Source organism: Photinus pyralis, unplaced genomic scaffold (genome assembly GCF_008802855.1).
Source record: "Photinus pyralis isolate 1611_PpyrPB1 unplaced genomic scaffold, Ppyr1.3 Ppyr1.4_LG4, whole genome shotgun sequence".
Classification (NCBI taxonomy): Eukaryota; Metazoa; Arthropoda; class Insecta; order Coleoptera; family Lampyridae; genus Photinus; species Photinus pyralis.
Genome location: NW_022170511.1, coordinates 9815156 through 9876103, shown reverse-complemented (window position 1 = coordinate 9876103; position 60948 = coordinate 9815156). Strand labels below are relative to the sequence as shown.

At 35.4% G+C, this 60948-nt stretch overlaps 4 protein-coding genes across 16 annotated transcripts; 3 read left to right on the top strand and 1 right to left on the bottom strand.

The window, feature by feature from the left end:
• Positions 1–218: 218 nt before the first annotated feature.
• Positions 219–1300, top strand: LOC116169701 (protein THEM6-like). The gene is made up of 3 exons (XM_031485853.1): positions 219–582; positions 631–845; positions 892–1300. Exons 1-3 carry the CDS (start codon positions 234–236, stop codon positions 1129–1131), a joined length of 804 nt encoding a protein of 267 aa, XP_031341713.1. The 5' UTR covers positions 219–233; the 3' UTR covers positions 1132–1300.
• Positions 1301–24117: 22817 nt separating this feature from the next.
• On the top strand, positions 24118–27147 carry LOC116168847 (tetraspanin-9). 2 transcript variants are annotated; one of them, XM_031484835.1, is made up of 6 exons: positions 24118–24334; positions 24854–24947; positions 25073–25264; positions 25312–25497; positions 26454–26702; positions 26756–27147. In XM_031484835.1, exons 2-6 carry the CDS (start codon positions 24885–24887, stop codon positions 26846–26848), a joined length of 783 nt encoding a protein of 260 aa, XP_031340695.1. In that variant the 5' UTR covers positions 24118–24334; positions 24854–24884; the 3' UTR covers positions 26849–27147. The 2 variants fall into 2 exon arrangements, with proteins under 2 accessions (XP_031340695.1, XP_031340696.1); XM_031484836.1 differs by lacking the exon at positions 24118–24334 and adding an exon at positions 24382–24780.
• A 3198-nt stretch (positions 27148–30345) lies between these two features.
• Positions 30346–33529, top strand: LOC116169420 (protein THEM6-like). 3 transcript variants are annotated; one of them, XM_031485507.1, is made up of 5 exons: positions 30480–30618; positions 30762–31673; positions 31729–31937; positions 32496–32710; positions 32850–33529. In XM_031485507.1, exons 3-5 carry the CDS (start codon positions 31778–31780, stop codon positions 33138–33140), a joined length of 666 nt encoding a protein of 221 aa, XP_031341367.1. In that variant the 5' UTR covers positions 30480–30618; positions 30762–31673; positions 31729–31777; the 3' UTR covers positions 33141–33529. The 3 variants fall into 3 exon arrangements, with proteins under 3 accessions (XP_031341368.1, XP_031341367.1, XP_031341366.1); XM_031485506.1 differs by having other exon boundaries at positions 30762–31937; XM_031485508.1 differs by lacking the exons at positions 30762–31673; positions 31729–31937 and having other exon boundaries at positions 30346–30618.
• Positions 33530–39836: 6307 nt separating this feature from the next.
• On the bottom strand, positions 39837–60843 carry LOC116168309 (proton channel OtopLc). 10 transcript variants are annotated; one of them, XM_031484055.1, is made up of 15 exons: positions 60618–60841; positions 59966–60393; positions 52482–52640; positions 52296–52426; positions 45067–45454; positions 44760–44825; positions 44020–44290; positions 43752–43912; positions 43536–43701; positions 43250–43468; positions 42955–43164; positions 42644–42902; positions 42315–42596; positions 42027–42240; positions 39837–41982 (listed from the first exon to the last, which is right to left on the bottom strand). In XM_031484055.1, exons 2-15 carry the CDS (start codon positions 60017–60019, stop codon positions 41674–41676), a joined length of 2889 nt encoding a protein of 962 aa, XP_031339915.1. In that variant the 5' UTR covers positions 60020–60393; positions 60618–60841; the 3' UTR covers positions 39837–41673. The 10 variants fall into 10 exon arrangements, with proteins under 10 accessions (XP_031339915.1, XP_031339917.1, XP_031339916.1 ...); XM_031484057.1 differs by having other exon boundaries at positions 42027–42207; positions 60618–60840; XM_031484056.1 differs by lacking the exon at positions 60618–60841 and adding an exon at positions 60443–60516.
• Between the last annotated feature and the right edge of the window lie 105 nt (positions 60844–60948).

Here is a 60948-nt window from a genome sequence, read left to right as displayed (position 1 = left end):
AAATGTAAACAATCTCCACTATGATTCTGTTCTCTCAGATTTGGGCTTCTCCTACGCGAAACGAAAATTTTTACTTGGAATATCGATTTATGGTGAGAATTGAATTAAGCCAGGTACCTTAACATCTAAATCGGTTTTTGCTCTCTGTTTACAACAAATGGTAATTGCTAGGCGTTGAATGATGAACGCCGCAATTGCATTGCAATTATGCACACCGACTACTTCCGAAACAGATGTACGATGTACGGCAGCAGGTACCATTATTCTCGTGTAAAAATGGCGTAAACACATCGTTGATTCGAGTTCAAAGTCCTAGCGCCCTGCATGCCTTCATACTTAAACCGCCAGCCATAATTACCCATCGCATTCGTTGTCAATACATCGACAAGTTATCACCTATTATGCTTAAAGTTGAACTAGACCTAGATCTAATGATGTTATTGTGTGCAATAGTCCTAGCTGCCATAGTTTTACTTTTTGTACTGATTGACATTCAGTATTTTGTGCGAAGTATCTTCGTTTTGGTATGGGGAAGAATTTTCGAACCGAGGAAACGACCCGATGAACTTACTACAATTTTTGGTGAGTGACATTGCATAAATTGCCCGATTAATTCACTTGTACTGTTAGGTATGTGTACCACAAGCGATTTGGACATTATTTTTGCGCACATGAATAATGCGAGATACGTACGCGAATTAGATTTTGCACGTTTCCACTTTTACGATCGAACCGGTATCTACAAGGCAATTCTCGGCAAAAAGGGCAACGTCTTGCAATCGGCGTGCATTATAAGATATCGTCGTACAATTCCGTTATTTACAATGTACAGAATTACGACAAAGGTTTGTAAAGTGCGTCTTGCGCGTTGATGTCATCCAAATTTTACAGATGGTGTACTGGGACGATAAGTCCATATACTTAGAGCAACGATTTATAAGTCTGAGGGATAAGTTTATTAAGGCCGTGGTCTTCAGCAAGCAGGGTGTTGTAGGTGTCAACGCAGCGGAAATAGTTAACAAACTTTTGAACAAAGACGACGATTATCGTCCAGAGAAGAGTGAAGAACTGGAACACTTCATTAAATGTTTAGATGCATCTAGTATGCGGCTGCGGAAGAAAGATGACTGATTACATTGGTTGCTGATTATGCAAATGAACCTTCGACTGCGAAAACCATCGGTAGTAAACCGTAGCTTCTTAGTACTGTATTCATTTTATATAATGGCCAGTCACGGTATAACTGAATTTATTGGTTAATTGTTATTGGTTTATATATTAAACGAACTAGTAGCTCGAATTTCCTGATGCGCAGTCAGTTAGTTATGCATGCAATGAGTGCCCTAAGCCGTGTTTTGTACCACAATTTTTAATTAGGCAGATGAAAAGGCATTTTTGAGGCTATCATCACAAAAAATATGTTTATGAGCAAATTTTTGAATTCTTTTTTGATGATCGCCTAAAAAATTTTGTGTGCACCGCGGCCAAAAGTGATTTGTTAGGCCACATCTGAATTGCGACCTCGGTTAGCAGCTTCGGCCAAAAAAGATCACTTTTACGGCCTTGGTACACAAATAACTATTACATTCTTTGATTGTTCCACAAACATTTAATCCGCTTAATATTTTATATACTGCAATAGCAAATAATATAGTTAATGTAACAGACAAGACAGAAAAATAATGAAAAAGGGGCTAGACTGTGAGTAAATAAGGACATTACTATTTTTAATGAAATTCAGCATAAATGAAAGGCGTTTTTTAAACAATGATACATCTAAATTTATAATCAATCCGAATAATTTAAAAATTCCTACCTATTGAAGCATCCTTAAAATGATCTGGCACGACCCTATTCCGTTCCCTATGAAGGGCAACTCTATACTTGAAAGCTATTTTTTTATTGAAATTGAGCATATAAATACGTCTAAATTTATAATTAATCAGAATTATCCATCCCTGTTCCCCATAACTACCTATGTTTGAAAATAATTTGTTGTACTGAACTAAATCAACGTGTTTTCTCATTCATTTAAGGGACTAAAGTGTCACTTTTTCTCCCGCAGGGAAAAAAACGCGACGCGGGACAAAAAGTGACAGTACACACTGAATTGTCAAACACAATTTAATGGTTAATTGCTTACCTTTATATGCACATTCTTATTCTTGCACCATATTTTACACTTATACCATTGAGTAATTTCACTCAACGCTTATACCGTTTTCCATATATCTTGTTGAATTTGGGAGGCAGTAGGTTTCCTTATAGCTTGTTCTTCAGAGTTTTAAACGATCATTTCTACGTTGTAGTTTTGAACTAGAATCTTTAAATCAAAGTGAATTTTATCATTATACGGTCACAATTTGACATTACAAGGTACTATAATATTGATCCTACAATCAAATTTTTTCTTTCAAATTTGCACTAATCTCATAGGCTTGTTGCCCACAACTACGTTTCGGCCAACAATTTGCACCCTCGGGTTTAAAACACACATTTTAGTCCTTTGGTATATAATATACTATACCTAGAAATTGAGAATAAATGAAAGAATGATACGTGTAAATTTACAATCAATCCGACTATGTTAAAGAACAAGACAACCCAGGACCGCGTCATAAGCTCATGCACAATGCACTCTCGGAACCCAAGAAAAATACCCTATGAATACCTATATCCGGATATCTGCGAAGGGTTTTACGTCCCTAACAATAGCCCAACAACAAAGCACGGCCAGCACGATGGCCTACAGCTAGACAATACACCAGATTTGCCAACACTTCGAAAAGCCAGACCAAAAGAGAATTGATGAAACCATCGCTATGACTAGTGTGCCTTTCTTCGACTCTCTTGTGTCCTTTCACAATCTAAAACTTCACTTTAATCTCTTACCCGCTGCGTTCTGCGTTTTGTTCCTATAAGGGTCGTAACTCGTAAGTCCTTATGGGTTATAGGGGTTGCTTCTCTTCTCCGGATCTCCTCTGGACTATTTTGTGTTGAGGGTCGTGAAACCTTATAACCAACTTGTTTGGCTGTTCCTCTCCTACTGGGAAACTTCGTTGATTAATCACGCACGTCGTATTTTCTTCCTGCGGCGTGTTTCCGTGTCTTCTTACAGTGATGTGCAGAGGCGGTGTGACTTCTTGCAGCCTTTATTAGTTTTAAAATTTTCTTACCCGATTTTTAATGGTGGTCATTTTGTTGCTGTAAGGGTCGTAAATCCTGACAGTTTTAGGGTTGTTTCTTCCGCCGCTACTTTTTTTTTCTGCCGCTGGTGTTTGTTCTGGAGCTTCCTTAATCTCCGGTGGCCGATGGTGATGGCTCGAAGGACCACGAACAGAAACTCTCTTTCGTGGATGGGGAGAGCTTAATCGATATTGAAGTCGTTGACGATCACTGATGAGGGTTGAACAGCAGCCTCACTGTCCTGAAGAATGTATGACTTGGAATACCCTCGTGAATGCCAACGACGACGTGATTAAAAGACCGGTGAAGATGTAATAATTGTAATGCATTTTAAACAGTGCTCATTTATGTATCGAATATAGTACATATCTCGGTAAATATCAACTGTATAGGTACAAAATTTTTCTAATATGAAAGTTGTTTAATATTCTATTTCCCATAATAAATTCAGTTGTTTTTATTTCAGAAAACAAATGAGTAACGAAAAACAATTAAATTTTTTTTAATTTCATAGAGATTTTATTTCTCTTTTCGATGATGCAACTAATACAAGAAAATTTTTCCAAAAAACTTATTTTAATCACATCAATAACATTCATCTAGATATCTTACATCAAAATAAAACAAATGAACGTGTACGTTGCTTATTAAACATTGAAGACAAAATGAAATTAGCAATAAAATGGTAACAAACGTACACATTCATTTGTTTTATTTTCATGTAGGATATCTAGATTACCTAATGATATTGAAGGGAACTTTTTTGAATTAGGATACTAACATGTTACTCATCGAAAAAAGAAAAATCTCTATCAAATGAGCTTAATGAAAAGGTGCACATGCACGGCCATTTAAAAAAATTCAATCGTTTTTCGTTACTAATTTGTTTTCTGAAATAAAACAATTGAATGCTGCATTATTATGGGAAACAAAATAATTTTCATTTAGGAAAATTTTGTGTACATTCGATAATTACCGAGATACATACTATATTCCATACATATTGTGTATGGGTACCCTTTACTTCGTGTAATGGTAGCACGTTTGTCGATCACCTACTGCTTTATTGAAACGCAAAACCATTATTTCAAATTTATTTCAAGAACTCTTTTACCTTAACGGATTTACAATGTAACTACAGGAAATGAAATTAATTAGCAATTGAGAAATGAAATGAAATGCATTTTATACATGTATGATCAATTTTACAGTTCTAGTTTTGCTCCTTTTTGGAAAAGGTGTAAAGCGCTCAAATTCACGGTCTCGGCTAGATAATGGCGTAAGACAAAAATTGCTATAGATACAATATAAAATCATTGAATATAAAAAGCTCCTTCATTTAATTACTTCATTTTTCTTATCTTAAACTCTGCTATAATCACGCAAAGTTACTATAATGATGTAAAAATATTGATTCAAAGTTGTGTTATGAGCAGAGTTGGACTGGGTCAAGCATAGAGTGACCCAGTGACCCGGTGACCCAGTCAGTTTACTGACCCGGTGACCCAGTGACCCGGTGACCCAGTTGACCCAGCTTGACCCAGTTTGACCCGGTGACCCAGCTTGACCCGGTGACCCAGCTTGAGCCGGTGACCCAGTTTGACCCTGTAGCCCAGCTTGACCCGGTGACCCAGTGACCCATCTTGACCCAGCTTTACTCAGTGACCCGTCTTGACCCGGTGGCCCAGTAATTAAATTATTGTTAGGTATCATCCAAAACAATTTCAAGTAACTTTCAATTCTAAAAAAAACTTCCTCAATAATATTCGCCAACAAGCACGTAGCCCAATTTCATTCAAGAGAACTAATACCTAAAAAAATCAAATGCATTTGTTTATAGTTTGTAGTCAAGTAGTCAATGAAAGTATTTAGAGAAAAGATTTATTTGGATTAAGCTAACTAGTAGAAAAAAATTAAATGTGAATGAATACCTGTAAGCAAACTGATAAGCCCTGAATCAAAGAAATGAAGGAGGGAACTGTTTAGAAATAACATTATTCTAATACAATTCGGGACATGGAAAGTTTTTTACGGCAGTATTAAAGCAAACATCACAGAAATGGCAGTTGTCAAGCAATCGAGTATTATTTTCAACAAACCAGCATTTCATTTATTTCATAATCTGTACACTTGAACCGAGGGCACTGACTTAACTGCGTTATTCGATCAAACTAGGTTACTGGGTCGAATTGGGTCTCCGGGTGAAATTGGGTCGCTGGGTCAAACTGGGTCACTGGGTCAAGTTGGGTCACTGGGTCACTGGGTCTAACTGAAAAGAGTATGACGTGACCCAGCGACCCAGTGACCTAGTTTAGTTTAGTGACCCAGGTGACCCAGTGACCCAGTCCAACTCTGGTTATGAGTATGGACCAATTTTAGCAGGGATTACAAATTAATTATGTTAGGTTTTACTTACTAGAAATTAAAATTGTTGCGCTTTTTACGTAAACAGATATGATCGTTTGGATGGAGAGATCTACTTGAACCCTTCCTCCCCACTGTTCGCTTGTACTTTTTTTGAATTAAAGAAATTTCAAGCTAAATAGGAGATCTTGCTACAAATATTCGTAATACTCAAACTCAAGCATGAAATAATTTAAAGCCTATAAAGTGGCTACTCAATAACGGTTATGAATAAAGCGCATCTAAAATATTGAGATCGTTAAAGGTAAATGTTGAAAAAGCGCTGGGATAACTCAGTTTTAGATACAAGTGAGCCATTTTTTATGTTATCCCTTATCGCTACGGGCGCAATGTATATGTTACCTATACCATTACCTTTAAACGTTAATTTGAACGGAAAAAAAGGAAGTTTATATCCATTTTAATCGCAAATTAAGTTATCTGTACACAGTACAACTAGAAAAGAAAGTGGAGTTTTTCAACTCGAGTTCAAAGTCTGACACATGAGCGAGTGTGTCAATCGTACGAAAGTTGAACAACACTTTCTTCTCAAGTTTTACACATAATTTTTTCTGAAACTACAATCAAAATTGAAAAATTATCGTATATGCAATAATGAAGTTTGAGGTTTGACACCAGTGGCGCAATCAGAAATTTGCTTTGGGAGGTGCTAGAATTACGAGTTGTCTTAGTACCTACAGAAGAAGTAGTACAAAACTCACCCTTTTATTTTGGCTTAGGTAATACAAGCGATTTTTGTTAATTAAATACCATTTTATTTTGTCGTTTTATTGTGAACTTACTTGAAAAACCTTGCAATTTTAGGCGATTTAAGAAACCCGCAAATTTTGCGATTTTGGGCGATTTCCAGGGGATATTATTTTAAGCGATACGTATGAAGTAAACGTTGGCAACCCTGACGCTAAGACAACCGGAACATCGAATTCATTTCATTTGTCCACTTCTTGTCTATGTGTAAGCACTTATTCTCTTTAGAATTTTGGAGGGTGCTTTAGCCCCAAAGCACCCCCCTTGGTTGCGCCACTGTTTGACACACAGCAATCTAGATACGGGTATGTTTCAATTTTAAATGTCATGAGTAAGATTAACACAACAATTTTTTTTTTTTACTTTCCTCACTTAGCACAGACAACATATACTATGTTGTCTGTGCTTATAGAGAGGGTAATCACATTTTCTTTACCGTTTTTAGAAACGAAAGTTTCAGAAAAACTACACCTACATTACGTTATGTAGGTGTCGTTTCCCTTTTAAGAATGGGCCACAAATTTTATTTGAAGTGAGTAAAGCTAATCAAAGGGACAGGGACAACAACTAAATTGCGCCCTTTTAGGGCTGAAACTCAAAAAGTAAAATTCCTTGTAGGCAATTAGCTCGTAATGCATGCGAAATAGATAAAGGTAACCAGCAATAAGGACTATGTAAAAATAAACCAGGCGGATTACATCTAATTTGCTCTTCTAGAAATGAGAAATATGCAATCTAAAGTTAAAGTTTTTCTATGCAGAAAATTATTTCAAAGAAGTAAAGCAAAATGAGAGCTGAATCCAGGTGGATCAGATTCATATCAGATCAAATTAGATCCAGTTTGGTGGATCCGATATCGAGAACCTCTGTATAGTCCGTACTTCTCTGATACAATTCGCGAGTTGAAAGGGCTCAATTTTTCACTTAAACAAGATTTATCGTCGACTATATATGGAAGCAGATAATATGGAGATGCAGGCGGTACGCTAAATCACTTAAACCCTCTGAAAATTGATTGAAAATAAAAAATTGTTGAGGTCCCTATAAACTTAATTACTCATATTAAACATATAGGGATTATTACGAGGATTATTAGCATTTTTCCAATGTCCAAACTAATTTACATGTTAAAATCGGCTTCTTGTCACTTTTGTATTTCTAATTTTTCTAGACAACAAAAACTAACTGTTGAATCAGTAAATTTATACCAGGGATTAAAAGACATAAGGTGATACGTTTATAATAGACATTCAAAACGAAATAAACATCCGGTGCGAGAAAACACAATAGAATCCAATTTGAACACAAACTTGCTGAAAGTTTAATGCTCGCCACATCCTCATCAGGGACGTAACTAGGTACCCGCAGCTACAGCGACTGCGGGGGGGCCCCAGAGTGCTGGGGCCCCCAACTAATCTCCTTATTTGAGTATTCTCAACTTCTGCTAGATGCGACAGGGAAAATATATTGTGTTTCGTTTAAGTAGGTACATAATTATTAGGATTGACGGAAAAAGTAATAGCCTATAAATTTAAGTAAATTGACCTTTACAAACAGTGATGTCTACTTCCAGTTATAATCGAGAGATATGCACCCCTGGTAAGATGAACTTTATTTATATTTATAGTAATTAGTAAATATTGGTTCAACTGTTAGGCACTGCCTTTTTGTTTAGGGACTTGGGGAGAGGGCCAATAAAAATTTTTGCGGGGGGGCCTCAAAATTATAGTTACGTCGCTGATCCTCATCCTCCCTAGTTAATTAGTAGTCGCATTTTACGACACGCAGTGTCTGTGGTGTCTTTCTGTCTTTCACCTGTCCCACAACACGCGACATATATTGCATGATCAGAAAACAGTAAAATGAAACAAGTTTAAACGTTAATTTAAAGGGGACTCTTCCCCAAAAATAATTACAAAAGTCCTTGCAATAATGCACTAAAACAGATACCTTCTCTATTCTCAAAATCTATCCAATTGGAACTAAAATGTTCGCTTAGGAGATCCTAAACATTTGCATTTCTTCTATAAATTTTTGAAGTGAAATTTCTTTAGACCCGGTAGTAGGCCAGGTAGGGTAAGTCGAATGCTATACGGTCACGAAAATAGTGAAACGCTACGATGGAATGAGTGGAGACTGGAGAGAGCACGGGTCCACTCCCCATACCCGCAATTATTGATCTACAGTAATTTGTATGAGATTCGTTTATATTTCAAACTATATAGGGAAGTTTCACTTGCACTTCTGTCGTGTGTAATTCTTACGCACAGTTTTAAGCGCATTTTCCAACGAAGTCACTTTCTCTGTCCGTCCGACCGAGGTCTTAACTACTCCTACAGTTTTCAAGATATTTAATTCGTTCTTTTTGCATTCGGTAAGTGTATAACTCTGGTACCTGAGCCAAGAAAATATTAACGATTAAACTGCGCAATGTCGACTTTCTATATTTTGTTGGAATTTTAACCACAGGTACTTCTAGTAAAGAAAAACAGCGCACATAGTTATGACCTTTTGGGAAGTACTGATCAATACATGGAAAATGCACGAAAGTGGCTCGCCTTAGGGCGAAAACTTTTTTACTTGTTTTCTTTTGCAACCAACACAAAGAGGAACAGATTTATCGAGATTTTATATAATGAAATTCATAAATGTAGGTAACGTGTAAACATAATTGTCTGCCAAATTTCTGCATGTAAACTTCTACAAATACACATAAATATGACATTCAAACAAAAAAACTAAACAATCAAAATTTAATACAAGCAATTCCAAGCTTTAGTCTTGATGTAGAATTGCAATGTATATAATTGTAAAATTGACTTTCACTATGCAAAAACTAGCGACAAATCGATTTTGAAGGATTGTACTAATAATAATAGACGTATATGATAAAGAATTCCCTGAAAATGTTTCTTGTCCGGTCAACAATTATCATCACTTCGCAAACAACCAATTTAGCTTTTATTTTCTTTTAAATCGAAAGTGAAAGTGATGCTCAAATCTTTCATAAGCTTTTTGAGCCATTCATTTACTTAAAAAAGTTATTTTGGTCCCCTCTGCGCCCATTTTTTTACACACTTATATGCTACACCCTGTACCAGTGTACATCATACCTAATGTTTACGCAGAGTTGCACTGCGTAAACATTCCTAATTTCCTCGTATTCATGTATTTATCGAAAATATGCGAAAAATTAACCACTGAAAATATCGGCCTACTATATCTATACCTGGCATTGAACTAAAAACAATTACCTCATTATGATTTGCTCTATTATAATGCTATCATTATGCATGCAAATATAGCGTTTAATTATCGCTCGTTAGAAGAAAGTGCGACGCTTAATTTCTTTTTTAATGAGCATAGAATAATTACGCAAGGTGACCGTTAGAACAATTCACGGTGAGTTCATCTGTAGTGAAAATGATTCCCATCGCTTTTCTATGGCGGCTGCATTTGGAGTCTTTCCAATAGGCGAAAGTATTTTTGGGTAAACGTGAAAGTCTCTTTGAATAAATTATATAGCATAGATAATTAGATGGTGTGGCCCATTTCGGTAATTTGAAGTAAAATTGAAATCTGGTTTAATTCCACTTTCACCAAAATCTTTTATTTGCCCATTTCGATTCGATCCTATGTAATGTCATTTCCCTAATTAACAATTGTTAAAAATTTTTAGCCTTAGAAGCTTATAATTCGAGTTAAACTTCATTCTGTCTTAAACATGCGAAGATTGGCGTCTTAATTTTGTTGTTGTTTGACTCAAAAACATTTGTTTGCTGACAATCTGGTAAAAAGGTTTTGTTTACTGCAAAAATTTCTGTTTCGTTCCATTTTTATGTACAGGGATGTGTTTGCTTTGAGTGGAGAATCAACTGCTCAATGGAAAAAAGCAACTTTTCAATTCAAGATTGCATTTACACGACATTTTTGACTTGAGTGTAGGAGCACCCTGCATCTACATCACTTTTACATGAAATGTTAAAATGTGTACTATGTCTCCAGTGCGTCTAGAAAATCGTAGTAATACAATTTGTTAACAAATAAATCGAAATTGGTACTGCGTTGTACGAGAAATTGCCTTGAAATTTTTGTGGTTTCTATCCAGATACTGTGTAGGTGTATGGGTGCATAGTACCTAATGTGACCTTCTATTTAATTGATCTGTATAAGTTTGGTTTGGTCATTAATCTATTAATACCTATAACAAAGCAAATCCTATAAGTTTCATTAGTGAATTGAAACCCCTATACTGACCCACGGGGGTAACACGAATTGCACCACCAGGGGCAAACAATTACCAATTTAAAACGCGTCTATTTGCAGAAATACCTTCTTTATCGGTCGCTTTAGATGCACATTCGCCGAATTCATTTTTATATGCAGTTCATGTAACGAATTAAAGACTAATTGTCTTTCTCTGGTGCAATTCGAGTATAAAGATGATTTTGTGGTGCAATTATTTATGTGGACCATACCCACACCGAGACCCACACGCATAAAAGCAAATCCTTAAAATAATTTTTAGTACTTGGTTTAATCAAATGATTGTTTTCTATATAAGCAAAGATTCAAAATTATAATTTCAATTCAAACAGACATTAATAATTCAAAGTAAATGATTAATTATTATAAAATTCTATGCATTTTTAAAAAAAGAAACATATTCTACAGCTAAATACATCGAATTCTTAAAATATTGAAGAAAACTCTTGGTTCAAGATTGGGTATGCATTGTTAATAGAGTTTACATGATTTCACCCAAGATTAAATATTCTCATTATCGAAATTGTGATGTTCCAATTAACACTGTGTATATTTTAATTTCAATTTTTAGTTTTCTTGAAAGAAAATAAAGATTTACTTGAAGCAAAATTTACGTTTTCTATCCACCCTACAAATTTTCTTGATACAACACAACTTTTTCCTTTAGCCAAGTAGGTATGATGTATATTCCCTTTAAGTATTATTTGTTTGATATCCGAATCATATCATTTGCTTGGTAGGTAGATACCTCGGTAGATACATTCAGTTTCTACACTCGAGACTTAAGCAACAGAAATATTTCAAAGGCACTATTCTACATAAATAAATAGAATTGTAGTAACGTTTTATTGATTATTTTTTCTTTGGCGATCGATTTCGGTTAAAAAACCATCCTCGGGCCAAGCTATAAATATATCAGGTATAATATGAACATTGTTAACATAGACAGGTGCTTACCGTCTGGTAGTTTAACACGCTGCATCTACTAAAATGCGCATGGGGTTGAACGTTATCGAGCTTGGCAAGGAATTATATTCTTGGTTTAAATATACTATTATCAAGTAAAACAAATCGTTTTCCTCAACGAAGAGTCTTATATATTGGCACAAAAGTAAAATGTTTTCATATAAAAATAAATAAAGTTGTATTTAAGCTTTTCATTTTTACTTTAAAATATAACTTCTTCGTGTGAAGTTTATTATTAGATTCACTACAAACAAACCTTTGCTAGTTTTAAAAAGTAATCTTGTATCAAAATTGCAATATGCTTTGGAAAAGTAGATATGCTTGAATACAGTGAAATGTTTGAATATAATTTTGGTTTGTTTTAAAGATTTGGATTTCATTAATGCAATCACATCCTATATATTTAAGAAAAATTGCATTTGGATCAAACAAGTATTAAAACAGTATAATTTTTCGCTTTAAAGGTACCTTTACACTATCATACTTCTCATGTGATTTGTCATATGATAAGTAACAAGCATTTAGATTTGTGTTTACACTATACTATTTTTGGTATTATGGCTGTCATAAGACAAATCGTAAGGAAATAATATGGAAATAATACGTAAATCGTGGAATAGGATATTTCTATTTCTGCATGACAAATGACATGACTTATTTTAAATATCCAAGTGATCCCGCCCTTTTATGGTTACTTTTCGCATTTTGCTGTTGTACTTATCTGAAAAAGCTGAATACTTGAGTAAACCAGTAAACTTTTGATTATATCATTGATTGTAGGTGTGTATAATCAATGATTATAGGAATATTAGTTACTAATGAAAGAATAAATTACATAAACAATAAATCGAGCAATAAATATTTACGAGTACCTATATTGGTATTTGGTTGTCTGGTTGTAGTGGTGTTTTCAGACACACATTGTCAAATAGTGTCTTGATTGGTAATTAACCCTTCAAATGTTTGGGGTAACCTTTCAAATAAGGGTACACTCATCCTTAATGTCGACCAAGGGGACGACTCTGTTTGCTTTGTTAATGAAACGCATAACGGAGAAATTATTTTTAAAATAATTGTTAAACTTTTTTCGTTAAAAATGTACTATGATTTTTGAAGCACTTTAAAAGTTCACCTATTTGTGCTTTACAGGTGATTTTTTTGAGTTCTAAGTTAGCCTGAAGGTACTTTTTTTGTTGAATACTTATTGTGATAATTAGCGATTTATTTTAATACAGAAGTTAACCGCACAAAATTGCTTATTTGCCAATTTATTTAAAATTTTGCGGGATCTCGCAAATACCGGGTTCCCGCGGGATTAACATCTAACGATCCCGCAAATACCGGGATTTAGATTTTGCTGCGGGATTGCATTCCCTAGCTGTAACTTTTGAACTAGTAGCCCAATCTTGGAACTGTTTGAAATTATGGATTCTACAGGCCACATTCTAGATGAAAATTTTTTCCGGGTCGATCTGAGACAATTTTCTTTTCGGGCCTCAAAAAAAGGCAGTATATAACCTTTTTTTTACCAAAAATCGACTACACCAAAATTTCTCGGTAAAACACTTTTTCTTATTAATTTTGGTGCGTAGAATCCAAAACAATTCGTACTTTTTCGATCAGACTTCTCAATCAAAAGTTATAGACTAGAAACCAATTTCGAAAGAAAATTCAAAGGGATGTAACTTTTGAACTAGTAGCCCAATCTTGGAACTGTTTGAAATTATGGATTCTACAGGCCACATTCTATAAGAAACATTTTTTTCCGGGTCGATCTGAGACAATTTTTTTTGAGGGCCTCAAAAAAAGGCAGTGTACAACCTTCCTTTTTTACCAAAAATCGACTGCACCAACATTTCTCGGGAAAACACTTTTTCTTATTAATTTTGGTGCGTAGAATCCAAAACAATTCGTACTTTTTCGATCAGACTTCTCATTCAAAAGTTATAGACTAGAAACCAATTTCGAAAAAAAATTCAAAGGGCTGTAACTTTTGAACTAGTAGCCCAATCCTGGAACTGTTTGAAATTATGGATTCTACAGGCCACATTCTATAAGAAAATTTTTTTTCCGGGTCGATCTGAGACAATTTTTTCTTCGGGGCTCAAAAAAAGGCAGTGTATAACCTTCCCTTTTTACCAAAAATCGACTACACCAAAATTTCTCGGGAAAACACTTTTTCTTATTAATTTTGGTGCGTAGAATCCAAAACAATTCGTACTTTTTCAATCAGACTTCTCAATAAAAAGTTATAGACTAGAAACCAATTTCGAAAGAAAATTCAAAGGGCTGTAACTTTTGAACTAGTAGCCCAATCTTGGGACTGTTTGAAATTATGGATTCTACAGGCCACATTCTATAAGAAAATTTTTTTCCGGGTCGATCTGAGACAATTTTTTTTTCGGGGCTCAAAAAAGGGCAGTGTATAACCTTCCTTTTTTACCAAAAATCGACTGCACCAAAATTTCTCGGGAAAACACTTTTTCTTATTAATTTTGGTGCGTAGAATCCAAAACAATTCGTACTTTTTCGAACAGACTTCTCAATCAAAAGTTATAGACTAGAAACCAATTTCGAAAGAAAATTCTAAGGGCTGTAACTTTTGAACTAGTAGCCCAATCTTGGAACTGTTTGAAATTATGGATTCTACAGGCCACATTCTATAAGAAAATTTTTTTTCCGGGTCGATGTGAGACAATTTTTTTTTCGGGGCTCAAAAAAAGGCAGTGTATAACCTTCCTTTTTTACCAAAAATCGACTGCACCAAAATTTCTCGGGAAAACACTTTTCTTATTAATTTTGGTGCGTAGAATCCAAAACAATTCGTACTTTTTCGATCAGACTTCTCAATCAAAAGTTATAGACTAGAAACCAATTTCGAAAGAAAATTAAAAGGGCTGTAACTTTTGAACTAGTAGCCCAATCTTGGAACTGTTTGAAATTATGGATTCTACAGGCCACATTCTATAAGAAAATTTTTTTTCCGGGTCGATCTGAAACAATTTTTTTTCGGGGTTCAAAAAAAGGCAGTGTATAACCTTTCTTTTTTACAAAAATCGACTGCACCAAAATTTCTCGGGAAAACACTTTTTCTTATTAATTTTGGTGCGTAGAATCCAAAACAATTCGTACTTTTTCGATCAGACTTCTCAATCAAAAGTTATAGACTAGAAACCAATTTCGAAAGAAAATTCAAAGGGCTGTAACTTTTGAACTAGTAGCCCAATCTTGGAACTTGGAACATTTTAATTTAGAGAAGTTATATAGGTTTCGTAACTTCTTGTATTAAAGTCATATGAAAAACCTGTCAAGTGTAAAGTAATACGAAAAATATGTTGGTAGTAAATATCATATATCATATAAAAAATCATATGAGATATATTATAGTGTAAAGGTACCTTTAGAACGGCATAAATTGCATTTATAGTTTCAGGAATGATGGCACAGAAATTCGAAAGCTGTAATGTAAGTTAATATACCGTTCGCCAGTAGCCAGATATCTTAGAGTCAACAATAGCCTATAATTAACTCAAATTAGTATAACATTTGCATTTAATCTAGTAAGTTAAGTATTGTTTACCGTGTTCTAGCTGATATACTTTCCCGTAGCACAGTATCTTGCTTTGTAATTATTGGTTTAACGGCATGTAGCAATTTCTCAAATACAGACACACTCATTCTGGTATAGTTTTGAAAACTAACGGGATCTTCACACTTTAACTCGTTAAAAATCATACTAGACATGCCGTACCCTTCATCTCTTCGTTGTAACCATCTTCTTGACCATAACCACCGTGCTTTTTGATTGCGCCTATTTTTCAGTTGCAAATATTATGGATAAAACACTAATTCGACATTTTATAAGATTTTCCATCTCCATATCCTTTTTTTATGTGGGTAGGTAATGAAATTGTATTTGGATTAAGGTTATGTACAACGGGCTGTAGTCACATGTAAATATTATGGAAATATTAACAAATGTAAAACAAAATTCTAGAAGTCATATAGGTATTATGTGATTTTTGTTTGAAAAAAAATTTTTATCTGTGCACGTACCTAATTCGTAAGCCATTTTGTTTCAGAATCCTTTCGTCACTTACACGCATTTTTTTTGCTGATGAAATTTGATACTACTAATTCACTAATTGAACCGCCTACATTTCTGGAAAATTGACCAAGTTTAACCAAATTTATATCAAAATTTAATACTAGATCTGAGTAGAAAAAGGGGAAAACAGAATTCAAATAAATTTGTACACAAGGCAACGATCGTCGTGTCGCGTGAGCAAATATGCGAGATGACGGTGAGGGTAAATTGGATTTTCTTCAACACATATTCAATGCGGCATTATTAAGCGACAAAGCAAAGCGATGTAAACTGTTTAGGGGAGTCAATGGTGTCTGTCTGTCTGTGAACCTGATAACTGGCAAACGGCCCGATTCGGTTCAAACTTTGCACAATTAACCTATATACCGCATGTAACAAGCCCATTGAAAATTGGTCAAATCCAATGACCCCGTAGGGTCACACCGAGGTGCTCTGTCGCTTTTTTAGATCCATTTTAGGGGTTGGTTAGCTAAGTTACTCTCTTATTTTTTCGTAGATGTATTCAACATCTCAAAGTGCATCAAACCATTGAATAAAAACACAATTGCAATGGCCTTTATTTTTCCAGTCAACTGAAATACGAGTATTCGTTGATATGTAATTTGTTAACAACCCTGTCGATTCAAGAAAAAACAAATTATTCAGTAATACATGACAATAATGATGCCATGTCCACTTCCGTCAACAGCCTGTAAGTTCCTGAGCTGCATATTAAACAACTACGTAATGGTGTTGATTCATCTTTTAAATATCTCATTAACATTTACATGTATATGTTTTCAATTATAAATGATGTAAACCAGAAATACGAAGATGATTAATGATAGATAAAAATAATATTAAACGGCGTCATTGTTTATTTTTAAACTATCAAATTCGAACAATGCCTTAATCGAAATGCTTGTTGAATTTCGCAGTCACGTTTGGAAGCCGTTGACATAGAAATGTTTGTAATGAAGGCATGAACTGTCTAAATGGGAATCGTGTTGAAACGTTGATTGGGTTTGTTCAGCTGATGCAGTCTCATTGTTATTTCGCCTTTCCTATTATACAAGCATTCAGTGAGATTTAGAAAGTGGCAAGCATCGACTGCTAACAATAAATTAGACTGCTACTTATGCATCTGCAAAAGCCAACGATAAGGGCTTAGCACTCGAAATTTTCATTGAGTTATTTATTGAAAAATTTAAATAAACTATTTATTTTTCCCTTCAAACTGTTACCATCTCGGGACTTTTTAAGTTTTTACAAGTATGGAATTGACAATCGTTCAAGTTTTAGATACAAAAATATACTTGGTGTTTATTTATTTATTATCCCTCTTTTATTCTGGGTCCTCAACAGGCTTGCACTCAATTTTGTCAGTAATTCCTTGTGAACTTAGAACCATTTGTGAACATTTTTTCTTGGAACATAACAGTGCCGAAACTGTAAAGTTACAACAGCACTTACTTGCATAGGATGTGTTTTGTTCCCTGGGGTTGGGACGCATGCAACCTATATAACAGTACTGTAGTGGTATATGGCTCAAAGTTCGCTGGGAATTACTGTTAGAAATTAAACAATTTTAGTATCTCCAAGTTAACATTGATTTTCATTGTTCTGTCCATAACCATAATTTATACCTTTCAAGGTTTTACTTACATTACATTAAAACACAATTAGCGTTAGTGGCTATTTTCGCACACAGATGTTAGCATAAATCATCTGAAATTATTGAAAAATTATATCTTTGAAAGTACATAAGTCCATGTTCATTACTTTTTATATAATTTTCGACTTTTGCAGACAGAAATATTACAAAAAAATATCGAATATGACGGTTGAATTGGGAACACAAAACATCTTAAACAGTCAATTTTTTACCCATTTCATGTATATTTATATCAAATAAGTGAATAGATACCCTAAAAATTATGAAGCCCCCAGGTTAGAGATGGAAACACCACCTAAACTTCTTTGTCACAGGAAAAATGTCACTGTCAATTTTATCCGTATTGAAATGACTTTTCGACTACACTTCCCAAATTATTAGACGTTAGAGTTAGAGTATTATCGTCATTACCCGCATTTTTGAACCTTTTTGTGTTTACGATAGATCTAATTCCTTGCGGATTAGAAGCTTTAAAATGAATAATGCAGATAAATTATGATCCACAACTATGGGCCAATTTTAATGCAAAAACAATTATTTTTTCTGTGACGGGAAAATCTCTGTTGATAGCGAGGTTGATAGGTAATAAAATGTCACTTTTTATGAAATTACTTTTTTCCCGGATATACTCGCATATACATAAGTAAAGATAGATATTCAATTTTTGTGAGGCTACTTTCACTGCTTCTACTAACTCAGGTGAAATCAGAGAAAATTTCAGAATCAGACATTTTTAACTTTATATCATTCAATATAACTACTAAACAACCATTAAATTCGAAATGTTTAAATAAAATGACAAAACTGAATTGACAGATATTTGAGTAAAGGTTTCCTTAGCAACGCAGTTCGTATATTGTCGCGAGAAGTACAACAACCTATCTGCAGTTTAAAACTTCAAATTTCTATAAATCGATACGACTTCAATGTATCGTTTTCCCCGTCACAGAAAAAAATAGTGTATTATACACGGGAAAAATGTTAGATTTTAGCTCTCGGTTTTTTGTCTCCCTCCGCTTTGCGTCCCTTGTATAATAAATAACTTTTTTCGTTGAGAAACCTTGTATACGAAATTGAAATCGGCAAAATTTAGTCGAGTTATTGAGATTTGAAATATTAGAATCGTAGGGTGAAGAGCCAAAAGGTTTTTGATGGATAATCGGAACAACAAATTCGTGAAATGGGATGTCCAAAAGAATTTCGGTGGAAATACTCGTGTGTCACGGATGAAGTTTACAAAATTCATAACATTTTTTGTTGAAATATGCCATTCTAATTTAGTGTCAGTAATAAAATCTAAAAACAGAAAGGGGTTTAATCTTTTTAGGCGCAAGTTGATTTAAATATGACAGCAGATAAAGTTGCAGTATTCAATTATTTGGAGGTGAATTTATTAATAAGTCATGATGACGATATTGGTAATTGGCCCACGGAGTGTTATGGTGTAATCGTAATTTTGATATACTATTACACCTATGACGCAATTCACCGAATTCATTGCTACGAATAACGTCAAAAAGCGTCATACAAATCAAGAATGTAATTCAAATGGAATCCATAAACATGTGACCTATGTGAGAACAAGGGCGTTTCTTTCAAAACTACACAATTTCACAAAGCAAACTGTGGAACTATAATAGTTACCATGCGAAACGTTTCACAATCAGCATTACTTGTTTACCTACGTCAAAAATTAATGATTGCATTGTAGGTTTCACATTCCATTAAAAAAAAGTTATTGTCGATTTCATGTTATCCACTCGTTTGTACAGGTAAATGTTACATTCTCATTCACGGTTCGATATTAGCATTGAGTAATTAAACTAATCCTTCACTCAACGATATTAGTGCTTCACCTTATTCAGATACAAATACAACCTTCTGCCATGGAATGGTTATGTTTATTTATTTATTTTTTTTATTTATTTAGCCTTTATTTTTGAGTGGGCGGGGTTTCAGCCAAGGCTGCTCTACCAACCCAACCCACTATACATTTACAAATATCCATGCCCGAACCCGGATTCGAACCAGGGACCCTAGCACCACAGTCCAGCTTCAACTGAACTGCGCCACACAGGCCGACTTTATGCCTTTACGGTTGGAGCCTTAAGTATATATGATCTAAGGTTGGAGCCATGTGGTTTATTTCTTATTTTTACTCGGACTTCAAAACACTTTATAACAATCTATGGCGTCATGGTCTATAATTCCCGTAGAAAGTCCCATAACTTGTTTTAGGTCGGGAAATGGTTTGTTGTTGAAAAGTTCTATAAATTTATGTGCATCAGCCGTAGAATCTTCATTTATCCTGCTATCGCTATCATCATTTTGTGGCCAAATTTAGTGATAAATGTCTTTTTAACGCATTTCCACAAAGATTACAAAAATGCGTCTGTCCGTCCCTACGGCTGTGTCGCTAGTAGATATTTATCGTAAGAGCTATTGTTTTACTTTTACTATGAGTTCGTTATGGTGGCAAGACTTGCACCAAAGAAGGAATTTTTTCTGCTGTTTGTCAATCGTCATCATTTTGGTTAAATGGCTGAACGGAACTTGTCTAACTCTAATTTTTTCGGAAAAAAAGACTATTATTGTGGAAATGCGCTTTTTGTAAATCGTTCGCGATTACTTTTGGAACTTGTTAGAGTTCACAAAGGACTATTTACTATCCGCATACTCATATGATCTTTTGCGCAATCCTCATGGAAGAGTAAGACTTCAACAGCGCTCGAGTTTGTTTATATAGTATAACTAAAAATAGATTCGTAAAAGAAATATAATTAAAATCTCTATAAAAGCTTACCTGCCGTCATTCGTAATAACAACAAATTTATTCAGACATCACAAACCTCGCGATGATGGTTTACATACAAACAAATGCCATTTCAATCCAGAGCAACCTCAAGCCCATAACAATTTAAATGCTTTAACGTAGCCAAACAATATTCCAATATCTGAGTTCTTAGAATACTTTGCATCTGGTTTGAATTGGTATTTGGCAGCGACGTGGTTTGGATTATACGAGTTCGTTGACGCTTTTAATGTTTTTGCAGAAATGGTAAGATACACCTATGTCGTAAAGTGAAGGTTAAAGAAATTTTCTTATAATTTTGGAAGATTACAATTATTACTGGTGTACCAGTGTATATTCACAAAAATGTGACATCTTTTTATACGCATTGATGTCATAATTTACATAAAATCAATCATGTATTTAGGATCCTCAGATCCTTTATAGTTTTGTTTTCTCGACCGATTGTGTTGAAATTTGGTGCACGGGTACTTTTGAGAAAAATTCGATTGTCCACTTGAAATGACCAGGGTTGTAAAGTAAAAAGTTCTCGAATTAAACGAAAAACAAGACGCTGATGACAAAAAATTTAAATAATTTTGGAGGATAGAATTGAAACTATTTATCGTAGGACAATCTTTTGCTTAATTTTTTTCTGAACGATCGGCGCGGCGCCCTAAACAAAAACAATAGAAAAAGGAGAAGTAACGATACGTAAGGACCGTCTACTGTGATGCAAAAGCAAAAATAATGTGTTGAGACAACACTCAACTCTCTCCGATGCCATTTTCCCATTAGAAATCCATTGGCCGCTTTCTACGACCTACGGGACGGGCATGGGACTATTCGTCCCACTTTAGCAGGAACCCCGTATCCACCGGCCACAGGAGTTATCAAACCAATTATAAGGCAGTGTGGCAGATACATGCTTGACTGACATGACATATTTTTTTATGTAATATTGCGAATGTGGCGCAATTAAATTTGATCATCTATCAGGTAAATTTTAACTTTTTGTTCCTATCGCCAAGAATTTTATTTTAAGCTTTACCTAAGTCAAGCCATAATTATTTAAGTCACAACAATAAATCAAACGGTAACAAAATATGATAACCTAGGAATTTGGAAAATCATAAACAAGTAATCTTTTTCTGTTAAGGATTTTCTAAATAGCTTTCAAGTTTAGGTTAATTTATGCCAAAATCAAGTTTTTGGACTTGACCGGCTCGAGATATCAAGGTAATCTCATTGGAAGTACAAAACCTACAAATCACTGAGGGAGAAATATGTATTGCTCTAGTAACTAGTTCATTCTAATTCTAATTGAGATTTTACTACCCAACAGAAGATGTTTAATTGCGATTTTAGGACACTCAATAAATATTCATTTTTGAATAAAATTTTATTTACGTCCGCCACGAACAGGGCCACGAATATGAGGGCATTATATGATCAAAAAGGACATCCAAATTGGTAAGGCTTTCAGATTTAAAAAATGTAAATAATCTGCAAGAAAATTTTATTTGAAATAAGGGATATTCCACCTCGTCTATATTGCTCTTGGGTAGAAATCCAAAGTGAATATAAATGGCCAATCTGAAATTATAAGGAAACGAAGACAATTATAAAGCTAAATGTAAGCGATGAGTTAACAAAAAGGTTGCCATTGCTATCCAAATAAATTTTTCTTGTACCCCATCCAGAAGAAGTAAGGTTTTATACTTCCTCTATATTGTTCCTGTTGCGTTTTCACTTATAGGTCGAGATCCATAATGAAAGCAAATGTCGAAATTCTCTTAACACAAACTTTGATGAAGGGAATTACATGATTATTCCGAATTATCGTGACGCTTTACTCAATAAATTTTTAAAACAATGTTGAAACAATATTCAGTGTAATCTAGGCTTCAAGTTCGCAATTCTGCAGGTGCCATTTTACAGCGGTGCTTCCGTGCTTTAAATATGTAGTTGAAATTGTCTTCAGGTACGTTAGTATGTAACCAAATCGAATGGTATTCACAGACGAGCCAGAGCTATTTTAGAATTTCAGGCGAAATTATTCTTTAGCACTTGAACATTCTTACCTATACTTACGAACTTTAAAAAAATGAGTTTGGATGCGTCTGACACCTTTTCAGCGACCTAGGCGTCTGAAAATATACATAAGTCATCTGTGGCCTCCAAACAAGCTGCAGATCACTACTGGGTTATCAAGCTACTTTACTTAAATCGACTTGAATTCAAGTCAAGCTCAAATCATATAGTGGAAATTGGCTGTTAAGTCAGGGGAAGAGTGTTCATATGTCCAGTTACTTGAAATGTTAATTAGTTCGTCAAGCTGCTTGAATTTATGAAGAGTCGTGTACTATTGCACGATTCCACCAACTGCGGAGCAGCTACGAAGTAACAAATCTGCATGTCCTTTTTGAAATGAAACTAGGTTGCCAGATTTTGTATTCTACTCCGTTTCGATTAGTATACAGTATACATAGATGGCTTTTACCTTTGCTCTTAAAATATTTACCTATATCAAGTAATCAATCAAGTAGTTTGAAATGAGTTGATATCGAGTAATGTAATCTGGAAAATCATCAAGCTACTTGACTTGATGAATCAATGCATCTAAAGTTTTCTAAAAAATGACGAGTTTTCTAGAAAATTACATACATTTCAAGAAAGATGACTATCTTTATTTTTATTTATGTCAATTGCAGTGTTAGTTATAGATTACTTAATCGTAATCTACCAAAGAAATAAAAATATGCGGTGTATCTGTGAAATTCCTAAAAAATTACGTAATTTTAATCCGAAAAATAACTTTATTTTTAGAGTGCATTTGTTTATGGATCATTTAAACATAATCTATCAAAGCAAAAAATAATAATATACGTGTACTACAAATGTTACAACCCCTACAAGCGAGCATTACCTACTATAGAAGTAAAAAATTACGTAATTTTAATCTGGAAAGGATTATTATTTGGGTGGTTGTTTATACATCATTTAAATCTAATCCATCTTAAAACAGAAAGAATCGATATACTATAACACTTACAACCCCCGCAAACGAGGATTGCTATACATGTCTCACCAAAACTTCTCAAAATTGCAGCCAGGGGTGTAATTGTACAGTAGGTACCACGCAATCGCCAGTTCTTTGCTTGATTCGAATTACTGGAGCTTCAAAACGTGCATTACCGCAATATTATAACCTCATTTTTAATTGAGGAGGAGAACGATAGGTTGAGAATACAAAATTTTCAAGTTTAAAGTTGGAAATGAAAAATGAATGCAATGTTCAAAAGTCACTGATCTGAAAATACACCAGAAAGTGCATCTTGTCGAGGCAGTCAGGGAAAATGATAATGTTGAATGGAACATGAAGGAAATGAAGAAGTGTTGTGATTGTTTTTTAAGGAATTTGAATTTGAATGCAAGAACCGTATGTTGAACTACAACATTTTGCGGTAAGGTACAACATTGATTGCTAAATTCGCGGACTATATCGCGTTCGAAAATTACACTTATTATTTGTGATAAATAAAGCTACAAACTACCTACTAAAATGCCACGCAAAGAATGGAAATATTCAAAATCTGGAGACGTTCCACGAATAAATAATTTCGTAATATTCGTGCGGCGGAGTATTTCCTGTATTTGTCATAGCTTCCAAATTTTTTTTTTAGTATTCTTTTCTCGAAGATCACGCGCTTGACTAAGCAAACAAGGTAAAGTTACCGCCAATGGCGGAACGCGCCTTGAACATTTGAGATGTCAACCGTGTCGTAATTAGCTATCGCTTTGCCCTATTAAGAGGTTAAATTCAATAACCGCTAATTAAAAATCTCAATTATAGTTATCAAATATCAACAACAGTTACCGCTCCAATAATTTTAAATAGTTTTTAAGTGTCTATTACCGCGATACGAGAGCGCGCGGAAGCGTACGATGAAGGTACGCGCACAATTTGAGTGGGACGTTTAAACATGGATTTATATTCTTTTGGGTCAACTTGAACGGGTTTATCGTGTTCATTCCATTACATTGCGCCGTATTTACGCACGTTCATTCATTCAGAAATTACGTTAAAGGCCGCAAGTAGTTAAAGTGTCTTCGTGTACGATGTGATTTTATATTAAGTGTAAATGTGCACAGATGCGCCATTGGATTTAAACCGTTAACTTGACAAAAGGTGTGTAGGTATTTAAATACCTTTTGACCCGTTTTCATAAGCAGCAAAAACCTACTTGTACGTTTTTGTGTAAAATACTCGGTGAAGGCCGGAGCGAATTAAAGGTCGCGTTGACATTTCCGCGTTTTTTTGAAAAAAATTATCTTGTTATTAACATTTTTTAGTACTCATGTTGAAATTAAACAGAACTCACATACAAACGGTTATGTTACCGATAAGGGTGTTAGTTTAGTAGGAGATAAGCAAATGTCAATTGGGCCATTTGCTCCACATTGCTGCGCAAAAAATTGTAAAAGACAAAGTTGGTCAACGTAATTTAAATTCAATGAATCTGATAAACATGAAATATTATACTCGTAAGTAATGATTATACTTTGACCTTTTGATCTCTAAGTGCGCGAATTTTATTTATAAAATCAGTCGGGAACGCGGCGCGTGTTTGTTAGGTACGTTTGGGCACCGTCTTAACCAGAGACATCTGCCAGATTCAAATGGAACTAATTTTTTGAAAATTTCCAGATCGAATTTCGGTGCGACGTGCGTATAGAAGATGTCAAAAAGCGGATACACTTGTGTACGCTACATTTTTTGCTGGTTGAACGTAATTCTATGGGTGAGTGTTTTCAATTCAATCAAGTACCCTTCGAGTTCCCACACATAAAATCTTTTAAAATAAAAGGATGTGTTGTTTAAAGCGGCGCGGCGAATTAATATTAATCAGAATAATTTCCCATACAGATAACAGGATGCGGAATACTCGGCGTCGGTTTATGGCTACGAATAGCCTACGAGGGATATGCGACTTTGTTACCTGAATATGCATTACTTGGAGCGGATTCATTAGCAATTGCCGTGGGTACAATAGCGTTTATTCTCGCCTTTTGTGGATGTTGCGGCTCATGGTTTCAAAGCCGTTGGATGTTAATAACAGTACGGATCAGTGACGATAAACCTATCGAATTATAATCAGCAATTAGTATTTCAGTTTGGTAGTCTTTATATTCGTCGCCGAATTTATAATGGGATCCTTGGCGTTCGTATTTCGTGAAAAACTTGGCCATATTCTGCAGCAGGAACTGCAATATGGATTACAGCATCACTATAACATTACCGCCAGTGGACCGTACAGTTTGGTGACAATTTGGGACCAACTTCAATCTGAGGTAGCTAATGAGAAATAATAAAATCCACTAACTGGGCTATAAAGACGGCAAATGATAAGAAACGCGAAGGTTTCTAATTTGCATTAAATTGTTTACTGTCTGCATATGAAATGAATGGCAAATTATTGACAAATAGAATAATTTCTAAGGTGCCACCAAATTTTTAATTTTTAACAAACACCTGAAACTTTTGTACTTGTGACTGCTTGCATAATTACGAATTAGCAAATTTCTTATTATACTCTAGTGCTACTCTATAGGTATATAATTTATAATAGGAGAGTTTCGTTTTTCGTGGTCGTTTGTTGTTATATAACATTTTTCATATTATCACAGATGAATAATATTAACATTATATTATCTTATACATATATTAAAATTTGCGCCATTAAGTTAGGAGTAGTACCTTATATAATCATTGTCGAAAACTAAAGTAGAGTAAATTTAGAAATTGTAATTCGTTGTTGTCTAAATTTTGTCTCAGCATCGTTTGCATACTTTTGCACTCGCTTTTTCACGTTTGAAGTTGGAAAGTTGTTGCAATTGATGTTGCAAATCACTTGTATTGTAGCACTGAGCTACATCTAAACCATAAAATAATGAATAAATAGAGGGTGGCTTAGTGGTATCCAGCCTCGACATGTCCGAAATAAAATTGGATAGTTGCTGAAACTACCTGAGATATAAAACGCGGTACAAGGGAAATTTTTGCATATTTTACGTAGAGGTCAGTGACGTAGATTTTTTATATAGGTACACAAGGTTTTTGTGGTATACGACACTGTTTTAATTCTTTGTAATGGAAAAGGTATTTCATGTTGCTATTATGTATACCTTATGTACCCCCCTATGTACCACTTGCTATATTCAAAAAAGATGTACGATTGTAGTAAAATAAATTTTATGTTACCTAAAGAAAAATCTTAGATTCTACAACTTCAAAATTTAATTTGTAGGTTCATTGCTGCGGTGTGAAAAACTACGAAGATTGGTACGGTATAGATGCTTGGGTGGACGAACGATGGGTACCCGAATCGTGTTGTTTACCTGCAGCGTATTTAAATCAAACGGAAACTCAGCCTTGCGGACATACTCAAAATAGCGAAGATTGGTATCCGAAGGGTTGCTTCGAACAAATTCAGATGTGGTTCATTCAAAGGCTACACATAGTCGGTGTGGTTGGTTTGGTGGTGGCGTTTGTACAGGTAATTTTTCCACAGCAAATTAATTACGAATTAATTACCGTTTGATTTTCTAGTTATTTGGATTGATATCCTCCATGTTATTGTTTTGTACAGTGAAACATAAACGATCATCTTACACATACCAATCTTACGAGCCAAATGCTTGAAGACTGTATAATTGTATAAATATCTATTTATGATCTGATATAGCCTTATGTACCTTTCTACCTTAAATGTTATTTGACGAACAAAATTACTGATTCTCGCAGGGTTCACTGCAGCACAGGTTCCAATGGGTTACCTGGGTATCCATAAAGTTGTAAAGCTAATAACCACGTAATACAAAAACATAAATTATTGAGGAATCAGAAGAATGAAGATCACTAATTTTGTACGTGACTGTACCTATGAACTGTGAATATGTACGTATTTAGTGCCAAAAAGATAATAAATGCACACAAAACAACGCCTGTTTCACTTTCACAATATGTTTGAGTTTTCAGCTTGGAGTAGAAGACGAATCGACAGTTTTGCGAACGTGTATCTATGGAGATTTACGATAATTCAACCGTTTAAACCGGGTTGGTAGAAATCACCATAGAAACAATTGTCCCAATAATTGTAACCATAGCAAAATCTACCAAGCAGGTTAAACCGGTCGAATTATCGTAAATCCCCTATATTATATAAAAATGGATAATGGCTTTAAAGTTCATAGATTATTAACAGCCTTTTGTCCGAAAAAATTAGTTACTCCAGCCAAATTTGTTTTCAGCCATTTAACAAACAAAAATCCATCTACAAATAAGAAAGCATTAGCACGGCGCTTGCACATTACACAACCCAACACGTCTTTGATTTTATAAGAAGCATACAAATTGTATAAGCACAATCAGGACGGGATTTAGCTTGGGGCTATACGGGCCCGGACACCATAGTGGCAAATTTTTTTGTTGAAAACCCGAAATTAAGGGGAGGCCTAGCCATTTTTCTTAATGTTTTTATATTGGATTTCTTTGTTTAAACTGTAAAATAAACTTGAAATACGTTATTCAAATTGAAACGTAAATATATTCTTCAAAGTAAAATTAGATAAATCCCCATCACCTCCTGTTGATGCGGAAAGATTACTAAAAATATATTTCTCCAAAAATAAAACGGTTATTTTATTTTAGAAAGAAAATCATATTAACACTTTTTTGTAGAGTAAAAAATATTGCATATTTCTGGAAACAAATTTTGGTTGGCGGCGATTTTGAGGTGCGCATAGGCGCAAAATATGCAGATCAGGCCCTAAGCACAATAAACGGCAAAAATGTAAAATTATGGTACCTACATGAAAAAAATTGATGTTTTACTATAACTTTTTTAACGCGAAGAAATTCAATCCTTAGTGCAAGCCTTGACACCATAACGAACTAACTAAATATCAAAAAAATTCGTTAAGCCGCTTGTGAGCAAGAGGCAAAGAGTGTAAAGTAGTAAAGAATTTTCATGTACTCAAGTAAAATTTTACTTGAGTACCTACATGAAAATTCTTTACTACTTTATCAATATATACTCAAGATGGAACACTTCATAGAAAAATGCAGAGTGTACTTTCAAATCGCGACCACCATTGATAAACGTGTGCCCCGCCAGCTGCTCTATACTTAAAGCTTTCAGGGCCGTAGGATATGCCAATCTTAATAACCGGGATATATCGGCTTCGACTCATTACAACGTTGCGCCCGATTTTTTTGTTCGGTTCTTTAATTGGGCGTAATACACCTGCTGCAACTGTGTGTCTCCGTCTCCATATCGAACTTCCAACCGTGATACAATTTGCTCGAACTCCTTTTGCTTGTGTTCTGGTATCGTACGGAAAACATCCAATGCTTCTCTTAAGTAGTTGCCTTCTCTTCCTCTGACCACCTATTTGTATCTGCGGCGGCCTTAGAACTGGCTTAAGTAGGCGGACCACAATGATTTTCCAGCGAATGTCGGTGGCTTAACTCGAACCTTCGTCGTACCAATATCCTCACATGTTTCGGCGGCTTCTTTGCGGACCGAATGTGGAACAGTAAGTAGATCTTGTGTCATCACAAATGGCACATCACTCTTTTCGCGTTCTTCAGTTAATACCTACTATTTATCGGTGTCTACCGTATGAACATTATCTTGGACGCCCTGTATCTCATCTTGAATCATGCCTCTTGACATGCTTCTATTTTAGGTTTCATGGCTTGTTGACCGGATTCGATTTTAGCTTCCATTGATTGTCGAACGGCCTTTGTTTCAGCTTGACCAGATCCGAATTTAGCTTCCATGGTTTGATTACCCGCTTTCATTACATCTTGATCGACTTTTATTTCAGTTTTCATTTCTTGCATCAAGTGCAGCAGTTGTTTCATTTTTTTAAGCACATCTGGTCACTATCGGCATAAACTTTTACTAATTGTCCACTTAACACACACCTGAACCAGTGTAACGTAAATTTAATTACATGGTTTATGCACCAATGTTAATTAACAATAAATTTACAACAGTCTTAAAATGGATTAATTTACAACAGTAGGTAAATACAATTTATCGCTCACAATTTATAACCTAACAAGAACGCATCGATGTAGGAACTCACTGAAACACAACTCGACCCGTTTATATAGCAAACGTCAATTAATTTTTCTAGCGTCTTTGCTCTTTATCGTCGATGACTAATCTTTCATGGCGCCTCGATGTCTTTCTGAAATGTTCGCTACAATAACGCCCGAATAAGGTTCTTTACCTTAAATTAATAAGTGATTTTGTTTTTGGATTACCACCACCATTTTATAAAATTACGTTAAATTCATTTGTCAATACCCGTGTAAGGTCGGGAAAGAATAGCCTTACCGCAGAGGGCACTGCGTGTCGTAAGAGGCGACTGAACAACTGCAGATCGACAAATCTCCGAGTCGTTAGTGGATTCAATGTAATTTCTCTGTATGTTTGAGGTATTATGACTGTTTTTTTTCCAAGATAGTTATTTTAATTGCATTATGGGGACCAATTTAACGCAAAAACAATTGTCAGCATCGGATAGCTTATAATTATTACATACCTATGACTCTTGTTACTTTTATTTGATATATCCAGAATTCGTACGATAAGATTGCTCTCTTTTCCTACAAGTCCTACTGTAGAGAAAGTTATCAATTTTGCAATAATTCATTTGTTACTTTATGAGATTCCCTGAGCTTATAGAACCAACTATACAGATTTGTATTTTGTTCAGAACAATGTTATAAACTTATAATTTGCTAGTAGGGTACTCTTTGATTAAAGTTATATGCATCTCCATCAACCTCTGCTAGCCTGGTAGAAATTACAAGAAAATTGTTTATTATTTTTAATTGTTGCTAATTATTTAAGGGCTTTGCAATTTCAGCGGCTCTCATCTCATGTATTTATGAACTCAAAATGTAATTAAACGTTGTATACGTTACTCCTGATATCAAGGTAGTTCACATGTAATGTTACCACACTACATTACTATTCTTTTTATTGTAATAAGGCAAGTGAATAAAGCGTTTTTTGCTCATCACATTTGAATATTGTATCTACTTTACAACGGAACTTGCACAATCTTAACGGGTACGTAAATGCAGATGTCATACGCAAGCGTTCACAGGATCGATTTTAGGTGAATTCTGACATCTCCTTATTTCAGCTAGACCTAGAGCTATGGCTTTCGTTTGTGTAGCTACGATGGAGTTGATCAAATAAATTCCCATCAAGTCAACCAGTCGACTTAATAATACAATGTTCTGTGATATCGTTGCTGTTATATTAGTGCTAATAGTTTTGTTGCATTTATGTTTAGAAGTGCACTATTTTTTGAGAATATCACTAAGTGTAATTATGGCACGTCTATGTAAACCAAAAATTTCTATTTTGCAAGAAACAACAGTACAAGGTAAGAGTGCTTGGCAATGATTTTCAGTTACTTCCGCACTATCGATTTCACAACTGGATTTATTTCATACGGGTTCAGCAAGGTTTTGCATCATTCTATCACGCTTTGTAATCATATATTGTTTGCATTTTTTTCATTTTTAGACAAACGTGACAGTTCCAACGTTTCCAGTTTGATATGAAATTCCCCACTGTGCAGAAATTGTTGTAGTGGGGTACTTCCAGTAATTTACTTGGAACAAAGTTATCTTGATTTCATTTCGTCTTTAATGGTCACGCAAGGTTGAGGTCAGGGCAACTCACGAGCACAGCATATCATAGTTCATAGGTCACAACCAGTTTACAATAGTCAGGAGATGAGATTCTACTCAGAAGGAAATACGTAGAACTATGTCAGAGTATGATTTTTGAAGAGATGATTCTGTACTAGTGTTTGTTGGATTAAGTTTTGAAACGAGCAGAAATCATGTTCAAATGTTCAATGTTCGATAATATTATTGCAATGCGTCCAGGAAATCGAAATGTAGATTATCCGACTATGCGGAAGCACTTATCTTTATTTTGATTTCTCCAGAAAACTGTAGAAATTATTACACTTAATTAATGTATGTTAATGAAAGAAAATTTGTTCTAGCGTAGAATGAGAAACATTCAACTTATGTGGTAGCCATTGTTTATAAATTATTTAGTTGGTACTTCCTTATTCATTTTCCAATGTTGAAGGTTCCAGTTGTTAGTTATTTTAATCAATGATACTGAAGCGAAAATTAAAAACTTTTCTTACGAAATGGGTTGCACAGTAAAACCTTGACGAATAGAACTGGGCGTTCCGCGGGGAAAAGGACAACATTTTACTACGTGCTCCTTAGATGCTCCGCAAATGCTTCGTTATCAAGATATGATTTTTTTCAATTTAATGAGACCTTCTGACCACATGAAGTAGATAGTGTGTCGTTTATTATTTTGACACAGTAGTTGCTTCAGTTTCACAGAAATTGGAAACATTAATTTTCATAAAGTATTATTTTTTCGTTAAAGTAAAATTATTTTCCAACAGTAGGTATGGTGGTGAACGTGAGTACGTCTCATTAATAGTATTATATGAAAAAAGGCAACACTCTATAACGAGAATTTGCGGATAGGACATTTTGGACTAGTCTATGAAACACGTAGTAAAATGTTGTTCCTTTCCGCGCGAGTCACCATGTCTAATACAATACAATTTAAAGAAAATAAACAATGTGAACAGTATTGACTCACGTTACATCGCCGCTAGGTATGGTGGAAATTGCAAAAATACACGAAGATTTCGACCGGCAAGTAAGTGCCAACTAATTCGGTGGCCTTCCGAACGCTTCCCTAAAAAGTTGACCCAACTTTGAGGGACGTAAAATTCCTCCACCGAGTTTTTTAAATCAGCATAGTCTAAATTGAAAGAAAATACTGGAAATGCGAACAAATTAACGGTATCCGTTATACTTCTTACTATAATTACTTATTCAATGCTATAATAATCATAGAAAAGTGAGAGAAATTTTTCCTTGCATGCTAGAAAATTGAGTGTCACTTTTAGTGCAATTCCCAATTAAGTATTAAAATGTGTCACTATTAGTGGCGCTTTAGGGGGAGAGCAAGGGTGCAATGGCCTTTCACACAGTCAAAATATGATACTGGGTTGTCAACCAAGAATGCTCCAGCAACCGAACCCACGACCATCACACATCCATACTCACAGCTGAATTGGACTCCACCAAAGTACAACTTCACCAAACAATTTCATACTTCAAGTGCCATATCCTTTAAAGTGAATTTTTATCACTGACTGTCATACACGATGTACTGCGAAATCTTCTCATAATCATTAGGCATTTGTTGCAGGTATCTGCCTCACAACTGACGTGGACACCTTTTTATATCATATGAATAATGCACGCTTTATACGAGAATTGGACTTTGCTAGGGCCGACTTTTACGAGAGAACAGGGTTGTTTCAGTGCATTAGGAATAAAAAAGGTGCATTTGCTTTAGGCGCAACCACGATGCGATATAGGAGATTTTTAAGATTATTTCAAAGATACATAATCAAAACTAAAGTGAGTAGAATTTCGCCCCTGCTAGCTAATAGCAAAGAGTATACATACTCTTTGCTAATAGTGGACGAGCTTACTAGCACCTAGCGGATTCGTTGATTAGCACGCGTTCCAAGCCGCATAATTAAAATTTACCTTTTAGGTTGTCTACTGGAACGAACAGGACGTCTTCATGGAGCATCGCTTTGTAAACCTTCACGACAATTTTGTGAATGCAATTGCGTTGGTAAAGATACGTTTTCTGAATTGTACCGTAGCTGACGTAATGAAGGAGTTGCTAGAGAAAACTGGAGTCGACGCTAGTCAAGTAAAACCAAAACTACCACTGGAAGTCGCAAAATGGATTGAAAGTAATGAAATATCGAGTACAATTTTAAGAACGGAAAACTCGCCTAATAACGTCACCATAAACGTCAGTTCCACCGATCTTTAGCTATCTTGCACCTAATTCCTTTAGTTCTGTTATGTTGTGCCAAAGAGGTTTATTATTTATTGCACAGGAAGTCTATATTTGTGTGAACTGTTATCCAAATATGGCTTCCATTGTATACTAGTAAAATAAGAATAATTGTAATAAAAGGTCTAAACTGTGAAGCAATCGCTCACACTGGGTGTCAAAAATAAGTGTTTCCAATGGATGGTAAGTACCCTCATAGCGAAATTTATGTTTGTTAATAAACAAGTAGGTAAGCACGAAATAGGTACTCTTGATTTAAAGTATGAAGATTTACTTATTATTTGTTTTTGCCCGATACTATTCTTAATCAATAAACATTGTGATAATTTATTATAAGCAAAATAAAATCTTCCCAAACTAATTACTTTATGATATAAAGCGGATTTAGAAAAGCGGTGTGACCCTATTCTATACGGGGTCATCGGATTCGGCCCGTTTTGACGTATAGGTCAATTGTGCCAAGTTTGAACCGAATCGGTCCAAGCGTTTGCTAGTTAAAGTGTTCATAGACAGATAAACACAAACCACAACACAATTTTATTTGAAATTACCGACATTACAATAATTTGTATATATCCGGGATCGTAAGGAAAATGTTGACTAAAAATTAAAATATCTAAAGGGAACATAAGTTGAGTAAGAAAGAAAAGTAACTAACTATTTAACAAATAGTGTTTTCACAGAGTATAAATTTAAATAATTACCGAACAAATGAAAACGTAGAAATTCATAAACTTCTAAATCTAAAGATTTTATGTAACGAACGGCTGTGTGCACGTAATGTAAATTGGAGCAGATGAAATGGTTGTATGACGTGCAAAAGTTTTTAATTGATGTTATCAATAAAAACTTTTGCACGTCATACAACCATTTCATCTGCTCCAATCTAAAGATTTTATATTCGCTAAAATCCAAGTAGCTTTCGTAGAAACAGACCAGTCTTGCAATTTCTATGGATATTCATCTTTGACAACCTAATCATATTCGTTTTCCGTCATTTTCATTCTCTCGTTCCAAAAGTTCTGCTCCAGAACAGGTACGATAGTGCCTTCATAAATAATTTTTAGAATTTTACGTTTTACTCCCCAATTTAATTTAACAGCGTCCCGGTTAAGATTTGTCCACAATTTTTTTTGCATTTCGCAGCAACAGAATTAATGCGTGTGGTTTCCAATTCAATTGCTTTGATGTTTCGCCTCGGATTTTGCTGCATTCAATTCTAATTTGTTCATTTGCACTGTACTGTAATTAAATTATTTGTTGCTTCATTACAGTTGCGGTTACTTCTAAATTTTCATAAATTATATATACATGATTTGAATGTTTCATTTTCGATCAAAATGGATGTTTTAATTATACCGAATCTTGAATAAAATCTCACAATGGTTCCTGAATTAAACATATATTGTTTATTTTCTTTTTTTATCACTTTCCAAGTTGTTAGTAGCCGCCTTGTCTTTCCCTAAATTTTCATGATCAAAATTTGGTTTTTCTCTCAATGAATTCTATTTTCTAAACCTTTTAATTGGGTTTCCATTCATGTGCAAAAGCAATCCGTATTTAAAATTGCTTTATTATTAGATACATTATATTTTTCGCACATGGGGCAGCACTGTTTTGTAGCTCTGCAATCATACCTATATGCGATGGTCCTTTTTTCCGCATCTACCACAGGTTTCTTCCATTTCCCTGCAGTGTTTTAACATGTGCCCAGTTCCCCAGTATTTATACCACATCATAAGAGAGGTCCTCTACCAGATGTGAACTCCATCCCAACCATATATTTTTTCGTACAATTATTTTTCGGAGTTCAGGGCGCACCTCAAAGATGATTTCTACAAAAGGATTTAAGTCTTTTCCTCATTTTATAAATATTTCCCTTATGCTTTCCTTAAATTTTTCAATTCCGCCCATTATCTCTTCCTTGCTTACATTTTTGTCTACCCTTCGAATTATTAACAACTTAATAAATTTGTACACTATGATCAATTGGACTGATTTTTTCCTTTAATACTTTATTGAATTCTGATGCCGATATTTTTCATTAAGCGCAATTTACTTTTGGTTCCGAAACTACTGCACAGTTTAACTGTTGATGTTTGTATCTCGATCCACATTTCTTGATCCCGCTATTTGAGCATCATTTTGTACTACCTTTTTTCCGCATCTACCACAGGTTTCTTCCATTTCCCTGCAGTGTTTTAACATGTGCCCAGTTCCCCAGTATTTATACCACATCATAAGAGAGGTCCTCTACCAGATGTGAACTCCATCCCAACCATATATTTTTTCGTACAATTATTTTTCGGAGTTCAGGGCGCACCTCAAAGATGATTTCTACAAAAGGATTTAAGTCTTTTCCTCATTTTATAAATATTTCCCTTATGCTTTCCTTAAATTTTTCAATTCCGCCCATTATCTCTTCCTTGCTTACATTTTTGTCTACCCTTCGAATTATTAACAACTTAATAAATTTGTACACTATGATCAATTGGACTGATTTTTTCCTTTAATACTTTATTGAATTCTGATGCCGATATTTTTCATTAAGCGCAATTTACTTTTGGTTCCGAAACTACTGCACAGTTTAACTGTTGATGTTTGTATCTCGATCCACATTTCTTGATCCCGCTATTTGAGCATCATTTTGTACTACCGGTTACCGGTGCTGTTGTTATGCTATTTTCGTTTAATTGATTAATCTCTCTATCCTTTTTAGCACAAGATTTTCTTAATTCCCCAATTTGAACGATAAGTTTTAATATTCACCCACTTTTTGTGGGTTTTTTTCATTATAATACGGTTTTTCGCCTATAACTTTTCTCGTGCCGAAGCGATCTTTACGTATATCCACATTTTGTCGTGTAGAATCTAGCAAATATTATAGGGCTTTTTGTGTTTTTCACCTATAACTTTTCATGTTCCGATGCTATCTTAACGTATATCGGAAATTCTATTCGATTTTGACCTGCAGAATACAAATCGCCCAGAAAATTGAAAATCGTACAATTCTAGGAAATCTTATAGCGGTTTTTTTTATCATTATAACACGATTTTCCACCTATCGGGCGATCAAAAATGAGTGACTGTCGAGTCGCCTTTGGAAGTTCGAGTTAAGCACGATGTCCCATGTAAACAAAAATTCCAAAGGTGACTCGACGGTCACTCATTTTTGATCGCTATGTATTAACTTTTCACGTTCCGAGGCTATCTTAACGTATATCGGAAATTCTATTCGATTTTGACCTGCAGACTAAATCGCCCAAAAAATTGAAAATCGTGATCTTCTAGCGAAAATTATAGCGCTTTCTGGGAATTTTTTTCCCGTTATAATACGGTTTTTTACTTTTTCTAGAATGGGATGAATAAAGTTTGTTTAAAGTTGACACGAAACCTTCCCCATGAAACTTTAGTTATGAAACAATGTTACAACTAGTTTCGCCATTATCAAGTAGTTGTGCAATTAAGATTAAAGTTAAAGGCACCGTTGAAGCGTTCAAGAGTCAAGACGGAGCCAATTTAAACGTTGAAGATGGGAGCAAATTTTGAACGTTGAAAACGGATAGTAAATTAAGTTTTGGTTTTATAGGTAAATGTAAATTTGCATGGGTTGCGTTTTAAGCATAAAAGTTGTGGACGAATACATTGAAACTCCGATCTAAGGGCTATTAAATTGGAGAGGCTTCCTAAATATAGGCAGGCATCCAGAGATTATATAAAAATTGAAATCGAAAAATTGCACGAGTTAAAAAATGTGAAATCATTGTTGAAGTAAGTAATTTTGAAAGTAGACTATTTAAATTCGAAAAACAAAGGTTAGAGCCTTCACATGTTTACGGCATGGTGGAAAGCGAAGGAATGCCTAAAATCGTACTATTCTAGCAACAATTATAGGGCTTTTAATGCGGTTTTTTTTTTCATTATAGTGCCGAGGCTATATGTTAACGTATATCGGCAATTCTTTTAGATTTTGACCTGTAGAATACAAATCGCTCTGAAAATAGAAAATCGTACTCTTTTAGCAAAAATTATAGGACTTTTTGTGTGTCGGTAACAACATTCTTAACTGTCGCTTATTGTCAACAGTAAATGATTTATTTCCATGATCCGGAATAAGGTGTTGACTATAACAGCAAATTTTTGTTATTTTTTTCCGTCCGAAATTTTAACTTTTGATGTAATATGTTCTTTCGTCTTATTTTGGCTTTCGGAATTTTTGAGTTGTTCCCTATCTTCCTTATTGATTAGGTTCTAGCGTCTTAGGACCATTAACTTTCGATTCTTCTTCAGAACAGGATTCAAATTCCATTTCTCCGCATTCAAGAGTGGAAGCAGAGAAATGTTGTCCAACCAGCAAATAAGATATTCAAAAATTACTTACAGCTAGTTTGATAATAACAGTATCTCAAGAAGTTACTTATGTTCAGGTAACACAAAATATTTAGACGAAGATGTATGAAAACAGAAAAAGTACAGTAACACGCATTTGAATGCCAAAACCCATCGTGCAGTAACAAACAAATACTCGATACAAACTTAAAAAACTCGAAACAAAACAAATTCAATTCAATAATTTACTAAAAATACGAAATTATTTTTGAAATTATCAAAATAATCGGTAACTCGAATAGACTCTGGACTTGTATCTCTTATTTGTCAAGTCTGCTGATGAAATTGGTGTAATATACCTACTGTTTTATCTTTTGAAACTTGTTTATTGCATTAGAATTTTTTCATTTAACATTTTGATCCCTCCATTCACAGACTGTAGGTTAATTAAATTTGTTTGGAAGTAGAGGGTAGATCCATACGGGTATATCGTTTGATTCCTGTTCATTATAAAGTCATAATATAATTAGTAAAACCAAAGTAAATGGTCTCGGTGGTCTTCCTTTGTCAATTATACATACCTACTACCTAAAGGGCTATGATCTTCGTCAGTATTCATTTCTGTTTCACGACCATAAAAGTATGTTTGAAATTCATCACTTGCAAACACAATTGCTATCATATCTTTTTTTTGTTATTACTTATGACTTATGAGGCAGAATTTGCACTAATAGACCCATAGCACCTGCTATCAGATGTGACATTTTGCAACATGTAAGCTCCTTCCAATCTCATCAGTACCTAAGTACTTACATTAAGTTGAATTTTTCTATTTTAGATCAATCAAAATAATTCAACATGTGAATCAAACACTCGTTAATTTCTTAGTGCATATTTATATTGCATAATATTAATTTCGATCGCGCAAAAAATGTTATAAGCACGTACGTCGAACGTTAAGGGTTACCGTTCTCAGACAATAATTGGAGTCGTCGCTTTGCTCCTCCTCCAAACAATTGTCTTCGAACGGTAAAAATCCCTTACCGTTCTCCATACTTAATATACTATAATTTATCAAAATTTTGTCGTTGTTCGTTGTACACTTTATCTTAATAAATTGTACCTATTAATGTAGCTTCAAATAGTGTAAATTGTGTTCTTATCTAACTACTCAATTTTTTTTTTAAATAATAGGCTTAAGTATTGAATCTTTATATAGAAGTGTATTCAACCAAACATTACCCACAGTACTCATAAAAAGGTAATGTCTAAATCAGTAGATAAACAGTTACTGTTGCTGCAGTATGGTCAAGTCAACTTTCGTTATGCATTTTCCAGGACCTCATCGTCGCTTGGGCAACTTTCGGCGTTGATCCTTAAATAATGAACATAGGGAAGCTTGACAATAAACAAATTGAGAGTTTAAAGGGTCTTTTTAATTAAAAACTACTTGTTGCCAAAAACCTCGCAAAAGAAATCGTTAGGATGTAGTTGTTGTTGTATATTTGAATAGACTGTAATTTTTAATTAATGTTTACATTTACCCTTTTTGATGAAATTGCTTCGCCGCGCGAGGAATAAGGAAGAGGCATATGGAAAATATGGAGGTTAAAGCAAAGAGTGTTACTCTTTGGTTAAAGTAAATGTGCAAATCTTCAATAATTGTTTTGAATTTCACACAGAACAAGATTTTACGGGAGAGTATTTAATTATCGAATTAGGCGTTGTAAGAGATTGTACGAGATCAAACCGTGTAACTTATTTGCACGACGGACTAAATGCAATTGACCAGTTATCTACGCAACCCTCAACCCTGGCAGATTACAAAATTGTTGAAAATAAAATGTTCATTTTAATTTTTAACATGCCTGTGATAACCAAACGGTAGCCGCCCCGTACCTATGTGAAATCTATGCATGTGTGGAGTAGGGTACGCCAACTTGATCCATTGGTATCATATCGCGTTAGTAAAACGTTTCTTGAACTACAATTATATATGTTATACGGTATCGGTATACTGCTTAAAAAGCTTTATTGCATTACGCCCAATTTTTAGTATGATGGGTAGGTACTGCCTGTTTTTTTTCGGACATTGCCGTTCCACCCCTTGCTAAAATGGCGGTTCTGAGTGGATTTTGCTGTTAAGAACACACAAAGCTTTTTACATGAATGCCGAAGAATAATTTGAAATTATCCTCTCAGTAAATTGTACAATTGTATCATTAAATTGATGTTTTACAATATGGTAAAACTTGCTTCGTTGACATCTAAGTAGTAGAAGACACCTGCAGAAGGAGAGTTCAAAACAACAGGCTGGGTTTAGATAACATGAAAACAATATAATAATATTTATTGTATAACTACTCGTTTATTACGTTTATTACAGAAATAGTACACATAACTTGCTTAAATATCAAATATAAGAAAAATGTTTACAGAAAAATACTCGAAAAATTAATGGTACACGTCATAGTAATATTTTAAGAACTTTCTTATTATTTTAGATAAACGTCTAACATTTAGAGAAACGGCAGTGTTGAGTACGATTTTTAAGCCCACATACTACATAAGTAGGTATGTTAAAGATTATCAATGTTATTTGGACATTTCAGCATAAATTTGTAAACTACAATGCAATACGTAGATACGTTTAGTTTTCCTCATTCTATAAAAAAAAATGTCAGAATACTACAAAGGTAATCAATAAATAAAATATATACATATATATGACTATATGACTCCATCAGATTTCTAAATCTGCAACATGACATATTTGTTTTTTCTTATAGAAACTTTAACACATCCACAGACACATAATGCACAAAAAAATTATTTATACCTTACAATGCTTACGTTATAATAATCTTTTGGTAACGCAATCACAATTTTTATTTGACAAAATGCGTTGTGCGCGTTTTTGCACAACGCATTTATATCTTAAGTTACAAAATTCTGTTAAATTTGTAAAAGTACCAAAAGTAATTGGTTTATTACTTAATGGTCCACATATATTACACCCAGTACGTTATTTCAACACCTAAGGTCTATTTTAAATGATCTTTAGTTCCTATAGTATAAAAGTAGAAATGGGAAATTGTTTCAACTACGTAAATGTGTGTGTGTGATAAATTTCATTAAAGCAATAGCTTTGTTGTTAAATAAAGAAATTGGTAGATGGCGTCCATGTTACCATGTGTGTGGTGGTGTTTAAACTTTGTGCTGGATGATTTTGAAATGGTAGAAACGCGCGTCGTTAAGTGATCTGGTGACATGGACGAAAAATATCTCTCTGAAATTATAAAGCGATCTACTATACACTATCTCACATATATCAAACACTGTATTTAATTAACAATGATTATGGTTGTATATACCTATACGTTTCGACTAATTTATACTCTTGAACATTTATGGATGGGTAATCTTATTGTAAATGTAAATCACTTATACTCTTATGTAAAAAACATTCTGAATTGAAATCTAAAGCTACAACTTTTGCGCGTGACATTCCTAACAGTGGATATCTGTTGTTAAAAACAAAAATAAATAGTACATATATTTATAAATCTTATATCGATATGTGAAAATATTTACAAGAAAATATACAATAATGGTACAGTGAGTCGATTACATAGTACGCCTGTGAGTCAATTTTGATTTGGCACAAATAAACTGGGCATCATCTCTTTATGGGGTAGGAACGAGTCTTTTTGTACTTCGGTCATCACAAATCTCGTCGCCCGTTATCGCTAATTTTGTTAATTTCGAGTTGCTAAACGCGTTACGTACTGTGAAATCGATATGCATCTCATTTAATCCCTAATGTTTTAGTACATGCGAAAGTGTGCCCAACATTTTCAGAAGTATACCACTAAGTTAGGGTATAAAATTAACTCGAATATGTGCCATTTGGATAGAAATAATACCATAAATTAGTGGTTATATGATTTGGAACGTTCGTTATTAGCAGCTTAAGGATTAAATGCGTTATAATAAATAAACGATTTTGTTCTAAACAAAAACAATATAAATATATATGCGTATGTATATGTTTTAAGTAGAATTTCTAATGAGCAATAATATCAGACTTATATTTGTAAAGTTAAAACAATGGACAAAAGTGTACGTGTAGTCTTATCTTTCTGTGCCAAATTTTTAACAATATTACTATTGCGCGAATCTATTCCAGTCGAGCTTTATAGCTCATCTTCCAAATTTCGGCTAATGTAACTGCGGAATGAAATCTGTGAAAAATGCATAACGGTAATGTAATACGCTGTACGATGGCCCACGCCAAAAACCCATAAAATTCTAATTGAACCGGATTTTCTACGACCTTTTTGGTTTCGAACGTGTATATTATCCACATTGTAACGTTGCAAATCAGTAAAAAGGTGACTATTTGACGTCCCGGTTTTGAGCGATCGTGCTCAGGAAGATGAACGCGACGACGTGACACGTCAGCAATGAATAACAATTGCAATATTACCTAAAACAAGTGTTAAATCGGCGTATTATCTGAATTAGACCAACCTGTAATATAGAGAGCAATCCGGTGATCATTACGAGCAAATTGGGCTGTTTGGTGAACGCATTTAGTGAGCCAGCAATTACGCTAAAAACTGCATACAGGAACAAACCAAATGCAGATACGCGTAAAAGGATGTCATTGAGATCGCTTTGCTCTTCGACTTTGAATTTAAGCGCCTGCACCCTAGAATTAAGGTCCGAAGGCATGAGACTTGTTCTATGCCCAAGAAGTGAAAGCGTGGATGAAAATGAAGGATGAATGTTGCGAGCAAGCTTTTGCGTAGTACTCACCTGATGAACCCGATGAATATCGCGAAGATGCTCAGCACCATTAGGACGCAGTGGGAGACGTCCGCTAGATAAATGGCAAGGAGATCCAAGTCAGGATGGCGGATTAATACGAAGAAAAGTATTAAACATATCAAAGACGCGACTAGCATTAGTAGACCAAAAAAGAGACCCTTGGACGCTCCCACGCAATCCACGCGGCCGTGTTGAGCATGGGCCATCGCAACCGCTCTACGTGACAGCATCACCTCCAAGCGATGCTCCAAGTCCTCTTCCGTTACATACCTGAAACAGCCCCAAGTGAAATTGAGTTGTTTACGATTGGGCCTCACCTAGGATTTCTGCCTATGTGCTTCCACATTACGTAGATTACAGCAGCGCCAATCAGTGAGTATTCAATAATGAATGGAAACAGATACGGAGCCGATTCCTGTACGATCGTGCCCATTATATTCACCCGGCCACAACTTAGAGGATCGACCGTTGCGTTCTCGGTCGAGTTGGTAACATTGAAATAGGATACCAAAGCCTGCATAAAACCCACGTCAACGGCGTTAGACCCATTGATGACATTTGCCGCGTCATCTACAACTAAAATTGCACACTTATAGGGAGTAGTCCTCGATGAGCGTTAAAAGCGTACCATTAACCACGTTACTGTCGTAGTGATTGGGATTTTTGTAAGCGAATAGGTTTTTAAACGGTGTGGGAGTTGGAGTCGTAGGGAATTTCCATGGTCTAGCTGTAGCGTTAGTAATAGCCGCGGTTGTGGATGTAACTAAAGCTGAACTGTTAGTTTTAGTCATTTTCCAAAGCACCGGAGGTAACGTTTTGGCAGTGGTTGTAAATATCCCTTAGAGAGAACTATGGTTAGTAAGTGAATCAAAATCACTAGTTAGAAAGAGTGATCGCATGCAAGAGTAAAGCAAGTAACTCACGCTTGAGTGTGGTAGGGATAGTAGGCATTGCTGTAGTCGTACGAAGAGTTGTTGAAACAGTGCTTATCGTCGTGGTTGTTAAATTCTTTACAAATGAACTGGAAGACATTGTCGCGGCGGTCGATGCAGCGACAATGGTTGTGGGAATTATGTCGGGAACAGCGAGATGAGTACCAAGCACACCATTTGCGTTACGAATAGTTTGCAAGCGAACACTTTCTGTAATTTGCGTGCTTGTTATTTACAGTGTTGACAACCAAATAATTCCTCGATTGTACAAGATTACCTGCTAAAATTCCTTCTTGCACTGCTGTAGCGTTCATATTCTTATGGTAGATTGTGATTTCCTTTAAGTACTCGATGACCACCGTTCTGATCCAAACGCAAATGTTGGTGGCGACTACGTGCATAAGCCCAAACCGCGCTATCACTTTAAATCTGTGGATGTTTAGCTGAAAACGTGAAAAATAGTTACGATGGACAATTGAGTGAGATCACCTACTCGAGAGTTCATGAAGATAAAGTACATTTGCATGAAGGTAAAGATCATTTGCAAAACGGGGTTCACACCGCGAAGAATCATGTAACAAGGAGGCGTAAAGGGTATTTCGAAAAATGTTCCAAATTCCAAACCATTGTAAATCATAGTACCCAGACCAAAGGCTGTAAAGGATTGTATCATTAGATCATAACAAAAATAATAAGGCGTGCGCACCATCACAAAATCGGCAGTTTTTTGAATTAGTCAAACAGACTTACATTTAACTTACCGATAGCACCAATTCTTAAGAAAAAACTGCCGTGACTCTGATCGTTTTGCGTGGTTTTGCGTTTGCGAGTAACTTTAGCGACGATAGGGCCGGCCTCAATATCGGCAGCGGGAGGAGGTGGCGGCGGAGGTTGCTGTTGAGGTGGAGGTTGCTGTTCCTGCTGGATAACAGGAGGGTCAGATGAGAGTTGCGCGCCAATCTCCGCGACGGGGACGGGAACCCCTGAGACCCCAACGTCAACAACCCCTTCGGAGTTCCGACGGTACGTGCTCTACCCCCGCAAAACGAAATAACCAAATAAGAAGGAAGCAAATGATAGAGAAAAATAAGTGTGAAAAGGTGCGCCATGTTTGTGCGTGTATTAATTTTTGGTGGGATTAGAGAAAATTTTGAAAGCACAGGATGGTACATTGTAACACCAATTTACCAAACGCAGTGTTTTTGCTGAAGCAACCAATTTATGATTTAGGTTAGACTGTTGTGCTAATCAACTTAAATAAACAAACTAAAAAAAAAAATGTGAAAAGCATCCTGTGTTTCCTGCACCATGGTTTTGAAGCATCTTAAATTGAATGCGACACATTCAATTTAAAGCAGTTAATAGCGCAAAGAAAATTAGTCTTTCCATTACGTGCATGTCTGATATGTCAATGATTTCATGTGATGAACTAAGAACGTAATGTAGAAAAACAAATTTTATTAGTGAAGGAAAGGTAAAATAGCAACCAACCTTCGCTCACCTGGGGGATGGGCGTTGTCGATCTCTGTTGAACCACATCCCTCATCTTACGGGGAAACACCTCCCTCTATACACGCACAACAAGCTCAACAACACAAAAGTAACTTAAACTAAATTAATAAAATTAAAAGTTATACATAGAACAAACAAAGTAAAACAAAATAATCAAAATCAAAGGAATGTAAGCCCCTAAAACTGAAACCACCCTTCCATTCGAGTATGTTATTGTTAATATGCCTCAGCTATTATTGAAAAGTTACAACATAGGTGCGTATGGTGTTAAAAAATGTACGCAAAGTAAATCTTACCTTCTCTTGTTTTTTATCCTTTTTTTTATCTTTATCCTTATCTTTCTCTTTCTTTTTCTCCTCCATTTCTTTCTTCTTTTTTTCCTTTTCCTCCTTTTTCTTCTGCTTCTCCTCCTTCTTTTTCTCCTTCTCTTTTTCCTTAACTTTCTCCTTCGATATCTTTTTAACTTTCTCCTTTTTCTCGCCTGAGCAGCACGTACTCTCTTGCAACAGGAAGCAGAATACGTACAGCAGGAAGAATATGCTCATTCCGTACAAATACGTGAAGAAACCTTCATAATAATATAATGGAATGCTGTGAGTTACTACATCGGATATTACGTACGCTATGCAAACTACTATCAAGAGCTTCGCGTATACGAAGCTCATTATAATGAAGAGTGACGTCCTAAAAGCAAACAAAACAGTACAAATAAATATGGCGCACTCCAGAACAGTTACATGTTAGCTATAGTTGAATGCGTTTCACTACTGTAAAACTTTTTAGTGTTAGTTGTTTCTATAAATACAATTTAAATTTAGGGTATAGGTCAGAGCAAGTGGCGAAATTATATTAAGACTTTCATTTCGGAGGAAGCTTAACAGCTTGGTTAAAAATAAGTTTTTTATTCCAAGAAGTGTTTGATTATCGCATCTTGCTTGTTTACATAAGATAGAGTAGGTCAAGAATAATTTAATTAACATGCATTTATTGCTTTACTTATTTCAAACAAAACTCGACCGCCTTTTGCTATACTAGCTGATGAAAGAATTTGCCGAGGAATTTGCATATAGGATTCAAGTGAGGCCTCGAATGAGGCGGTCGGAAAGAATTAACTAAAACAAGCCATATTATTACGTCTTTTTTAGAAATGGGCTTACATAGATACTTAGTTGGAAGCTAAAATCTTCATACAATATTCAATAAGAAATAAATTAAGAAGTAGGTATAGGAAAACTGTGTTACTGATATGTGGGGTCAGAAGTGAAGACCCATGACCGTGGAAGCAGCGTGCATGCCGCACCACATGTTTTTTTCTAATTCTGCAAGAGCTCAATTATTCGTCTCAGACAGAAAACGAAGACTCAATTAATTACACTGTTTGTGTGCATATGAGCTTAGAAAAGCTAACCTTCAGGAAACACTTAAATAGCTTCAAAACTCTTAAAACATACAGTCAATAATTCAAATTCTTTCAATTTTTTTGAAAAGCCATCTCATAATTGCATTTCAAGTGTATTTCGAATGTTCCCAATTTACAAGATAAATTATTTTATATACATAGATACCTTTCTACAGAAAGAATAATTTGATTAATTGCACTTGCATCAATATACTGAAATCCGTCATTTAATAAGAAATTTGAACACACACTCCAGTCTGAAAAATCCACAGATAAACCAATTAATCTTTTTGTATTACTTTTTTCTTGAAGCTACAGGGAAATGCAAAGCAAGAATTAAATTTGTATGCAAATATTGACAATTTTGCAATTGTAAATTAAAATCTGGAACGGAGACAGTAGACTAAATTAAATTTCAAGAGTAGGTAAATACTTTAAGTGGAAATGGATTACAGTTTGTCGTTTCTCTTGATGTATCTTCCTTTTATAGCAATGTAGGCATAGGCACGTATCTAAGAATTTTGGATTTTGTAGTATAAGTACCAATTTGGATCATTTTCTTGACTAAAGTTTTGGAAAACCTTCCGGTTACACTACACGCGGACAAATGGAAATTTTGAAATATTTCCTTTGTCACTAACGATTGGCACCGCATTTAATAGCAGACAAAGTAACAGATACGTTTCACAAAATGAATCTACAATGCCCGGATGTACGGTTTAAGCGTATAAAGAACTATTTAAAAGTAACACAAAAGGGACAATATACCTTTTGTCGGGTTTCGGCTGCACCCGTTTAAGTTCCATCTCTTTATTAGTGGTGTTATTCTTTTCGGCGGTGGTGTCGTTTCCACCACCGCCACCACCACCGTGGGCCCGCGAAACCGGAAGAGTCGCCATATTGTCGACCGATGCCTCCACCTCGACCGTTGCGACCTTGACTTCACCACCACCCACCATTTTGTTAAATTCTTTTTTAAAGGATTACGTATAAATTCGTTGTACCAATCACATACCCGCGCATCTCGATGTTTTAGGCCGGAAATTTATTATCACCTTAACTTATTATTAGTTAACGAGTATTCACATTGCGCTAAGTACTGATGAACTAATTTAAAAAAATGGATTTTTTTCTACGTAAGAAGGGGGTAGGTACGTATTTTAACAGATCCGTGTATTTCACATCTATTCAACGAAAACCTTTCCGCTTGTTCGGGGAGATACTATGGTGAAAAGCTTACAGGATCGTTTCAGAAGAGAAGGGATGCTGCAGGATCGTCACGTGAAAAGCGCGAAAGCTCCGATTGGAGGTTTATAAGAGCTGGTCCCGGGATTCGACCCAGTTACCTCAGATGACCTCTTCAAAAGATGAAGTAGGTGCCCACCGTTTAAGCATTGTGTTTGTAATTAATATTTGCTTAATTATCTTTGAAATTCAATCAAAGTCGCTCAACCTCGATCAGACCATTTCGCACAGTGACAACGAATTTTGGCCCAAAATCGACGACCCTCAGCATCAATCATCTAAGCCATTTCATCCAACGCGCGAAAAATTAATTTATAAAAAATAAAGGGTTATTAGTCATATGTTCTGTTAGGAATGCCGGGTAGTGTAACATAATATTGATCTCCCGATGCAACCCCCACTTCGAGCGAGGGCGTTAGCTACCAGAGAGGCTGAAAACTGTTCTAAAACTAATTCGAAGGCTCGCTCAACAACTTATCAATCTTTCAGCACCAAACAAATTCCTTTATGTACACACGCATAGTAAAGACCAAAAAAAATTCGACAAAGTGATCCCACGCCATAAATCGCTTTAATCTCATCTTATAAACGTCTCAGATACCATTCAAGATGAAAGGACCATTTAAGACGCTCCTAAAGTGGCGAATGATGAATCTCTCAGTCGTTTTTTATTCTTTTATTTTACTTATACAAATTTAATCCGGGCAATTTGGGAATTATCATATCTATGGACAATCGGTGATAAAAGAATCGACTTTATTAAAAAGGGCACGTTTCTCACATATTTCAAGCCAAATGGTCGACGATTCCTTTTCACGCACTCTACCCGTATATTTCATTTGAAATTGCTCTGCAATCGAATCGAATAGAACCACACAACGGGGAAAAAAAACGGGAACCGTTTTCAGAATCCTGGAAGTAAACCTTATGTTTCGGAAAACTGCCAACGCAAAAGAGAGGACTAAACTGGTACGATGATTCTTTACCAGTAGATAATAAGGGTGCTATGATTACTACTAGAACTACAACCCCTACAACGTGGGACCCGTGAACTAAAATACACAAAACGAGGTGGCCTGCACTTTGTTTCATAGATTAGATGTGGCGCGGGATCATTTCTGGGGTAAAAATGTGCGGAAGTGAAACGATTCGATTCTTTATTTAAAACAAAGGTGTTTGAATCCCGTTAGTGCAGGGGTTAAGAGCCAAAATAGGTTTCAACCTTGCATTTTGTGATTTATGAAACTTTCAGAGGATGCTCTAGACACCCTAAGGTTCAATTTCAGTTATGCCGCCACCCCCGCAACCCGGACGGCACTTGCTATAGCGGGTTTCTTAAGCGCAAGGTAGCATTTCAATACCCGCCCATAAAATGGGTCAAAAATGTATGTCCAGGGTTTCTTTTGTATTTTCTTACATCTAGGAAGTTTGAAGGGATTGACAATTCCCTTCAACCTTCCTAGATGTAAGAAAGTACAAAACAAACCCTGGATATACATTTTGACTCATTTTATGGGCGGGTATTTGAAATGCTACTTTGCGCTTAAGAAACCCGCTATAGCAAGTGCCGTCCGGAGTTGCGGGGGTGGCGGCATAGCTGAAATTGAACCTTAGGGTGTCTAGAACAGCCTCTGAAAGTTTCATAAAGTTATCACAAAATGCAAGGTTGAAACCTATAACCCCCGCACTACGTTCATCATACTCGTTTCTTTCCTACATCCTACAATTTCACCGATTTTCTTTAAAAAAAAATTTCCATATATTATAATGTGCTCCTTACGATCTCGTTGCAATACACCACATTAAAGTGAAGTAATCAGTCCCCTTAGGGTTTAAAAAGGGTTTTTCAAATATTTGGTACCTACAGTACATAGTTTAAATGTACGAAATTAGTTCTTATTATTCACTCTATCCAGAATTTTACCCTGTTGTCATCCCCTATTTCTACATATTATTTAGTCTAACTTTAGCGCATTTTCCATGAATTGATCAGTACTTCCCGAAAAGTCAAACAGACTATAATTTATGTGTACAACGGGAAATGCGTTATGGCATAAATATTCTTATAAGAAACATAGGACTGCGCAGTTTGCGCATACACACACCTGAGATTTAAAGTATGCGATATGTTTGCCTTTACTAGAAGAATCTTTGGTTAAAATTCAAAAAATCTTTATACTTAAATAAGAAAGTTGACATTGCGTAGTGTGCGCATGCGCCCATCTGATTTTTACAATATCATTGAATAAGAATTTCGATGTACAATGTGCTTGACTTTACTAGAAGCATCTGTAGTTAAAATTTCAAAGAAATATCTCTATAAATAAGAAACAAAGAATCTCCTTGAGCCTTAGTGCAAACCTCTTTGACCTTCTCCAAAACGATGATCTTTCAAAGGAGCTTTCAAGCGAGGGAACAGAAAAAAAGTCACGGGGAAAACTATTAACCAGCTACGGATAGCTATTAAAAGATTGTTTCCATGGCATGCTATAAAATCTCTCACCATTTCTGTTACACTTGATGCGTAAAGATGATTGTTTCCATGGCATGCTACAAAATTTTGAAAAATTAGCTCCTTTAGTTTTGTGCGTAAAAAATTCCAATCAAAAGTAACTTGGATATTAATCACTGAATTTGAGCGACAAATTCTATCAAATTCCATTAAAAAAATATAATCATGCAATTTAAAAAATTTAAGTAAACAGTAGCATCCGAAAGTAATAATTTAAAACATTTTAATTATGGTAGTTTTGTAGTATTTCTTCAGACATTAAATGTTTTTTGTTGCATTAAATTCAGACAAAATCTAGGCGCTACAACTTGCGGCTTTTTTTAAATTACACACTGTATAAGTGGAATTGTACTGCTTTGCACAGAAGTACTCCCAAGATACACATGAATAGTATAAATCTCAAATGTTTTACTACAAATCAGGGTTCTCAACAATCGACGGACAACTAGATCTTTGATTCAAATGAACCTACCCCGTTATAACGAATTTTTTTCTCAGCGAAATTGTAAAAAAAAGCGAGTTTGGCATCTGTTGGTGCGTGGTCATAACAAATTTTCTTATTGAGCATCGAAACAATGCCTTTGCATATTTTGCCCGTGCGTATGATATGGTTGAATATTCTCCACATTTTAAAAATATTTTGAATTATACACGGTGCGTTCACAAAGTAGAGCTCTAAAAAGGTATATTTTCTATGGAACCCCCTGTAATTGAATGCAATTTTTAATTCTATGTGTAATTGTACGACTTTTTGATGGGTAACATACGAAGAACTTCAATAAGTAAGTAGTAATTTTGACTGACGCTATAGAAAATGCAAAGTTTTTCTTATAAACCGAATTATCTTTAAAGCTACAAGTTCTTCGTACATTAACCAAGTATAAATTATGCATAAGTCTTGTGCAGATAAAGCGCATTTTTTTAAATCCGAAATAGCTTAGTAAATGGTTGGGTTATAAAGGAAAGCGTCTTTACACACAAGCATTTAAAGACCGCCTGGCATTCATTCAAAATTCTCCGACACGATAAAAGGACAGAAAGAAGGGCAGTAGTTGGTAGAAAACAGTTCCTTTCGTACAGACCTTTAATTAGAATACCATGAAAGATCAAATTAATTAGGAGCAACGATAAACAAAAGGATTCAGGACAATTATTTTATAGCTTGTGAAGAACTGATCCTATTCTTCTACAAATGTTTTAACATGGGAGGCTCATAAACAGACAACGTTGCCCCAAAAATAAAAAAGAACCTGGAATCGAACCGATGGAGAACTAGGGAAAAGCCACACGTAAAATAAACAGTCACTAAAAAGTCAAGGCGAGGCTAAAATCGCAGATTTTAAACTGAAAGGTGCTACAAGAATTTTAAGCTCCTTTTGACAAAAACACGCTGCACTCACTCACCGCTAAGCACCCATCGCGTGATCTTTCGCTCCCGGATCCTTCAGATGGATCTCTGGACCGCTACTCACTATACTAAAACACGAAGTTCAAAAGGGTAATAATTTCTTTCCTGTTGGACCAAGCCTTGGCATAGATGGTTTACGCCACCAGTTTCTTAAAGACATCACGTCAAAATCGGTCGGGGATACAGGAGATCTATCTAATTTATAGGTACTAATGTTCCTTGTTCTATTTATTATTTAATTAATTTTAACAGTATAATTTATTGTCAGTCTCACAAAGAAAAAGAAAACAAAGCAGCTTTCTCATGCGTAATTCGAGAAAATAGGAATCGTTTCGTTTCCAATTAATTTAATTAATTTCCGTTTTCGGTAGAGTTCATTAGTAACTTTATGTTTTGATTTTAAGAGTTACAAACCAAAGGTAGAGGGGGCACATTACTCTTTGATTGAACTTAGCTCTCTCACAAAGTAGGTACTTCAAAATACGTCTATTGTGGTATTTATGCTACAACATGTACTCTACCTTTCTGGGGATCCTGTTTTAATGTTAAATAGTAGCTTAGTGTAAAGAATATTACACTATGGTATAGTACAAGCGCCTTTAATTTTGAAGCAAATTTTGTACTAAACGGCGGTAGCAAATATTTGGATCTCCAATTATAAGCAATATAAACATTTAACAACATTTTGTCAAATCAAGTTTGTCTATCTATAAAAGTCTTTCATTTTTACATTCTCCAACAAAATTTGAGAGCAAAAATTTCTGGGTACGGGGTGCGCAAATAAAAATATTTAATTATTTGTAAGTAGATCCAAATATTTGAAATTACGCTTGACGTGACGATGATTGATTTGGCTCTCAGAATTGTTTATTGAATTAACTCGTGCATCATCGTAAAGCAATAAAAACATTGGCAAAGACAAACATTTTACGATAATTAAAAGAGAGAATCCAATACTTACTTCGCATTTTTTGGATAGAACGTCCTCTCGATGCAACGATATTCATCTTCGGGTTCTCGAGGCACCAAAGGTGTACGATCATTTCGGATATGTGCGGGTGATGTGTGTGATCCGTACCCATCGGAGTTTAACTATTAAACGGCACTATTGTATTTCTATTGATGTTGGTTAAAGATAAATAAATACCTTTACTACGGTACCGACAGGTTGTTGGTCCATTGTACTAAGAGGCGGTGGTGGTTGTGGAATGCTTTTTGTTAACGGTTCCATCGGTATCTGCTCCCCAAGGAGCCTCTCTTTCATCTCATGGATGTAAGGGCACCGTTGCATACTGGATACTTTATACTGAAATGAAAAACGAGATTCGTAATTGACGTCCATCTGTGTAAGATTGTTTATTTTTTCTAGTTTCGAAGCTTGAACACTTAATATAGAGGGTATGCGTAAATAAACTTTCGCAACTGCAGCACGATTCGAAAATTGGACGATTCCCAAAACTATTCTAATTTGGTAATTAACCCGGAAAAGTCCTGTACATAATTGGGTAATTAACGCCTAAGAAGTTTACTTGCACATAATTTTTATAACTACCAGCATATTGAATTGCTGACTTGATTTTTACATAAAATGCGCTCAAGTTAATACTTCATTATCGTTCTAGAACACTTGAATGTGTACATAATGCAATGCATTTTCGAGTGGGTTTATAATGTAAGTCTTTTTTGGGAGCAGATTTCGAAATCCCACCCATTATTATTATTGCAGCAAACCTCAAAGGTAAAATGGTATCCGGCACGAGAAACCGATGCAATGCAATATTGGCCCTTAGCTAATATAATTGTCGGGTATTCCATTTTATTCTTAACGCACGTGGATCTGTGAAATGCAGCGGTGGCCCTTTACTTTAAATTTACCATTTTTCTTGAGGAGATTCACCCCCTTGGATTTAAAAACATTCTTCGACTACAATTCGTCGATCACATGTAATTCTTCTCCGCCACAATTCTTCTCATAAGCGTCGTTCAAGGTTCGCAATTTTTGGGAAAAATTCCACACTTTCATTACTAATTGAAGTAAAACAAAAACACCCAATAAACCAAAACGTGTTTCAACAGCAAAGCTGTCATCATCAGCGAACAAAACAACTTTTTAACTTAACATTTTAGGCGAATTGTAATCATCGAAAATGAATCAAATGTACATGATGTGTTTGGACGTTCTCTCAACAACATTTTTAGCGAATTTATTACCTATTGGGGTTGTTTTTAAGCTCCTCCAGGTCAATTCTTCGTGTTGCGTTTGTGCGTTTTACTGACCCGTAGTTTGAGGCGTAGTTTTGCTGTTACTGAGTTGCCTTGAGGATATCTGATGATTAAAATATAGGCAATTTGGCCCCTGACGATATTATTGTCAGAGTCTTGTGCTGAGGTCTAGGTATAGTCTTCGAGGTGGTAGGTGGTATTGAACCAGGTATTGGTGACGCTAAATTTTTCTTTGCTGTTCTTTTATGAATTTAGAAAGAGTTCAAATGCTATTTTGAAAATATTGTCATTTATGGATTGGCAATATTGAAATTAGTTATCTACGACCTAACTGCTTACACAGTTTTGAAAAATTTATTATCCATCAGACAAACAAGAAGACTTTTAAAGATAAACATTTTTTTAGGATACCAAAAGCCCAGAGACAGTGGTGGTAGGTAACTAAGTAAATCAAACTCCCAAAAAAACAAGAGGTTGGGCCACGAATTATAACAAATTTAAACATGCAAATGAATAGGTATTCATTCAGACATTATAAAAAATAAAGTTACTTTCGTTTATTAGTAGGTACTAAAGAGGTACTTTATTACCGCAAAACTATACCGTAAAGGTAAACTATAACGCGACATTTATCAATCAGTCGGCCATGACATAATTTTCAAATTTACTTGCCTTCCTTATTAGAGAAGCGTAATGACAGTTTTAGACCTGTGTGAACTTGGCCCCCCAACTTTAGAAAGCAATAATTTTCGTGATTGAAAACGATTGCGCTTCGTTTGCGCAAGTTTGCGCACAATTGCATTTTGTTTGCGCGCTGCCGGTTTCAAAATTACGAAGGAATCAAATTCGGGGGGGGGCCAACTTCACAACTGCCCCCCAAGTTTACAAATTTGACATTTTTTTTTTTTTTTTGTGTGTTTGCGCTTACGTATAATTATAATGTGCATTGCGAGTTGGCGCAATGTGCAACATTTAATGTTTACTATTGCGATAATGTTATGATCTTATGTAGAAGTATTGTATTAGATTTTCAACAAAATATTAATAAATAAGAAGTTGATATTGCGCAGCCTGCGCATCGTCAAAATATTTTTTTGATCAGGTGCCAGAGCCATATGCTAGCGAATGCAAAAAGAACGAATATCTTGGAAACTGTATGAGTAGTTAAGGCCTCGGACAGACGGACAGGCGGACGGACAGAGGAAGTGGCTGCAACAGCGCACCTAACTTAGTTGTAAAATGCGCTAAAAAGTCATCGTGTTTCATTCCTCTGACATCGTGACTACAGGGACCCCGGAGGTGGGCTACTCAGGCTTGTCAGACCCTCTTCATACAGAATAGAATGTAAGGATATATTGGGAGCGCAAACATGCGCAAACGAAGCTCAAACGATCACAAGAAAAAAAAAAGTGAAATTTGTAAACTTTGGGGGCAGTCGTGAAGTTGGCCCCCCCGAATTTGATTCCTTCGTAATTTTGAAACCGGCAGTGCGCAAACGAAGCGCAAACGATCAAATGGAAAAAAATGGCAAATTTGAAAAATGGGGGGCCAGTATGGAATTTTGTATTTGGAATAACTCAAAAACGAAGGGGGCGCAAACGAAGGTATTGGTAGCGCAAACATGCGCAAACGAAGCGCAAACGATCACAAGACAAAAAATGTCAAAATTGTAAACTTGGGGGGCAGTTGTGAAGTTGGCCCCCCCAAATTTGATTCCTTCGTAATTTTGAAACCGGAAGCGCGCAAACAAAATGCAATTGTGCGCAAACGTGCGCAAACGAAGCGCAATCGATTTCAATCACGAAAATTATTGCTTTCTAAAGTTGGGGGGCCAAGTTCACACTAGTCAATTTTAGAGATGCTGAGATAGAAATTTTTGATATAGGTATTCAAGATGAGATCAAATGATTTCCCGGAATAAAAAAAATTAAAATATATGATAGAGGTGTTAATTAATATAAGTCAACATTTATCAAGATAAAAGTATCACATTGGCATATGTGAGATCGGTATTGCTAATCGTTGAAGAAGAACAACCTATCGATGATCCTACAGGATGAGGAATTAATCAAACCGAAATACAAATTACAATCAGTCGAGTTTGATGACTAGAAACTTTTAATCAAACATTTAATAGGCAATTTTCTACGCAGGCCAGTTGAATAATAACTCCCAAAGATCTTCAACTTTCTCTAGAATTTAATAGATATTTGCATCTTCGACTTTACAAATATAGAATTTTCTTATGTCCCCATGTCCTTTCAGTTCCAAAATATCCACACTCTTTGCGAAAGAAAGTGGATCAAGCAAATTGGGGAATGTACCACTGAACATTTTTAAAAACTATCGTTGATTGGACCAAAAAAAGTAATTTATGCACTACTGCAAACCCCCCATTCTGAATTGAAAGCGCGAGAAATGTGTAAAAGGGGACGCAAGACTAATATAAATTACCATCTATAATAGTTGGTGGCTGGAGGAACGCCTTGAGCGGACGACAAACGGGAAATTGCATCCCAGACAAGATTGGCGTAATAAAATTTATATTTAATGCGATGAGTATAACCGAGCGAAAATTAACTAATTATCTCTTAATGTCCCAAACGCCAAAACCAAATCAAAACAATACAATGTTACATTACCAATTAGCGGATTCGTCCGTTCTTCTCAAGAGTCGCACAGTACACAAATTTTTAATATTTTTTAATTAGGATTTTGTGCTATGTACACGGTGTTTCTATAAATAAATGCAAATTAAACAGGAAGAGTTTTGGTGAGTCTGTGTATGTATTTTGACGTGATGGTATTAGAAAACGTGCAATGAACAGTGAAGGAAACGCATCCATTTTTAACACATTTGTTAGTACTGTAATTTAATTAGACGTGTGTAGAAACAGTAATTACAATCTTTTCAAAGCAACTTATTGCTCGTTAGTTTGATGAAAAAAAAAGCAATTAGCCTTGTACTTTCCTCAACGATTATTTTTGCTGCCTGCGATGACACTTTTTCACACAATTGTATTCGTACAAAGAATTATTTGAGGTACAGGTTAAGGATAATTTATTTTTTGGAAGTCCTTCACTTTGTTGTCAGATTTTTTCCAAAAATGCGATGGGTCAACAAGGTATCATAAATTATATTCAATGATATGAGCGTTTTTTTTATAACTAACTATAAAGGAAACCGTACACCAAAATTTTTTCCACGTAACTAACGTCTAGGAGTCTAGACTATAGACTGACACATTTAATGGAGTTAACAGCATCATTTTCAATTTCCAATAAACCAAATTCTCTTACAGAAAAAAAATCTTACCAATTTTTGAGATTGGATTTCGCGTGGAATGTCTGGAATGTGCGCCCACAAAAAGTCCCGGGAAATTTTCGAGGAAATTTGCCTCATACGGCGGTATAAAGAGTAAATATATGAAATTGTTGTTGAATCATGGTTTGCCTTGAGAAGCATTCTGTTAAATTTAAAGAGAAAACGCAGGGTGCTCTTATAGCTCTTATGGCATAACATTTTATTAGTAACAGAAACTGTATAGTTATGGATTCGGAGGAGAAGCGGCGGGGCACTCTTAATTTGGAAAATAAAGCAAAGAGAACTGACTACACACAATTAAATTTTCGCTCGAGTTTTCGCATCGCCGGTAAATGTGTCTCGTCTAGAAGATCTTTTCACCCTTTGAGCGTAACCTCCTCCGACTCCCCGTTCTGCAGATATTTGCAAGTTTTGACATAATAATACTTCGATACTACAGACGTTCTACTTGCCTTTTATGAGTACCCTCTTCCAATTCTTCGATTTCATATTCGCATCAACTTCACCAATAGATATGTCTCATCCAGACGATTCATTTTGCCTTTGTGAGTACTCTCTCCGACAATCCCCTCGAAATATCCGAAATTACAACCGATCACGATAAGGGATCGAGGAGGATTCAAAACTTATGCGATAGGTACAAGTTAGTATGAATGGATCCGTTTTAATGGAAATCTTCGTTTTTTTTTGCTCTTGCATTCTCACATTTTTCCCATGTAGGGGCGGGAAAGAATACCCCTATCGCAGAGGTCACTGCGTGTCGTAAAAGGCGACTAATCAACTGTGGAATATGGTAGTATGTAGTAGGTTTGTTGTAGGCGCGACGAGTGTAACTGTGGAATGTGAATGATTTCGCTTAATGCCATTTTTAACGCAGTTTTGAAAAAAACACACTATTATTATGCGGTGGAGATCTCAGCAATTGCTTTAAGAGCCAATATCTCGAAAACGGTTTGAAGGAAGAAAGTACTCAAAGGCAAAATGAGTCGTCTGTACGACACATATCTATTGGAGAAGTCGAAGCTAATATCTTCAAAACGAAGTGTCGGAAGAGTGTACTTATAAATAAAGACGAGATATATCTATTGATGACGTCAAAACTTTGAGTCCAAATATCTGCAGAACGGAGTGTGAGAGGAGGGTACTCTCAAAGGGCGGAATGATCATCTAAACGAGGCACATCTACTGTCGATGTAAAAACTTAATTGTGAATCTCGAAAATATTGGAGGAAGGTACTTACAAAGGGAAAATGCAATATTTCGGAGAGTTTCTCTAAGGGCTTGATTCTTCTTGCATTATATAGCGTATATTTTGAATGTATGCAAGCGGCCTTTAAAAATGTTTATGTGTAAATAGCCCCCCCAAAGCAGTCGCGCGGGTGAGGCTACCAAGGCGGTCGTCTTGGGCACCGAAATCCAGGGGGGGGGGGCGTCACAAAAAAAGTGCGCTTTATCTGTACAAGAGCTCTTGTGTATTTACTTCTGATAGATTTTCTCTCTTCAGATTCAAAGAGGTAGGGGTGTTAAAATTAGATACAATCATGCTGTAAGGTGGGGTAGTTTTGTAGAAGAAGGCCGGATTACGGAAGGTCAGACGTCATAATTTTTTCTTCGTGCTGTGTAAAAAATGCGGACGATTTTGTGGTGGTATGCAAAGCAAGAGAACTTCCTTTCCTAAATATAATATAGCCCTCCGCCAGAAAATCGTTATTTATGCACCAATTTTGTTGGAAACTAAACTCTAAATGATTTAAAATAGAAACCAAAAGATCTCAAAATTAGTATTTACCCATGCATCAATTTTCTTGGGCAAACCATCAAACTCGATTGCTTGATGATTTGGAGACCAAAATATTTTTACCCAAAAGATGTCAAAATCGTTATTTATGTACCAAAAGGCCTCGTATCGACTTCGGATTTCCACCATGTTAAAGCTTATGGGTTCCAGATGTGCAACTATAAAAAATTAACTTTGACATCATTACCCAAAATGGATCTGAATCCTTATTTATGCACCAATCTTCTTTGAAAAAGACTAAACTCGATTGGTCGATTCCCAAACAGTGATCTACAAGAATTGTTTGCTGACCAAAATGTGCCCTCAATATTGCCAGTCCATCCACGCTCAGATTATAAACGTATTGACTTCAAAGTGGCAATACCCACGTGGTAATGGTTTTGCTTTACCTAAGTGTTTGATATATCAAGCTCAAGCATAAAGTAATACCAGAAAAGGAATTTCGCATACGATTTCCTGAACATTTGCTTAAATCCGTGACGTTCAGTTTGAAGTTAAAAGAGTAGCAATCTGCTTGGAGGACTTGTGCGACGACTGAAATCGATCCCAAAGATTTTGATATAATTTCATACCGGAGGATGTCAAAACGTTTATATATTAGTTTCGATAAATTACAAAAGCGCTAACAGGAAGCGCCTGGAGAATTTCCCCATCCAGTAAGAACCTAAAAATAAGCACCACGCAAACAAAACTGGGACATAATTTTGAAAATAAATTATAATGGAACGTATTAATAGCACCTGCGCACCCTCGAGCAGATGCCGTTAAAACTACTAACCATAATTTATAACATAATCAACTCACCTACAACTTAAGAAATGCGCCTCTTTTTGTTTCGGCACATATCAAGAATTGTAGAAATGAAAAGAACAACTTTGTACCGGAAGTCTGATCGTGCCAATGAGATGGGCGTAGAACAAAATACCGGAAACGCACAATGCTTGAAAGGAATGAAAAGGAAAATAACAAAAGTGCGTGCCTATAACTAGTCTGCAGAGATTAGGTCGAAGAACTCGCGACCGTCACTGTCAGATTACTACTGCGCTTCTGCTGGTTATGTGCTCTGCTTTCCTACATATTACTGCAGAAATTGTAAATATACCCGATGACCTGAAGAATTCACCCCATTTTTAAACGAATCATTACGCACCGTTGTGCTTCTACCGCTACCTTTGACACAATTAAGCTCGCTTGACCTAATTTACGTTATCATCATTCCTGATTGTCAGATACACAAAATTTTAATGTCCAACATGCAGATTAAAGTAAATACAAGTGAACTTACAAGTTTAACTCTGCATTTGACCGTTTTTTGGAATCGTCCGTTTTCGTTACTCATTATCTTGAAATACCTTGAGGATTGGACATGTTGAGGGAGTTTTAATTCATCACCCCCATTTCACTTTATTTGTATTTTTGGTAAATAAAAACGTTAATATCGGTCAAGAGGAGTAATCGTTATAAATACATGTTGCTGGTCGCGTTTCGAGTTTGTGCCGTCCGACGTCGGGGAGGCGCCACTGTCTTACAAAAGCGTCGAGCAGTCTACCACCACCGCATCCCTTTGTTTTATATAAACCTTTTATTCTCCCTTTTGTATATGGATGACATTTAGCTTTCAATACCCCTACAGGAACGTGACGTTTATTATACAAAGGCGATGAATTCTATTTTTATATTTAAAGCTCCATCATGCGGAAGTCAAGACGGAACCTGAAAACAATCGAGAATTCCATTAGTCGAACGTCGCAACAAAACGTACCCTTTGAAAATAAGTAAGTTAACAACCCCTCCGCCCTACCGCACAAATCACCTGTTCCTTGACAAACAAAGGCATCGCGACGCTATGGACGCCGATCGAAACTGAACCAATAAACATACACGTAAACAACCAGTCGCTCTAGATCAATTAAAAATAATAAATTCGGGATACTTACACGACCATTTTAAGGGAAGGAAATATCCAAACCTTCAATAATCATCCCCCTTATTGTCACGATTTGTTTGTATCACACGTTTGTGTAAAAATTTCGAAAATTACTCACTACTTAATAATAATAATACTTGCGAAAAATACACTACAAATCTACCGTCACTAAGAGAATATTTTTGTTGTTTATGCACTAGCTATCCATACCGAATACGATGCAATGCGTCAGTTCCTTCTGTTTTGGTCCCCCCTACTCTTCCCACCACGTGACTTGTGTTATAAAGGGACGGATCCCTTTCGAGAAAACACCCCCAAATACTTTTACTAAAATGGTACAG

Excerpts from the sequence above, each read along its gene's own strand:
- LOC116169701 (XM_031485853.1), top strand. The coding sequence starts at position 234 with ATGTACGATGTACGGCAGCAGGTACCATTATTCTCGTGTAAAAATGGC. Across the intron at positions 583-630 it reads TGAACTTACTACAATTTTTG|GTATGTGTACCACAAGCGAT; the intron begins GTGAGTGACATT and ends TTGTACTGTTAG. Across the intron at positions 846-891 it reads TGTACAGAATTACGACAAAG|ATGGTGTACTGGGACGATAA; the intron begins GTTTGTAAAGTG and ends CAAATTTTACAG.
- LOC116168847 (XM_031484835.1), top strand. The coding sequence starts at position 24,885 with ATGTCAAAAAGCGGATACACTTGTGTACGCTACATTTTTTGCTGGTTG. Across the intron at positions 25,265-25,311 it reads GCCGTTGGATGTTAATAACA|TATTTCAGTTTGGTAGTCTT; the intron begins GTACGGATCAGT and ends ATCAGCAATTAG. Across the intron at positions 26,703-26,755 it reads TGGTGGTGGCGTTTGTACAG|TTATTTGGATTGATATCCTC; the intron begins GTAATTTTTCCA and ends TTGATTTTCTAG.
- LOC116169420 (XM_031485507.1), top strand. The coding sequence starts at position 31,778 with ATGAAACACGTAGTAAAATGTTGTTCCTTTCCGCGCGAGTCACCATGT. Across the intron at positions 31,938-32,495 it reads ACGAAGATTTCGACCGGCAA|GTATCTGCCTCACAACTGAC; the intron begins GTAAGTGCCAAC and ends CATTTGTTGCAG. Across the intron at positions 32,711-32,849 it reads GATACATAATCAAAACTAAA|GTTGTCTACTGGAACGAACA; the intron begins GTGAGTAGAATT and ends TTTACCTTTTAG.
- LOC116168309 (XM_031484055.1), bottom strand. The coding sequence starts at position 60,019 with ATGAGTAACGAAAACGGACGATTCCAAAAAACGGTCAAATGCAGAGTT. Across the intron at positions 45,455-52,295 it reads TTCTATCCAAAAAATGCGAA|GACGTCACTCTTCATTATAA; the intron begins GTAAGTATTGGA and ends GTTTGCTTTTAG. Across the intron at positions 42,597-42,643 it reads CACATAGGCAGAAATCCTAG|GTATGTAACGGAAGAGGACT; the intron begins GTGAGGCCCAAT and ends GGGCTGTTTCAG.